The 69838-nt window shown below is 39.0% G+C and overlaps 8 protein-coding genes and 1 pseudogene across 15 annotated transcripts; 4 read left to right on the top strand and 5 right to left on the bottom strand.

The window, feature by feature from the left end:
- The first annotated feature begins 539 nt into the window (after positions 1-539).
- LOC135672274 (uncharacterized) lies at positions 540-1392 on the top strand. Its single transcript, XM_065180734.1, has 2 exons — positions 540-562; positions 661-1392. The coding sequence occupies exon 2, from the start codon at positions 678-680 to the stop codon at positions 1104-1106; it is 429 nt and encodes a 142-aa protein (XP_065036806.1). The 5' UTR covers positions 540-562; positions 661-677; the 3' UTR covers positions 1107-1392.
- A 1289-nt stretch (positions 1393-2681) lies between these two features.
- LOC103980525 (probable galacturonosyltransferase 4) lies at positions 2682-7397 on the top strand. Its single transcript, XM_018824730.2, has 9 exons — positions 2682-2926; positions 3067-3101; positions 3195-3236; positions 3328-3442; positions 3635-3840; positions 4855-5072; positions 5482-5839; positions 5952-6527; positions 6983-7397. The coding sequence occupies exons 1-9, from the start codon at positions 2842-2844 to the stop codon at positions 7256-7258; spliced, it is 1911 nt and encodes a 636-aa protein (XP_018680275.2). The 5' UTR covers positions 2682-2841; the 3' UTR covers positions 7259-7397.
- Positions 7398-16375: 8978 nt separating this feature from the next.
- On the top strand, positions 16376-16729 carry LOC135671976 (uncharacterized). The gene has a single exon (XM_065180432.1). The coding sequence runs from the start codon at positions 16376-16378 to the stop codon at positions 16727-16729; it is 354 nt and encodes a 117-aa protein (XP_065036504.1).
- Positions 16730-17378: 649 nt separating this feature from the next.
- On the bottom strand, positions 17379-21112 carry LOC135671975 (protein FATTY ACID EXPORT 1, chloroplastic-like; annotated as a pseudogene).
- Positions 21113-21135: 23 nt separating this feature from the next.
- On the top strand, positions 21136-26857 carry LOC135640747 (VIN3-like protein 1). The gene is made up of 4 exons (XM_065155464.1): positions 21136-21321; positions 23983-24575; positions 25226-25542; positions 25644-26857. The coding sequence occupies exons 2-4, from the start codon at positions 24055-24057 to the stop codon at positions 26735-26737; spliced, it is 1932 nt and encodes a 643-aa protein (XP_065011536.1). The 5' UTR covers positions 21136-21321; positions 23983-24054; the 3' UTR covers positions 26738-26857.
- Positions 26858-28027: 1170 nt separating this feature from the next.
- On the bottom strand, positions 28028-36819 carry LOC135640739 (WPP domain-interacting protein 1-like). Its single transcript, XM_065155456.1, has 3 exons — positions 36697-36819; positions 35309-36518; positions 28028-28949 (listed from the first exon to the last, which is right to left on the bottom strand). Exons 2-3 carry the CDS (start codon positions 36486-36488, stop codon positions 28285-28287), a joined length of 1845 nt encoding a protein of 614 aa, XP_065011528.1. The 5' UTR covers positions 36489-36518; positions 36697-36819; the 3' UTR covers positions 28028-28284.
- Positions 36820-39071: 2252 nt separating this feature from the next.
- On the bottom strand, positions 39072-46130 carry LOC135584045 (uncharacterized). Of its 5 annotated transcripts, none has more exons than XM_065155437.1 (4): positions 45170-46130; positions 44473-44829; positions 42714-43851; positions 39072-42102 (listed from the first exon to the last, which is right to left on the bottom strand). In XM_065155437.1, exons 2-4 carry the CDS (start codon positions 44616-44618, stop codon positions 39418-39420), a joined length of 3969 nt encoding a protein of 1322 aa, XP_065011509.1. In that variant the 5' UTR covers positions 44619-44829; positions 45170-46130; the 3' UTR covers positions 39072-39417. The 5 variants fall into 5 exon arrangements, with proteins under 5 accessions (XP_065011509.1, XP_065011499.1, XP_065011518.1 ...); XM_065155427.1 differs by having other exon boundaries at positions 45824-46130; XM_065155446.1 differs by having other exon boundaries at positions 44555-44829; positions 45824-46130.
- A 6836-nt stretch (positions 46131-52966) lies between these two features.
- LOC103980335 (probable WRKY transcription factor 2) lies at positions 52967-58708 on the bottom strand. 4 transcript variants are annotated; one of them, XM_009396706.3, is made up of 6 exons: positions 58374-58708; positions 57433-57940; positions 56321-56503; positions 54102-54922; positions 53802-53960; positions 52967-53683 (listed from the first exon to the last, which is right to left on the bottom strand). In XM_009396706.3, the coding sequence occupies exons 2-6, from the start codon at positions 57892-57894 to the stop codon at positions 53119-53121; spliced, it is 2190 nt and encodes a 729-aa protein (XP_009394981.2). In that variant the 5' UTR covers positions 57895-57940; positions 58374-58708; the 3' UTR covers positions 52967-53118. The 4 variants fall into 4 exon arrangements, with proteins under 4 accessions (XP_009394981.2, XP_018680269.2, XP_009394983.2 ...); XM_018824724.2 differs by having other exon boundaries at positions 57433-57931; XM_009396708.3 differs by having other exon boundaries at positions 54102-54919; positions 57433-57931.
- A 2053-nt stretch (positions 58709-60761) lies between these two features.
- On the bottom strand, positions 60762-66040 carry LOC103980337 (probable protein phosphatase 2C 66). Its single transcript, XM_009396710.3, has 5 exons — positions 65643-66040; positions 63449-63829; positions 63056-63173; positions 62509-62732; positions 60762-61508 (listed from the first exon to the last, which is right to left on the bottom strand). The coding sequence occupies exons 1-5, from the start codon at positions 65982-65984 to the stop codon at positions 60951-60953; spliced, it is 1623 nt and encodes a 540-aa protein (XP_009394985.2). The 5' UTR covers positions 65985-66040; the 3' UTR covers positions 60762-60950.
- Between the last annotated feature and the right edge of the window lie 3798 nt (positions 66041-69838).

The raw sequence follows: 69838 nt of genomic DNA, 5'->3' as shown, positions 1-69838 counted from the left end.
GCACATGATGGGGCTGCTATCACAAAGGAAGTCTGATGGCTTCATCTCAACCCCTGCCTGTGATTTGGTAGGTTTAAACTCGACTGTCTCTTCTTGATTCGACATCAATTGTTTCGCTAATTATTACCATATCAAAACTATGGTAATAATAATAATAATAATAATAATAATAATAATACTTTCGATACTGAAATCAAATTAAATAGCGCAAATTGGGAAAGGTAACACTTTCCCACTGAAGACCGATTAATGCAGTCTTCTTCGTAAAGCTATGCTCGTTTATATGTATGTATGTGTGCGTGTACGTGAAAAGCAAAAAATAACAACAAAAACCAAAGGCTTATCGATAAGCAATGAGGCGTGGAGAGACGAGGAGGAGGAAGAGGAGAGGAGAGAGCGTGTGAGTCGTTCAGGCCGTTTCGGTGGTTCGCGTGGCGTGCGAGCAAAGCCTAATTGGCTGTCCCCATTCTTCTCCTATACATAAACACACGACCATATATATATATATATATATATCCCCGGCCCTGGAAGAAGACACCACCCCCGCAGCAATCGACCTCAGGTACGAATGAACAACCCAATTCACATCTTCACCTCTTTTTCCTCTTCCATCAGATGCAAACGGCTCCCGATTAATCTTTGCTGCATGTCATTGTGCAGCCGTGATTCGTAGGACGATGGATCGAGACACCAAGAAGAGAGGCCGAGAGGAGTCGGATGCGAGAGGAGAAGCCGGCGTGACGACGGCGTGGGACCTGTCTTCGAAGAAGAAGAAGAAGAAGGAGAAGAATAACGACGCCGTCGACGACACGAACGTGTTCCGTCCACCGGGCCTCTTCGAGTTCCCGTGGCAGAAGGGCGAGCGCCTGCTGGTGCCGGAACCCGAGGGCTGGGACCTCCGCAGCGTCTTCTTCTCTTCCCTCGTCGATGGCTGCTCTGCCGCCATCGGGGTCCCCGGCGACCGGCTCTCCCCCACCGCCCCGCGCCCCTTCGGGCTCCTCGAGGATCCCACCGATGGGGAGCTCGACGGCGGCGTGGATTGCATCTGGAGTTCCGTCCTCCGCCAGCCGCTCTCCACCGTGTACAGCAAGGGCTACAACGCATGAGAACTTTCCTCCTCCTTTTGGTAGATGATGGTTTGAACTAAGACGTTAACTGCATTGTTTAGATGACGATGACGACGATAACAAACGACGACGCTGTTAAAAACCGCATTAAGCAAAAAGAACTCAGATGATTATAGCCGTTAATCACACCAATCTCACAACCACAGTGATTTGGCACTTTTTATATCACCGTAATATTTTTTGTGTTGAAGGTGTATATTTTAATGTATTCCAATTTTTTTTTCTTTTTTTGAGCTTATTACCTATTGAAATGGATCATACATTATTGAGATGGATTAGGAAGTCTGTTCGTCTTTAGCAACTGCTCCAAAATTCTGATAAATCTGCTGGAATTACTGAATTATCTATCTATCTGGCATCAACTTGCACGTGTTTTAAAGCATGATGTAATATATATCTACGGCTACCGTAAACGAACGCATTATGTTTATACATGTTTTCACGTTGGTATGGAGATCGATGGACCTGATGAGTCGATGTTGATGGTTATCATCCCTAATGTACTAAAATAAATATAATAATCTTACTGGGGGCAACGCTAATGCTCGAGATGGACAAAAGAATTAACCCACCGATGCTGTCTTTGGCAGTAAAATACCTGTCATAATTAAGTATGGGGTGGCTTCCTGCGTTAGAGGTGCAGGGCTTTCTATCACGTGAGATGCTGAAGCATGCTTACACCCCTCGTGGAGGCGGTAGATCTCACGTACGCGGATGTGCGCCGCCGATGCTTGCCATCTGTGCACGTGGATTAATCGTATATTTGGCATTAAACTCGTTATCGACAAAATGATTCCCATGCTTGCAGCGAGTTACTTCAAGCACAGTTCTACGGAGATACAAGTCTTCATTAAACTTATTTTAGTGATTGTAATTTGTTATGAACATATAAAGCTGGTTCAGAACTCATTTTAGATTGATGTGTCGGAAGATTATGAATTTGATTCAGAAATATAAAAAATTACATGAGGGCCACATGATATTTAAATTAGTATTCCTCGGTAAAGATATGCTGCATCTGGGAGACACTTTTTATAATACAATAAATGATCATTACATTGAGATTGTGATAAATATTAAAAATGATTACGTGTGATCATTAATTGGGCTATGAAATTGTTCATCAAATCTGATGATGCAAAGTAAAAGTCTATCGAGTCAGTTTCCCCATTAGCAAAAGGAGCAAAGAGGACCCACGTGGATTTGGATCGCAAGTCCTGAGACATATCAGGAGTGACGTGGGCTCCGCCAGGATGTACGAATTGCGCTAAGGACACCCGTCGATCGGTTCAGGTGTGATTCAGCCAGCCTTCGAGTTAAAACGACCTTGACGTATTAAGACGCAGGCCGCAGGCGTTGCATGCAACTGTGAGCGCGAGTTGGGTCATTAACTAAATACCAAAATAATACCAGCGAAGGCAGAAGACTCATTTTAATTGGTGTACGTGGCGACCGATCCATGTCCCGCGCCGCCCTCGCCAGTCATCCACGTCATCGTCGGACTCCGCAGAACCCGTCCCTCCTCCCAACCTCTTGTTTCAAACAACGCTTTGCTTCCCTAAAACTTGATTAGTCTGTATCCGGTGGAGAAGAAGGAACTCGATTTCTCTATCCAAAGATCAGATTTTTGGGGCATTTGTTACTCCTAGGAAGTGGTTCTCGTCAGCCAGAAGTGGAGGAGGAATGAACCATTTGTGCTGAAAGGGGAGGAGACATGGCGAGAAGGAAGCCGGTTTTGTTCCTGCTCAGCGTCACTGTTGTTGCGCCTATCGTTCTCGCCATCACGCCTGGTTTCGTCGGTAATGCCTCGTCGAAGCAAGCAATGTGAAAAAGAAACGATCTTTGCTCCCTTTTAATATTCGTTTCCAAGAAAAAAAGAAAAAGTTCTTTATTTCCACACTGATTCCTCCTCTTTTCTTTTTCTCTACGTATTTGGTAGCCAATAGCCATTTCGGCGACGAGATTCCCATCCTGGTAAGTCACTCGTTTGCCACTGTATCATCAGATTTGGCTTCGTGTATGTACTCTTTTATGAATCGATGCTTTCGTGTTCTTCCTTTTCTCTAGAGTTCAAGGAATGATGTCGAGACACTCAATGCGCTTTCCCAGGTTACTTTCGATATCTCTTCTACATCTACCTTTTGGATTCATAATTTCTCGATTTCTCTATTCAACTTTTGGTGCATTAATTTCGTCACAGGAGTCTGTTGATGCTGTCAAAGAACCAACTTGGGCCGTTTACCCTGAAAACTCCAGTAATTCAGATCATGTCTCAGCTAAATCCAGTAATGGAGTGGATGCATCAACGACAACAGGTACCAATCGTTTCTCTTTGCTCCATTTCAGTCGTAGTTTCATATCATCTCCTATGCTATAGATTCACTTAATTGATTTCACGTTGTCGTTTATCGAACTGCTGATTTTTGTGCTTCCAATAGTTAGTGCATTCGGGAGGTCAGTCTTCATATTTTGATCTGGATATCTATTTGCTATTTGGTTGGTGATAGAAATGCCTTTGGGCCAGTCTGGTCAACATAAGAGCCGAGTCTTATCAGAAGACTCAGAGGGAACTAATTTGCAGACAAAGACTGTGATTCAGCATGTGACTAAAAGTGAAAGCAAAGATGATGGCCTCCAGAAGCCAGAAATGGGACGAGAGAACAAGGCGACAGCATTCAAGAAGAGTACATTTGCAACCGAGTCTGGAGAGCAGGTAAAAAGGGATGTGAATTATGGATGCTCAAGTGAGGTTTATCTGTGGATTATACATTTTGTCTTTCTTCTTTTACTTTCGATTAAAAGGCCAAAATCTCATATTTCGTTTCTCAGGAAGAAACAATATACAACATGCGCAGGAAAAATTAACTGAAAACCACTCATCCTCCTTAAGGACAGTGATATAGAAGATACTGGAGTATAAAATTGATTACATTATGGTTCATACATTCCACAAATGTCTTTGATTAGTTCTCTTCGTAAGATATGCCATGTGTTAGAAGGTTTGTTGATCTTTAAGGCATTATAATTGAAATTAAGCATATGTTGAACAAATGACTGGGAATAGCCTCTTATTTTTGCTTAAATTTCTCTTGTCATGGAGCTTCATTTTCTTTAGGTCGAGTTCCATACGACCATTCAAGTTCAGTTCATTTCTCTTATATCCTGTATATCATGGGGGAAGAAACCAATTACGACCCTTCATGATTACTTCTTTTTATTTTTTTGGAGACCAGGAAGTGTTGGAGCTTTCATGGATGGATCAGTGAAGGGCTTAGTGAGTGTTCATGGTCAAGAAATTTCTTTCCTCCCATTGTTCATATATGTGCCCTATATTTGATGACTTTAATTTGTTTTACACAACCAAGAATGTTAAGTAGATTTCCTAATTGTTCTGCAATCGTATGCTTTTGCTTTAGGTAAAGAAGCTTGCAATAAAAATGTTGCAGTAAATGCTGATGATTCTCCTATCATGGTTTCCCTTCTGTCAAATGTAGTTTCATAGAAATTCTTATCATGATATATAAGGAAGATCATTCAAAAAACTTTTTCAAGTGCTTCTACATTTTCAAATGTTACTCCAACAAGGAAAGATGGTTGCATTGACATAGAGAATCTGTTTCTGTGGCTACTTTTACTGCAAGACATTGGTTATTAGTAAATTTGTTTTTAACATGATACAAAGCTGATGATCATCTCTGACTACTTGCTTATTCTTCATTCTGAAAAGGACCATCAGAAGCCAGAAAAAGGTTCGAATATTGATTCAGGTGATATGCCTGATGCAAAAATTCGGCAATTTAGGGACCAGCTGATAAGAGCAAAGGTCTTTCTTAGTCTTCCATCTTCTAAAACCTACCCAGAATTCATCAGGGACCTTCGAGTACAGATGAGGGATACTGAGCGCACACTTGGTGATGCAACCTTGGACTCAGAATTGCCAAAGAAGTAAGATCTCTTATCTTGCAAATTTGGTAAAGTCTGTGTTTTCTATTTGTTGCTAAAATCTAAAGGGTGTCATGAAACGTATTTTATTACTCCATTTATGTTATCTGTTTTATGAAAACATTGTCATACTTCTATTTTCAAAAACTTCATAAACAAAAAACTGAATAAATGCTCGTCCACTGTGCTTGTCATTGCTGCATGGTCATCACGAGGGATATTCGTTTACGTCATCTTCAACCTACAATTCCAAAACATGGAAAACTAATAGACAGCAAAAAACAAAAAGAAAAAGAAATCCTAACACCACAGAGGCAAACTGATATAATTGATGTTTTATAGATATTAGCATTATTATGGATCAGTTCAGTTTGTAGTGAACTGTTTTTTATCCCAGTGTTTACTAATTCAGTGCCCGTGAGAAACTGAAGGCAATGGAACAAACATTGTTGAAAGGCAAGCAAATTCAAGAAGACTGCTCTGCTGTAGTCGAAAAGCTCCGAGCTTCTTATCAGTCTGCAGAGGAACAAGTGCGTGTTCAGAAGAAACAAGAGTTGTTCCTGACACAAGTTGCTGCAAAAACCCTTCCCAGAGGTCTCCATTGTCTTTCTTTGCATCTTACCACACAGTACTATTCACTTGACTCGAGCCAACAGCAATTCCAACACCAAGAAAGGCTTGAAGATCCTAAACTCTATCACTATGCACTGTTCTCGGATAATGTGTTAGCAACTGCAGTGGTTGTGAATTCTACGGTGTTTCATGCTAAGGTCAGCTTCTGATTGCCTTGACCTTTCGTTTTTGTGTTGACTTTGACTTCAATTTTGCTTTAATGCATATTACAACAAATCTTCCTCTCTTTCTTTTTTTGAACACATGCAGAACCCCAAGAACCATGTATTCCATGTTGTTACCGATAGACTCAACTATGCAGCAATGAAGATGTGGTTTTTGGCTAATCCGCCGGGGAATGCAGCAATTCAGGTTCAGAATGTTGAGGAGTTTACATGGCTGAACTCAAGCTATAGCCCGGTTCTAAAGCAGCTTGGATCTCAATCTATGATAGATTTCTACTTCAGGTTGCACCATGCCAAGTCTGATGGGAACTTGAAGTTCCGAAACCCAAAGTACCTGTCTATCCTAAATCATCTGCGATTCTATCTACCTGAGATCTTACCAAAACTCAGCAAAGTAGTATTTTTAGACGATGATGTTGTCGTGCAGAAGGACCTTACCTCACTTTGGACAATTGATCTTAAGGGAAAGGTTAATGGTGCAGTTGAAACCTGTGGTGAAAGTTTCCATAGGTTCGATAGGTATCTCAACTTCTCAAACCCCCTTATTGCTGAAAATTTCGACCCTCATGCCTGTGGCTGGGCATTTGGGATGAATGTCTTCGATTTGGATGAGTGGAGGAAGCAGAACATCACTGATATCTATCACCATTGGCAGACACTGGTAAGATACAAATCCTAGTCTCATGTTTTCTTCTCGATGCCCTGTATGTTTGACTTATAACTACTGATCACAGATCTTGTTCATAATCAATATTTGATCTCTGATATATATGTTCAATTTTTGCACGAAAATTTTGTATGTGGCGTTATTACTACTTTTTATTTGATACTTGTGCAGCATTACTTGGAAAATTCTTGACCAGTGAAAAAGTAATATTTTGTTCCAAGTGAAGCTCAATTTTTCACTTGATTTAGTTTGACGTTGTATCACATCTGCATATAGAAGAAGCTTAAAAGACATTGTTACCTCAAGTGAGCATAATGTTTCATGAGAAACTTAACCTTTTCACTAGATTTACATTGACATTTATGTCTCATCAATATCCAGAAGTTCTGTGAGATGGTTTGATCTCACCATTTTTTTGTTTCCTGCAACTTTGGTTGTACCGTCCACAGAATGAAGACAGACTCTTATGGAAGTTGGGCACTCTTCCACCAGGTTTAATAACATTTTGGAAGCGCACTTACCCCCTCGATCGCTCTTGGCACGTGTTGGGTTTGGGATACAACCCAAATGTGAACCAGCAAGATATCGAAGGAGCAGCTGCAGTACACTACAATGGAAACATGAAACCTTGGCTTGAAATAGGGATGGCCAAGTACCACAACTACTGGTCTAAATATGTGAACTACGACCAAGTTTATTTGAGAGACTGCAGCATCAATCCTTAAGAACCAAATGGTGTCTTCATATCCCGTCTAATACAGGTTCAGCTTATCTTTAGATATTATGTTTGATGGTCTTGTTCTACCTTTTTCTTTAATTTGATTCTTGGTGCTCTAGTTTAGCAAAGCTGGCTGGGGCTGCAGTTCTTGTTTTTCTTTTTCCTTTACGATGACTGCATATATGCTTCTACATACATTAATGAGAATTAGACTTTGGTTCATGTTGCATGCACTTGGATGTGCTTCTTTCATACTTTTTGCTACAAATTGAACTACCATCATAGGTTGGTTTCTCTTCACTGACAACATGCAAATGTAGTGCTTCTTGTTTAGTGGGTGACTTCTTTTCCTTCAAAATAAGAAAAGAAAATTATAGTGATCAACTTATAGTTAGTTCAAGTGTAGGAATCATTTTCCAAAGAGTGCTAATAAAAGAGTCCTAGTGATTGGAGAATCAATTTACATGCTTTATATATCTCCTTTTCTTTCTTTAAAACCCAGTACTGTCATCAACAGAGCTTCTTCGGCAACTTGATTTCCATTAACAGAAAACATAAATAGGTACATAAATCTCACGATACTAATAGAGCTTTCTTCTGATTTCCATTAACAGAAAACATAAATAGGTACATAAATCTCCAAAATGTCGTTTTTTGTCTTCATCAGGTGGCTTATGCCTTACTCCCTCTATATATTCCTTTTTCTCTTCTATTATTTTCTATTTGAATCTTGTTTCGTGTGATTCATAGTTGCTTTGTACTATATACAAGTGTGATGAAGACTTGTGACAACAACCATGGGTGAGAAGCTGCATACTGTTATCCAAAAGTATGAATTATATGCCTTGCTAACAACTCTTTGTCATCAAATCAGAATGAGATTAGTTAACTTCTGCATATTTCTACTAAAAAAAAAAGTGTAGAAATCAGATTTATTTTTGATACAAAAGTATTGGCGCAACAGATGGTTTCTGCACCAGATACATACATTATCAGGGCAAGTCTCAGATGATTCTGTGACGGATTCAGAGCAGCGATGGATTTCCTTTTCATCCTTTTTGAACGTGGAAACCACCACGGTTGAAGTGGATGTCGAGTGGAACAGAGAATAAACTTTTCTTTTCTGTGTTTAATTTCTTAGTGATTTGAAAGGAAGAGTAGACTTGTTAAAATCTTATTGATGGAGGGAAGAGGACGATAAAGGAGACTTGTGTAGGAAATGAAATTGATACATACAGGCCGATGATTCTTTGTTTTCTCTTCCTGGCTGTTCATACAGAGGATATTGAGAAGGGATATGATGGATTCGAGTGTTATTACCTGTAAATACATACATACATATATATATATATATATATATATATATATATATATATATATATATATAGTAAATAAATATGTAGAGAGAGAGAGAGAGAGAGAATTCAGATGCAGCATGCGGGAAGACATCCGATGCTCTGCCTTATTGCAGGAATGCCTCCCGGAGACAGTCGATATCCAATGTGTCCATCGTAGACGATGTGCCATCCTCATCCCATTGTTATTGTCAACTATATAGGGTCATTTTTAATTAGGTAAGATATATTATAGATATGATTATATTCTGATTATAATTATAAATATATTAGGAACTCTCTGAATAATTTATTCTAGACCCTCTACTATCGTATATAAATAGACAGGACTATAATCTCTCTCAACCCTTCTCCCTAACCATCAATCTAAGTGGTCCTACGAAAAGATAGGAAGATAGAAGAAGGATCCAGTTACACCTGCTTCTGAACAATAATAAGGTACGCATAATAATATTATTAGATCTAATTTTATTTGATTTTAATCTTGATATAATTTTTTTTTCAAATTATAGATAACATGATATTATATATATATATATATATATATATATATATATATATATATATATATATATATATATATATATATATATATATATACTTGTTTTTGGCACAGCAATCAGTCCAAACCAGAAGAACATGGCTAGGGTTGTAGGTGTGGCGGTTACCGCTGACGACGGGAACTCTTCCATGTTCCATCTCACGGGAATCCTCTTCATGGTGTGTATGGCTGTTGTAGTTATCTTCAACTGCGGCGACAGCAAGAAGAAGCCCAAACCAAGGAAGACCGTTGTGTACTACGGCGGAGGCGGCCAAAACTATGCTACTGCGGCGACGACAAGCCACAGCAGCAGTACCGCAGCCAACGTCGCGGTCGGTGCTGCGGTAGGGACCGTCGCTGGTATCGTCGTTGCTGATGCCCTCGTCAGTAATATCAATAGCGATGGCGGTGGCTGTGGTGGCAGTGGCGGTGGCTGTGGCGGCGGTTGCGGTGGCTGAGGGAATAGATATGTTGATGATGTATATCCTGTCTACGAGAAATAAGGTCTTACCATTAATGGCGTAAGTAAAAAAGGATGATTTGCTATGAAACGATGTCTTTCTCATGTATATATGCTAATAAATTTTGTACGACTACTTTGATTGCAATAATAAGTAAGCATTGAAATTTGCACCTACAAAATCAACCCAAAATAATTAACGTGATGATAGGATAGGATAGGATAGGATACTCGAGTGGTGCTGAGTTGAGGGTTCGCATCCTTTTTGTCTTGCAAATTTTTACACACAACATTAATTAGGTAGAGTTGAGGGTTAAAACCTCGTCGATTAGATTTGCTGATAAAAACGATTTAAATGTTAAGAGTAAGACACTAATATGTCGCCCAAAACTAGTCTTTTGAAAATACAAAAAAAGTATATATATTATTCACGTACATAAACTCATTTTAAGTTAGAATGCTTGTCCTATAAATCGACTCAGAATTTGATCCATCGATTGATTCAAAAATAAATAAATTACTTCATCAAGATTCTTCAAAGTCATTAGACTTTAAGATTAAATTTAAAATATTATTTATCATACCACGAAATTTATTTATTTTACTCTCTTTTTTCTCATGCATGGTAGGTTTAAAGTCAAATCTGATTTTAATTTCTAGGAATCGAAATCGAAACATATGACGTTTAGACCGATTTTAATTTACATACTTTGTATATCTCCTTTTCTTTCTTTAAAACCCAATACTGTCATCAACAGAGCTTCTTCGGCAACTTGATTTCCATTAACAGAAAACTTAAATAGGTACATGAATCTCACGATACTAATAGAGCTTTCTTCTGATTCAAAATTGTGGTGTAAATGTGTGTCAATTTTTTGTTGGAGATCTCCAAAATGTCGCTTTTTGTCTTCATCTTGTGGCTTATGCCTTAAGCCTCTGTATATTCCTTTTTCTCTTCTATTATTTTCTATTTGAATCTTGTTTCGCGTTATTCATGATTGCTTTGAACTATATATATATATATATATATATATATATATATATATATGATGAGACATATTTTGGCATCGCTCACGTGGACTCAAGCAAGCAGACACACATGGAACCTCAAGTACGATGTGGCGTGCAACACACACACGTAGCGGGCAGCCGCTTGCCGCCCCCTCCATACGAATGATATCATCACGATGCAGTTGTCTCAGAAAGCTCGAGGGGGCATCACGCAACGTCGATCCGTGCAAGTCGATTTGTACAGAAACTAAAGTCGGCCGCCCGAGAAGTCGACTATAGTTAATTTACCCTATACGACTAACTCATCCTCACATGTATAAAAGCTAATCCTCCTTAATCAGGAGGAGAGGGACTTCGAACACTCAACTCTATCTTATTTCACCAAAAGTTGACTTGAACTTTGGAGAGGTCGAGTCGGGAAATCCCTCTCCCAACCTCGACCTTTGTGTAGGAATCGATAACAAAGCAACAGCAACCCATCGAGAGAGAACCGCACTCGGGAGATGATGCTTGGACCTAACCTGACCCAACATCGATGCGACCCTAGCATCCGCGTGGGCGACCTTGCGCTTCGGGATTGGACTGAGCCGTGCTGACATCTCAACCATGGTGTAACAGTTCACCAATATTTTGACGTTAGAAAAAGGATCCGATGTCGCAAGATCATCCCCAGCCAAGCGATCTAAGCGAACGCGTTGGAGAGGAGCCACTCCCAATGCACTCAACCTTCGAATTCAGAGGACAACTCCCACCTCCTACGAGCTTAGAAGAAAATGCCCCCACTGTAACCCCGAGCTGCTATTGGCAACTATTTATCGACCCCAAGAAGTCACCCCCCGGGGCCACCATGGGACAACTTCTCGTCTCTGCCAAGGCGTTCTTTAGCCTCACACTTCAAGTTCATGCCCTGGCAAGAATAATGCAGATCATCATCCACTTTGTTCCTCAGCTTGCTCGGTAGTCAACGTTACCTCAATTGCTGCAACGAGATCCATCGGCTCCTATCCCCATGCCATTGTCGGTCACTCAGTAACTTGCCACGACGGGCGTTACCCCATTGCCTTAAGAGCTATCAGGGAATCCAAGGCCGACATCCGAGAACAATGCTCTAAACCTCGGATGATCCTACCCGAGCACCCCTAAGCCCAACACGTTGTCATCCAATTTGGCGGACTCTTTCCGGGCTCAGCTATGCTCAGTCAATCGACGCCTTGATAAGGTCCAAAAGGAGTTCAAGCATAACTTCCTCGCCAGCACGTGGTCGAAGCTGTCTACAACCATGCTCCTTGGCCTCAACCGAAAACACAATGAGATTTCTTGATGGGCCAACGACCATCTAGATTCTTCTGGTCGCTAGTCAAGTGACCAACGATAACCATCCCCGAGATGCTCCAATGTGCAAACCAGTATGTTGATGCTGCTAAGACGTTAGAAGCAGGAAAGCACGAAGAGCACAAGAAGCCCCACGCGAAACCATCCCGAGGGCTGACCTTGAGCAAGCTAAGAAGAAGGCTCGATCGGCTTGACCTGCCGCTCCCAAATTAACCCTCCGCCAAAGTCAGAAAATCTAGGATAGAAATTTTCCCGCCATAGTTAAAACTCACCCCAGTTGGTTCGACTGCCATGGACATAGTAGTTGCTTAGCCTCAATGGTACACCTTGGCCAAAAAGTGCCTCAATAGTGCACCTCAGCCAAACAGTGCCTCAATGGTGCACCTTGACCAAACAATGCCCAAGTTGTGCACATCAGTCAAACAATGCCTCAATGGTGCACCTTGGCCAAATAATGCTCGAGTTGTGCACCTCGGCCAAACAGTGCCTAAATGGTGCACCTTAACCAAACAATGCCCGAGTTGTACACCTCGGGCAAACAGTGCCCCTAATGGTGCACCTTGGGCAAACAGTGCCCGAGTTGTGCACCTCGGCCAAACGGTGCCTGAGTTGTGCACCTTGGCCAAATAGTGCCCGAGTTGTGCACTATGCTAAACAGTGCCTTAATGGTGCACCTTGGCCAACTAGTGCTTGAGTTGTGCACCTAGGCCAAACAATGTCTCAACGGTGTACCTCAGCCAAATAATGCACGAGTTGTGCACCTTGGCCAAATAGTGCCGAGTGATGCACCATGGCCAAAGAATACCTCAATGGTGTACCTCGGCCAAACAGTGCCTCAATGGTGCACCTTGGCCAAACAGTGCCCGAATTATGCACCTTGGCTAAACAGTGCCTTAATGGTGCACCTCGGCCAAATAGTGCCCCCAATGGTGCATCTCAGCCAAATAGTGCCCCCAATGGTGCATCTCAGCCAAATAGTGCCCGAGTTGTGCACTTCGGCCAAAATGTGCCCGAGTTGTCCACCTCAACCAAACAGTGCCGCCAATGGTGCACCTCGACCAAACAGTGTCTGAGTTGTCCACCTCGACCAAATAGTGCCCAAATGATGCACCTCAGCCAAACAGTACCCAAATTGTGCACCTCGGCCAAACAGTGCCTCAATGGTGCACCTCAGCCAAACAGTGCTCAAGTTATGCACCTCGGTCAAACAGTGCATCAATGGTGTACCTTGGCCAAACAATGCCTCAATGGTGCATCTCGGCCAAACAATGCATGAGTTATGCACCTCGGCCAAATAGTGCCTGTGTGATGCACCTCGACCAAAGAATGCCTCAATAGTGCATCTCGACCAAACAGTGCCCGAGTTGTGCACCTCGGCCAAAAAGTACCCCCAATAGTGCATATCGACCAATCCAATGCTTGATCCACGCCTTGCGGCCAGTCTAATGCCCAAGTCACATCTTGGCTAGTCTAATGCCGAGCCACATCTCGCGGCCAATCTAATTCCCGAGTCACATCACGACCAATCTAATGCCCAAGTCACATCTCGGCTAGTCTAATGCCCGAGCCACATCTCACGGCTAATCTAATTCTCGAGTCACATCTCGGCCAGTCTAACGCCCGAGCCACGCCTCACGGCTAATCTAATTCCCGAGTCACATCTCGACCGGTCTAACGCCCGAGCCACGCCTTGCGGTCAGTCTAATGCTTGAGTCATATCTCGGCTAGTCCAACGCCCGAGCCATGCCTCGCGGCTAATCTAATTCCTGAGTCACATTGCGGCCAGTCTAATGCCCAAGTTACATCTTGGCCAATCCAACGCCCAAGCCACGTCTCGTGACCATTCTAATTCCCGAGTCACATCGTGATCACTCTAATTCCCGAGTCACATCATGACTAGTCTAATTCCCTAGTCACATCTTGGCCAGTCCAATGTTTGAGTTACATCTCGACCAATCCAACACCTGAGCTACGCCTCACGACCATTCTAATTCTCGAGTCACATCTCGGCCAACCCGACACCCGAGTCATACCTCATGGCTAGTCTAACGCCTGAATCACATCTCGACTAGTCCAATGCCCAAGCCACACCTCACGACCAGTCTAATTCCTAAGTCACATCTCGACCAATCCAACGCTCGAGCCACACCTTGCGGTCAGTCTAATTCTTGAGTCACATCTCAGTCAGTCCAACGCTCGAGTCACATCTCGGCCAGTCCAACGCCCGAACCACGCCTCTCGGCCAATCCAACTCCTAAGCTATGCCTCACGCTCGAGTTGCATCCTGGCCAGTCCAACACCCGAACCACGCCCGAGCCATGCCTCGCGGCCAGTCTAATGCCCGAATCACATCTCGGCCAGCCCAACTCCTGAGCCATGCCTTGCAACCAGTCCAATGCTCGAGCCCCACCTCGTGGCTAGTCCAATGTCCAAGTTGCATCTCGGCTAGTCTAATGCCCGAGTAGTGTTGTTCAGCCAACCCAGTCCGTGAGTTATGTTTCTTGACCCTCTCGAATAGAAGCTCTTGATCAATTGATAATTGAACCACCACTCTCAGGACGACAGCCAACCCAATCGGCAAAAGGCACTAAGCCATGCCCCGCGCCCCACCACAAGGAACTCAAGGCACGCCTCTTTTGGGGGGGAGAGAATGATAGGGCATATTTTGGCATCGCCCATGTGGACCTAAGCAAGCAAACACACGTGAAATCTCAAGTACGATGTGGTGCACAACACACACATGGCGGACAACTGCTTGCCACCCCCTCCATACGAATGATATCATCATGATACAATCATCCCGGAAAGCTCAGGGCGGCGCTGCGCAACGCCGATCGGTGCAGGTCGATTGACGCTCGTATAGAAACTAAAGTCGACCGCCTAAGGAGCCGATCGTAATTAATTTACCCCGTACAACCAACTCATCTTCATAGGTATAAAAGCTAACTCTTCATCAGAAGGAGAGGGATTTCAAACACTCAACTGTATCCTATTTCACCAAAAGCTGACTTAAACTTTGAAGAGGTCAAGTCGGGAAATCCCGCTCCCGACCTCGACATTTGTGTAGGAACTGACAACGAAGCAACAACAACCCATCGAGGGAGAACCACACTCAGGAGATGACGCTTGGACTCAACTCGACCCGACGTCGATGCGACTCGCGCATCTGCATGGGTGACCTTGCACTTCGGGATTGGGCCTAACCGTGCTAACACCTCAACCACGACGTAAAAATTCACCAACAATATAAAAGTGGGATGAAGGCTTGCAACGACAACCATAGGTGAGTAGCTGCATACTGTTATCCAAAAGTATGAATTATATGCTTCTGCACATTTCTACTGCACAAAAAAGTGTAGAAATCAGATTTATTTTTGATACAAAAGTATTGGCGCAACAGATGGTTTCTGCAACAGATAAATTATCAGGGCAAGTCTCAGATGATTCTGTGACGGATTCAGAGTAGCGATGGATTTCCTTTTCATCCTTTTCGAACGTGGAAACCACCACAGTTGAAGTGGATGTCAAGTGGAACAGAGAATAAACTTTTCTTTTCTGTGTTTAATTTCTTAGTGACTTGAAAGGAAGAGTAGACTTGTTAAAATCTTATTGATGGAGGGAAGAGGACGATAAAGGAGACTTGTGGAGGAAATGAAATTGCTTTGTTTTCTCTTCCTGGCTGTTCATACAGAGGATATTGAGAAGGGATCTGATGAATTCGAGTGTTATTACCTGTAAATACAATTGTGTGACCACTGAAGTTTATGAGATCACTTGTCACTCAATCAAAATTTTAAGATGGAGTCTCCTTGTATCAATTATGGGATCAAAAATTTAAGCTTGCACTATGCACTTTGGGTTTAGACCTAAACTGTGAGAGGGAATACTAAACCTTATAAGTATATTGTGTTCTTTCACTTTGAATATTCCTAATTATTCAATTCGAATGTATTTACCACAAGATTATATTAGAAGATGCTCTTTGGTGTTTGATCAATGTTAGTACAACTAAGACTTAATAAATATATTAGATCCTTTGTAGATTACTGATCATCCAATCAAAACATTTAGATCCTTTGTAGATTACTGATCATCGGGAAGACCTTCGATGCTCCGCCTCATTGCAGGAATACCTCCACGCGCGAAGGCAGTCGATATCCAATGTCGACATCCGATGCGTTGTTTACTTCTTCAAGAGCTGACTTTAGGTTTTTAGCATTAGTCAACCACCGTCGACGATGTGCCATCCTCATCCCGTTGTTGTTGTCAACGAAGTTGCGTGGAAACTCTCGGCTTCGAGAAAGAACCAAAAGACAAATAAGCCTTCAAAACTTGACGATCTCTCTCCTATACATACATACATATATACTTGTTTTTGGTGCAGCAATCTGTCCAAACCAGAAGAACATGGTTAGGGCTGTAGTTATGTCGGTCACCACTGACGACAGGAGCTCTTCCGTGTTCCATCTCACGGGAATCCTCTTCATGGTGTGTATGGTTGTTGTAGTTATCTTCAACTGCGGCGATAGCAAGAAGAAGCCCAAACCAAGGAACAACGTTGTGTACTACGGCGGGGGCGGCCAAAACTATGCTACTGCGGCGACGACAAGCCACAGCAGCGGTACCGCAGCCAAAGTCGCGGTTGGTGCTGCGGTAGGGACCGTCGCTGGTTTCGTCGTTGCTGATGCCCTCGTCAGTGATATCAATAGCGGTGGCGGTGGCGGCGGCTGTGGTGGCGGTGGCTGTGGTGGTGGATGCGGCGGCGGTTGCGGTGGCTGAGGGAATAGATATCCTGTCTACGAGAAATAAGGTCTTACCATTAATGGCGTAAGTAAAAAAGGATGATTTGCTATGAAATGATGTCTTTCTCATGTATATATTCTAATAAATTTCTTTGAAGGTTGATTTGAATATGATTTTTATGATTTCTTTGAAGGTTTTCATGGACATATATATTGCTGATATATTTTTATTTTATTTTTAAAATAATCTACTAATTTGTGATGGATTTAAGATCTGAGCAAGGATACTTTTTCACCATTTATATCATTTAATAAAATTTATAATCCTTTTCCATGTTCAAAATGTTTAGTATATTAAAAAAATGTTTTTAATTAAAAATCTCTAGTATATTATAGATTTTGAAATGATAATTTATTTTTTTAATAAATCGTGGATGTGACAGTCCTCATCTCATTTAATAAATCGAGGGTTCACATCCCATATTGCAAAGTTCGGATAACATTACTGTGATCAGTGTGGTTTATAGGAAGAGACTAATCAATACCCACTATAAATCCATTACCAATGCCGGCAGAACGTAACAAAAATTGTATGCAACAGAGATCATTCTGAAAACCATGCTTTTCTTATCAGCAAAAACTAAATCCACTAAAACACTTCCATTGCGATGATAATAAATCCGAAATGACCCATGTTTGTGAAGAAAAAAGACAATGCCAGTACTCATATTATATTTAGACAATGATAAAAGCACACAAGATTTCGACCAGACAGTTTTCTGGAGTCAAACTTCTGTCCAAGGAATAATACCCTTCACAATTCATGTTCTAGCTTTTCATCAAAAAAAATTTCCACAACTCCATTATCAGTTTACATAATGGATCTTTATGACATAATTTTTCATACAACTGGGTATTCTGTCTGCAATCGCTTAGAGAGTCTCCAGAAGGAAACTAATAGAGGCACACAACTGAAGCCCCCCACATGTAACACGACAATTCCATTCTTAACACTATAATACTCGTGAAACAATTATTGGGAGCTGCTGCCAACTTCTTGGGTGGGGGGTTTCCTCCAGAGATTAGCACATACGAATAAAAGCAAATCATTGCAACACTGCCACCGGTTAGAAATATGATCAGAGATGAGTAATGATCTAAAAGATGATTCTCAAAAAGTTCATTGGTGCAGAAGAATACCTTATGAAAATATAAAATCCTGTAGCGAAGAGTTTATTTGACTGCATCAATATGAAACCAGCCAATCATTACCACTTGTAAACGGATTATATACTAGTCAATGAAAAATCTAATAGGTACTATATTACCAAGGAGTACATCTGCAGAAAATTCCAGACAAAGTGTGGCAGATATGGCTGCAAAACAGACAAAGTAGACTCATAGTTAGCATATCCAGAAGTTAGCACTATAAGATTGAATAAAATATTCAGTAATCAGCCAGGTTATTCTGTACAAGGATCCGAGCATCAAGACATCCCATGCCTGCTTGTGTCATATAATTGTAGCCTCTTTCATTTATGAATTTAATTGCACATTTACATAAACATCTTGATCTAAAGACATTGGCATTTGAAATAAACTAGTGATGAATATATCCCGTAATCTAGGCGATAACCTAGACCTAGGTGGTAGCCTTTAGAAAAGCCACTCTACCATTTTAGAATATTAGATAAATGACCCAATAGTTTCAAACTACAATTATAAAAAACAATCAACAGTTCAATATACCTCAACATTTGGAGGTAGTGGCATTAAATATTCACGAATAATAAAAAAATATTTTACCTGTTGAAAAAGCAGTTAGACTAGAAAACTTATAATAGACAAATATAAATACATGAAAATTATCCCAAATCAATCAGTTTATATGTGAATATATTGCATGTATAAATATAGTTTCACATCAAAATATAAACCAAGGTTCAAGTCACGAAAATAACCTCTTTTAATATTTAAAGGTAAGCCGGCATACATTGACCCTCTCTAGATCCTGCATTTATGGGAGCCTCGTGCACTAAGTACGCCATTTATCAAAATGAATGTGTGAAATCATATACAAATATATGATTGTCTATGTGTAGTAATCCAGGTGAGCATTGGCTAAATGCCTAAGCATTGTATACAACCCTAGCCTAGACGACCGAGCAAACATCCATGACAGCACTGACATATGCCACCATTTTCCAAATGCAGGTCAATCAAAAAAATTTAAAACTCAAAGATAGCAATGCTAGAATTGCCCCAATTGTGAATTTAGGGACATTTAGTCATAGAATCCTTGGGAACTACATTAAATAATATTTCTTTACATTGAACCATAATAAGGAAACATGAAAAGATGGTAAGTATAAAGGGGTAAAGAAACAGGGATACAAACCTGCTTGATCCGATATAAATGGTAAGCTGGATCTTCCAGTCCTCCAAACCTTTAGGCTAAAGAAACTCAGAGCCAATATGACACCACCACTTACCATGCCTGTAGGATTTCTAGAGAAAAATATATCCAAGCAGCCCCCCAGCAAAAAGAAACCTACCTATAAAAGAAAATATTATGTTCGTTAGAGAGGATGTAGGTCATATTCTTCACATCAACTACAGCAAACAAGACTTCTACTCAGCTTACACTTCCAACTAAAAGGTTTGATTGGCATACCAAAGGGGATTCCTAAGCAAAAATCATGTATTTTCGCACTTCTTTTGATTGTGATAACAGCCTCCGTTTGTACATGAATGTCCATACTCATTTTCCCATTGACTGGTTCCACGGTTGGAGCTTCATCAGGCTTACTTTGTGCGTGTCTCATACTAGTGTTGGCATCAATACTACTAGAACTACTTCCCTTGTGGCACAAAGAGACTAAATGCTGACATTTGAAGAAAAAGTTTGGAGTCAGTCTTGCACTGTATAAATAAAAAGTGCAAAGAAAGAAAATACAAGCTCTACTAGCCAAAATGAGTTTTCAATTGTTGCCATCTTTGCTTTAGTATATAATTTTAATCTTTTCTTTCTGGTTCAAGAGAACCATGATAGCTGCAGCTAATGAACTAAAATGTCTGACCTAAATGAATATGTTATCTTGATTTACAAAAAGAATAAATGAGACAATGCATATCAGAAGACACTGAATTATGTAAAGAAAAACTATGCAATCCACGATTAACTAGGAGCATACACTCAAAATCTCCAGATAATTCTTTATGTAGTATGCTCATGGATTTGATGACTAGTTAACCCACTTCATTAGAAAAGCAACCACAAGATGGGCGAAATCAAAGTGCCAAATTGATTCTGGATCATCAAAACTTATGCTTCTTTGAGATCATGAAGAAAGGAACACATAATTATTCCAACTCCAACTGATCCATATAATCTCATTCCCCATCTGCTCTTGATTTTACACCATTTTGGCATGCAAATAGACATATAGCTCCAAATTCATGCATAAAAGAAGAGACATGTTTATATCTCTATTATCTATGTACGTATATTTATCTCCCAATGCACACCAATGCTGCTTGATCATGCATAACATGCATACAGAAGATGGTGCTGGTGTTAGAGATGGTAATCTGCCTATAATTTTCTCCAAAAAATTGAAAACCTAAGAGCAAAGCTCGAATGCAACCACTTATATCAATAGTTCAACACGTCAGCCCCATCTCCCATCACACTTTCGTCGCTACAAAAGGAGGTAAGGAGATGATAGGAAATAAAGAAAGTGGACGGTCGAATGGTGATTAAACTGATACCTTACCTCCACTGATGTTGGAAACTCTAATGGCAGGGACTCTCACATACTTGCCCATGAGGTCCACCCGATCAGAAGAAACCCTAGACCACAAAGCCGACGGGCGAAGCCCCTGCCGTGGTTGGATGCTCCACCTCGCCGCCAATTTGGACCCACAAAGCTGCACGGTCGACATCAATCGATCTATTGATTAGAGTCCCTGAGATCAAGATCAACATACGAACATGAGACGTTGGCCGCATCTGAAACAGATCTTCCTAGAAACGTACGTTCAAGAACTCGAAATAATTGGAGAATTTGGGCGTACGGGCGGGTGCTCGTCCCAGATGACGAAGAGGTTGACCAGCCGCGTCCAGACGAGATGAAGCAAAGGAGGAACGGAGTGCGGGGACGCGGCGCGTCGGTGGAGTATTCCGGCGAAGCAGATCGATGGCATCGGGGGCTTGAAACCGGGAAGAGAAGCTTGGGTAAACGTCCAGGAGCGGCGGTTGTGAGAGCTCGCCTTGGTGTGACTTCAATCGGTTGAGCAGCCCAAATTGAATCTTTCGTCCAAGTCAATGTTGGGCCCAATCGAATCGAATCCGCCAATGGGTTCGATCCATTTCTGGTCCGACCCGTTAAAGACCCGGGCAACAAATCCCAAACCGAATCCCTAGACGAACGCTCTTCTTTCCGGTCGTCTCGCGTTCTCCACCTCCTTCTTAGGTCGGTGCCTCGTTCCCACCTACCATTCCCTTCGCAACCACCGCCGTTCGCGAGGAGAAACACCCACTCGCCTGCCGTCATCACGCGGTCTCCGGCGTGGGACGCCTTTGGAAGGGGGAGTCCGGCGACCAAAGGCCAACGACCGGCTTCAAAGGTAACTCTGCTCATCGAACTCTTCCTCCTCCTCCTTGTTCTTTGCATTTAATATGACAAGGTGTGGGACCTTTGTCAGAGATTGCCTCGATGATTTAATCAGAGTATTAATTGCTCGATTAGGAGGAAAACTTGCTCATGATCGGATCGAACCTTCCGGCTCCGATCCCATCGCTGGAGATTAGGATTAGCAGCCATTAGTTGCGGCAATGGGCATACATTGCAGAGATTGAGAATAGGGATTCTTACTTGTCGATCTAGGAGTAGATTTGATAGATTCTCCTAGTTGAGTCTCGCGTGCGCATCCCTGTTGGATGCCAGTCCTATACCATAATCCTTAAAGATCATGTCGAACCTTAATTTATTTATCTGGGCCTTGTTTCTTTAATGCTTAAATACCCTAGCAGTCTTCTGTTTGAGAGTTTGCATATCACATATTTAGGGGTTTAGATTATTCACACTCTGCAGTTTAACATACATCATTTGGAGAAGCTCCATTTAAGCATTGAATACTGCGACTCTCAAGTTCCTTACTGTAAAGGTAAGATCATTTCACCATAATATGAAGCACATTATCATGAGAGAAGATATGGATGCATTGATTAGACAAATTGGCCATTTGATTGAGGATGCTCTGAGCTATTTCTGCAAAAGAACCTGTGGTAAACCTTCTAAGAAATTAGAAAGGCTTACCACTTGAGGAATGGAAATCAATCAGACTGCCTAATGCAATAAGAAATTGATAGGTAAGTGAATCAGGAAGGAGTATGCGCTGCCCATTATGATGCACTGAGTGAAAAAGTTCAAACCAATATCACACAGTATGCAGATAAGATATCACAACCATACTTTAACCAAGAATGGTCTATTGTTAGGCTGTTCGGCTCCTTGATTTGTAATATGAGGTTTGCATGGTGTAGTTTGCTGTATATGCACCCTGAAATGATTCGTCCTACAAGTCAAATTCTCGCTAATGTACCACGTCAATTTCATTCCAAGCAATAATATAATTTAGTGCATGAGAAATGATATAACTTTCTGCTGACATTAAATATGATATTTCATGGTACTTTTTTTTGTTTATTAATACTTATGGAAGTGTTTAATTGGCATGGACAGAACAGATTAATGAGAGAAAAAACTCCACATTCAGTACTATGTTGATGTTCTATGGGATGCCTTTCTTCTCATTAAATAATCCTGAGATTTAATAACATCATACAGAAAAAAAAAAGATACATCACTGTTATCATTTGGCAAGAACTATGACTTTTTGGCATATGGCATCCATAATAATTCATTGACCAAAGAATTAGAATTGGTGTAACTTGCTACTGCCTTTTAAATATGATATTGCACACTACTTCTCTTTTCTAACTTGTTAGCTTTCTAAATTGTATTGAACAGAAAAAATTACCAAGAGAACAACTCTTCATTCAATGCCATGTCCTATTTGATGTCTTGGCTTCTGCATTAAATAATTCTGAGATATTATGTCATCTTATAGAGAAGAAAAGATTTGTAACTGGAATCATTCATAAGGAAGCTATTAACATTTGCGTATGGATCCATCTAAACATGTTTGAGTAGCATAGAGCAGTAATGATTTGTTGAAAAAAAGAAGTAAATCCATCTGAGTCAGCTTCACCTATTAATTTAGGACTTCTGCTATCATAAACAATTGAATTCCTACCTTAAGACTCTTAATGCCAACTTTTGGTGGGTAATTTTTTAATGATTGTTTGGTTTGCTTGGCATTTCATAAATAATCATTCTAGATGGATTTTTAGATAAGGATATTCGGGTCAGATACAATAAGAAGTCAGAGCTAGTTTGAAAAATTAGTAATTGTAATTGTATGTGCTAGGGTGTTATCTTTGTTTATTTCTGACAAAATGATTGAAGCTTATGGTTCTTTGGCCCAAAACTATGAGCATGAACCTAGAAGACGCGTTTTCATTTAGACCTCAAGGAATGATGCTTCATCAGAGATTCACACAAAGTAACAATTGTAAATTTTTTCCCCCATTGTAGATGTTAAATTCACCAATTTGCATCCTCATGCTTCTGAAGCCCAAATTGGGCTCCCATTGGGGTCATCATCCTCGAAGTTTGTCATATCATATCCATCCTCTTCCTTTCAGTTCCTTTGTTATTTTCTTCAAATTGGACAATTCTTTTCCTTGTCTTTGTATCCAAGTGCTTGCATTGCTTGTGTACTCTGAAATCTGTTGATCATTTGCATTACGTATACTAGTATCAGAGGAAGACATACCTAAAATAATACAATGAAAGACAGAGATATTTATGTTTGGGAGTACTCAGATCTTCCCGAAAATGAGTCTAGTGTTTTGGGGAATGCCATTTTAGTACTGAGACTATAATGTTTTATTTGCTCTTCTAAATCATTTAACTTGTTTTGTACAATTTTTTGCTGTTTTCCAGATAAATCATGACATGGTTCATATCAACAAGTAACATGTATAATGCATGTAGACATGGGAATCATATGGAATTAAGTAAACATGTATAATGCATGTTGACAGTACAAAGCATATATATATATATATATATCCTGGTTTTAGAACATATAATCAATGCATGTTAGCATTTTTCTCATCAACACTAATTCATTGTGTTGCTTCTCCCGTTATTGTTTCAGAATACATCCTTTCACTACAAGCACTCTGGAAGAAAGCCTGGTTGAGCTCCTGAAGTTAATTCTAAGAAGGATATGGCACAATCATGTCTCGATAAACAAAGAAAGCAACCTAGTTCATCAAAATGTAAAATGACAGTTGTTAGTAAAGCAACAACCAAAGGATGCAAAAACTTGGACTTGAAGAAGCTTTCTTTAGATCATCCAGATCTCACCGACAATGAGCCCCCTAGGAAGCAACCAAGGAGAAGTGAACATCCTGTTCATCTTCCTTCTGCTGAAATCTTTGAAGATTTCAGGTCTGCTAACACGTGGATCTGTAAGAACTCAGCCTGTAAGGCTGTCCTTTCCTCAGAGGATACATTCTGCAAAAGGTGCTCATGTTGCATCTGCCACCTCTTTGATGACAACAAGGATCCTAGTCTTTGGTTAGTCTGCACATCTGAATCTGGTGATAGGGACTGCTGTGGATTGTCTTGTCATATTGAGTGTGCACTCCAGTGCCAAAAGGCAGGAGTTTTCAGTCTTGGACAATTTATGCTGCTTGATGGGAGCTACTGTTGTGCTTCTTGTGGAAAGGTTTCCGGAATAATAGGGTGAGTTTTCACTTCTTTAGCTGTTGGTGAATTTGTATTGTGTGTTTATTTACTGAGTCACTGCGAATTTTTTTACAAGTCAGTGTCACTCCTTTAGGTTACATGTTGTACCATGCACTTCTTGCATAGTTTTTCACACTTCATACCTCCTCTCCTTCCTTCTATCCCAACAGTACTGATGTTCTTCATCGTTTTACTGTTTACAATGTATTCTACAGATTTTAATTTATTCTTTGTTACCATTGTGTTTTTTCATCAAAATAAGGTGGTTACTGTAAGCTAATCTGCCCAGTCTGTTTATGCACTTCTATATGTATGGATGGAGGGATATATTTGATATACTGTCTTCTTAATTCGAACCTTTATGTTGACATTCTGTTGTTCATCCTCAACTAGATGCAAATATGTTTTCTATTGTTATAAGAAATATCATTTGTTCTTTGTTGACCACTTCTAATTACCGTTGGTCAATATGTTGACAGTTGATCATTTAGATGCTTTAGTGACCGTGCAGTTTAGCAAGCCATATCTCTGACCGCATGTTTTTATGTAATTGATGTCAAGTTTAGTGATAGTTTTTGTCTGAAATTTTACTTTTTGGCTGTATAATAGTTGACATGTAGTGATGTCCTTCAACTCATCCCTAACAGATGCTGGAAGAGGCAACTTGCAGTGGCAAAAGATGCTCGTCGGGTGGATGTCCTTTGTTATCGCATTTTTTTAAGCTATAGGCTTCTGGATGGCACTTCTCGCTTTAAAGAATTGCACCAGACCGTGGAGGAAGCGAAGGCAAAGTTAGAAACAGAAGTTGGTCCAGTGGATGGAGTATCAGCCAAGATGGCCCGTGGCATTGTGAGCAGGCTGTCCATTGCTGCCGATGTTCAGAAACTCTGCTTTGCTGCAATTGAGAAGGCAGATGAATGGTTAAGATTGAGGTCAACTGGTCATTTAGAGGAAAATCACAAAGGTGAAACTCATTGATGCTTGTCCATAGGTGCTCTCTTGCTTCTAGTCAATACAATTAGATTTAAGTTTGACACAGTAGTCCCTTTTTCCACTTTGTTGCAGATTCACTTCCGGCTGCCTGTAGGTTTCATTTTGAAGAAATATCATCATCTTCTCTTGTAATTGCTTTGAAGGAGGCTTCTTCAACATTTGATGCCATCAAAGGTTATAAGTTCTGGTACTGCAAGACCAGAGATCAACCATATAAGAAAGAGCCTGTCATCTTCCCAAGAGCTCAGAGAAGGATTTTAATTACAAACCTCCAGCCATGTACAGAATATGCCTTCCGGATTATCTCATTCACAGAGGATGGGGATTTTGGTCACTCTGAGTCGAAGTGTTTTACTAAGAGCGTGGAGATCATCAACAAGCATATGGAGAATAATGGGGCAGAAGGGTGTTCCTCCAGTGACAAGCAAGAAGGGAAGACACCAGTTGCCAGATCCTCTGGATTTAAAGTTCGGAATCTAGGAAAGATATTGCGGTTAGCTTGGGCGCAGGAAGATGGGTGCTATGATGGGTTTTACGATGATAATGTTCAAGAGGAGTCATGTGGTGGGAGTGGTGAAGTGATAGCAGAGGTTGTCGAAGCAGCACCTGCCACTTCACGCCGGCTTGACTTGAATGTGGCCACAGTTCCTGATTTAAATGCTGAGGCAACTCCACCCACTGAATGCTCTCCTGAGGAGGAAAATGCATGCAGCTCTGAGAAGAATGAATTAGCCAGATCTAATGGAAGTGATGATTCCCAGACTTGTGCAGCAACATTGGTCCACGAAGTGCCTGCAGTGGAATCTCGACCTGAGTGTGAGGAACAACCAGCTGAGGAAACTTGTGAGGGAGATAGCACTTTGGTCAGTGGTTCACCTAGGCGATTCCAACATAGGTTGGGTCAGTTGGATGACAATTATGAGTACTGCGTGAAGGTGATAAGATGGCTGGAGTGTTTGGGGCACATTGAAAGTGATTTCCGCTTGAAGTTCTTAACATGGTTTAGCTTGAGGTCAACCGAGCAAGAACGCAGGGTGGTACTTACATTCATCCATACACTTATTGAAGAGCCCAGCAGTTTGGCAGGGCAGTTGCTGGATTCATTTTCAGAAATTGTTACCTGCAAGAGACTGCGCAGTGGTTTCTGTAGTAAGCTGTGGCACTAATGTGAAAACCTGGCTCAAGAGTTTTGGCTGCTCTTCCTCTTGTCCTCTTAACATTTATTAAAGAGGTCCATCCATATCGGTTTCTTTGATTATTTATCATACAGGTTGTTACTATCGGCACTCGCTAACTTGGAAACACTAACATCATCTGTCTACTACCATTTCAATGAGTGTCCACTTTGGCAGTTGTCCTCCGTTCAGGGAACTACTGAAGGTGATGCCAGTGACAGTTTGCTTAGGTGGGGTCCTCGTGGAGTTGGCTACATCATAACCAACAAATGCAACCATTTGATGTTGCTGTTTGTTCCTTGTCGACCAATCGGAGGTTCGTAGTTCGTAGTGCTTTCGTTGTTAAAAAGTCAGATCCATATTCAACTTGCAGCGATCATCTATATACACAGATTTGTTGCTCCTGCTTGCCCAATATATTAGCTGGTTTATGTTGTAAAAGGTAGGATTGTGAAGACAGAATGATTCCATACACTGTCATAGTGGTAGCATGGTTTATCTTCCAATTTTGTTTGCTCATATAAGCTCAGGTACTTGGAAAAGTCTGCTTGAATGTCTCCAAAGATGGAGTGTCGATTTTACCTTCTCAATCTTGAGAAGGTGAAAGTCACAGAAGCAATCACAATACATATGAGGACAATAACACGAACTGAAGAAGCTACTTTGTGTTGTGACTTGATAATTTACCTGAACCTTAATTTTTTACATTGCAGAACAGAAACGATTCTTGCTGGATGCCGCCAACTAATTAATATGTAAGATCATCCATTTCTTTGCTGACGTATTCTTTCAATGAAACCAACCATTGGATTGCCATCTCTTGTTGCTACCATGATTTTTCTTGCAATATTACCATTCTTCAAGCATGACATGCAGTTTAATCAGTGTCCTTAACTCACCTTAGGTTAATGATCGGAAATGTGACGATAATTTTTCTTTGTTTGAAAATTCAAAATCTCAAGCATTGATTTCATAGACCTGACCCACTTTTAATTTCAGTATATTCATGCATCCTTAGCATGATGATTCCACTAGATTCTCAAATTAATAGCAGACACAGGCTTCCAACTTGATCAACCAGTGAAGCCCCGGGTTTGATTTATCAGAAACCACAGTTACTAGCTCATTAGTATAGTATAGGAGTCATGACAAGACACATGAAAACGACAAGGACATCAGATTACAAGAACCCATGACGATTATAAATGACAATGCAGTTGAGCAAATGCTTTAACTTTTCCAGCCAAAAAAAAAGGGGAAAAACTCGACTCTCAGAACAAATATCATGAACACATCCAACTTTCTCTCACCAGAATATCATACATAAGCTAGACCAGTTAGTCAAGCAAATACAGTGAAAATATGTACTGACAGAATCAAGAACTTGTTAAACAAATATATGACCACTTCCCTAAGCAAAGATACTAACTCCAAGGGTTCAAAAGGATTTGTGAAACAAAAGGCACGTTCGTATTTGCCTAAGAGCATAGTGCACAGAAATATCTCATGTGACACATTAAAAGTAGACTGGGTTGTGATTACGTGGGTGCAACCCCACTTGATGACGGAAATAACTGCATGAGAAACAACCCAAAAGCAATACACAATAGTATGATCTGGACACAAAAACAGAGAGAGTACTTGTACGCTATCCTCTGGAGCTTCAAGACCTCTTCGGCCGCTAACAGATCCTTCTCTAGTTCCTCAGCTCCTCCCCTTGACACGAAAGTCTTATTTTCAGCATTCTCCACTTCACACATCATATTCAGCTGATCCCCGGATGGAGATTTCTGCTCCTCTAAAAGCGCAATGTGATCTTCTTCTAGAACTCTCCAAATTTGTGTAGTTCTCGCCAGGATTGTGTATTTGATTTCTACCTCTATCTTCTTCTCAAGCAGGTTCTCAAGCTCCATCTCCATGTCCCTGCATTTCTCTTGAAAGAACAACAGGTCGGTGCTATCTGATTCCTTGTTTGGCCGCTCTGTCCTGTTGAGGACTGCTTCAAGCTCAAGTATCTTTGTTTCCTTGGCCCTGACAACCGCTAAAGCTTCTCCCAACTTGCACTCTAGATGCTCTATCTTTTCATTCTGTTCAACCAAATTCACTTCAACAGCTGGGGAACTACTGCCTTCTGTTTCTTCATATTGGCCACCATAATCATCAGGTAACACATCTTTCCCAATTTCCCAAAAATTTTGAATCTCTGCAATATTCCATAAAAAATCATTTTTTATTTACATCACAATTTCTGGAAAAAAAAAAACCAATCCAGAAACCATCTTGACCACATGTTGACAGGTAGAAATAATAGACTATACTTGAAAATTAAGGTTTTCTTATGACATGGCTACTCTTAATCATCCAAAACCATTAAGCTCAAGGTCAACGCTTTATGAATTAGAACAACACATATTGCCTAGAGTAGTTTATCCAAATTAAGTGGTTATCAGTTCTTCAGCTCTAGTTCATAATGCAATTGAAAATGGTCAAACAAACATGCTGTTAGATATTATTCATAAGTCACTTTAAAATGACAACCAAGATGACATTGTCATAACTGCAATAAGTTTACTGCTTTATTAATTAAATGCAGCTAGTGATCGCTAAGCTGGTGCTGTGCAGCTTATTGGATATTTCTTCTAAATCAACTACATCTAACTATAGAGAGGGAACTACAAAAAAAAATCAGAATCCAAAACATTTAGGTGATGCCAAGCTTAAAAAGGTTCTAATTCATAACGGCCCATGTGTACATTTCACCAATATGAAAATCCAAGCAAATGAGTTGATGTATCATCATATTCTCCAAACTCCAATGTAACAATATATAGCTGTGTGGATGGATAATATGCTTGAATTTAAATGACAAGCTTAGTTCTAAAAAACAAGCATGCAGAGGATAATTATATGATAAACCCTGTCATATCAACATCAAGATGCAATCTGGGCAAACCATAAACGATTAGCACATCAAATTCAGGCAGAAGTCATAACAACATGAGCAACTAGAATCACATTCTACACTACCATGGGTGCAACTGCAGATCACTCGTAGATGTTTAATTTGAAATTGCACATAATAAAAAAACATTGAAAAGGTCAAATTGCAAAATTATTGATGCAATTGCTTATATTGAACCCAAAGAGAACTAGATATTGATGTAGAACAGGGTAGAGAAATAGAGAGATAGCAAGAGAGGAGTAAAATTAGAGATTATAGAGGAGAGAAAGAGGCTAGAAAAGAGAAGATGCAATTCTTTTTCATTTAAATCTGAAGTGTCTTATCTATTGACAAACTCCACTATTTATAGGGGTTTAGGAACCTTAGTACAATCAATTGAGGTAATGATTTCCAAGAGTACCCTCCCTCCTAGAGAACTTGTATACCTTTTAAAAACCTAAAATGTGACTTCTATGACACCTAAACAACTTTAAAACAACTTATTACAACTGAGAAGAAAAAGGGTGCACTTGATACAAAAGTAGAGTCCCAAGGTTAGCACCTAGAAAGACTAAATGATGCTTCAATTTTTCACACAACTCTTGGAGTTTCTAGGTCAAATAATTAATGACATTTTGCTGATTTATTTCCCTAGAATAAACTCTTTTGAAATCCCTTATAAAGATAAATGAATCTTCATGTGGAAAAACACTTGACCCCGTAGAGTGATTTGGAAGGTAGTGGTCCAATAAGTTTGGTGCAAAGTCATGAAGTTCCCTCAAAGTAATCCAAGTGACATCGGAAGTTGGACAATCACGCAACTTGACAAGAAAGTATCGGTGACACTAGTAGCAGACAAAACAAGATGGTCACCAAGAATAGTCTCTACACCATCCCTGTGTTGTGGAAGAGTCGATGCTTTGAGAGGATTGTCACATGCAGGAACATGGGTAGAAAGAGGAGGCTCAAAAGTACCATGATATGGAGTTAAATTTTTCATATTGAAAACTGAATTAATATTTAAGTCGACAGGCAAATCGAGCATATATGCATTATATCTCAATTTTTTGATAATAGGAAAAGGATCAATAGCTTGAACACTTAATTTTTTGAATGAGGTTTTGGGGAATCTCTCAAGCCAAATGCGAACCAAGACATAATTCAATTTAAAACTCTTGACTCTTACAATGTGCTTAGTAGCAAATTTATAACTTACATTACTTAGGACAATTTTATGTCGAATCTCAGTATGCAAATCATGGATATGTTGAGTGAATAAGTAGGCTTCATTTGAGGCATGATAGTTAAGTGAGAGGTAAGTGAGAGAGATCCGTCAATTACATGTTGGATTTCCCATATGAGTGGTTGTTCCTGGTTGTTCACTAGGTAATTCCAAAGGTATGACATCTGAAAATTCATTTAATAAGGATTTAACTTTAGGAGTTAGGTCATAAGCAATGCAAGGACTAGGAAATTCTTTAGCAATGATGACCACATAAAATTTGTTGTTTAAGATTTTTACTTCAAAAGACTTACAGTCCAGTAATTAGAGTCCCTTGGTGGATGGGGCGTGTGGAAGGGATTTGAGAGTTCCTTAATGGTCCTTTTATGATGATTTCATTGGTCGCAAGATGATGTTTTTACCTTAATAGTAAAAGGCATCGGTGTTTTCTCTCCCATGATCGGTAACATCGAGGTCATATAGTCAAGGTTGACCTACAAAAATGTGAGTAACATCCATCGGTAGAACATCACAAATCTCATCCTAGTAATCGCACAATACAATCTCTCGGTCACAAGTAAAGTGGTTTGTCAACCCAAGCTACTTTGAATAGTATCGTATGCGACTCTACTTTAAGGTTTAGTCTCTTGATAGTAGATTTTAAGACTACATTCATAGTGCTACGTTCATCTATAATCAACTTGTAAGTTCTCTCCTCGATTTGTATAAAAGTATAGAATATATTAGAATCACTAGTAGGAGAGAGAATGATGCGGACAATGTTGTCATGGCATATTCAATTTCTAGTTCATTTGTATCACTTGAGTAGGCTTCGGGTTAAACTACTTAGTATATTTCCTCGATTTGATCCTCTAGTTCTTTTTTTAAGGTAAGGGTACGTTGTGAATAACGAGAGGCAATATGCCCTCTATTGTTACAGCAATTACATTGGATTGAAGATGAAATAATTTGAGAATCAATGACCAAACGAGTAGGACAATTCATGGTTGGGCTGGAGTGTTGCTAGCAATGGATACTTTTGGCTTGATAGAGCCACTACTTGGATATATTGGGAAATAGTTATTATTGAAAGATTGAGAAGATGCTCGAGGAGTTGGATAGATTTTGAGGGACTTATCAATCTCATGGGCTCGTTAGGAAGCTTCCATGGATGTCAAACCTTAATAAAAGTTCTATGGTGTCACGGAAACTAAGGGAGGCTTCTCATTGAATGTCAAATATTAACCTATTACCAAACCTTCGAACAGTGATAATTTGGTCCTATTTAATTTTATACTTAAGTAAACGCTCCTTAAATCAGGCCAAATACTTAGCCTTACTAGAATTCAATAGTTTGAGGTTCAATTGTTCAATCATTTGGCCTTTAAGTAGGTTGCCAAATATTTTTCGTCAAGTTTTTGTTTCATGGCTTCCCATTGGGTGACAGAAGGCTCTTGACAGTGTCCAAGACTGCATTGGATATGTTGCCAATACTTTCTATTGGGTCCTACTAGTTCTTTTTTTTTTTTGCAAATCGCACGTATTTAATATCAATCATTTTGTACCACTCAATGTAGTCCTCAATACTATCTAATCAGTCAACAAACACATTAAGTCAAACCTACCATCAAATTGTCAGCAAAATCGAACTTGTTGATCCATTACTCAAGTTTGTGGGTTTCTAGTAGGTTATTGGAATTCATCCTTAAGGTCAAAAGGTTAGTTATTACAAATAACTAACCCAAGGTCAAAAGGTTAGTTATACCTTTTAGAAACCCAAAATGTGACTTCTAAGAGATCTAAACAATTTTAAAATAACTTATTACAAATAAGATGAAAAAAGTGTATTTAATACAAAAGTAGAATCCCAAGGTAAGCACCTCAAAAGATGAAAATAATCTCTCATTTTTCACACAACTTTTAGAGTTTCTAGGCCAAATAATTGATGACTTTTTGCTGATTTCTTTGTCTAGAATAAACTTTTCTGAAATCCTCTATAAAGCTAAATGGTTCTCCATCAGATATACACATGATGAAATTCAATGATACTAACAGAAATTTTAATAGCAATTTATCTAAAAATGTCATAAGAATATGATTTTCAAACAACACTAAGAAAATGCATAAACCTGGAAAATTTGTAAACACCAACAGTACTCATTAGGAATTAGAAGAAGTGTATACCATATCTAAATCCAAACTATAGATGGCACTGTAGGACCTAACATATCATTTGATAAAACATGACTTCAAAATCACCATGGTTGTATTGAGTATACAGGGGATATATGTTACATCATTATGCACATCTCCGGATTAGAATACGATGGATCTACAATGACACCGATGAATGATGTTTAGCCTATGTTGAATGGTGTTTTTTGAATGAAATATGAACAAGGAGGAAATTTAGGGTGGTCATATTCGTCACAGCAATGAATATAGATTCAGAGTAAGATATAGATTGTGTCACCTATGTTCTCACTGTTATTAACTTAAGTCCCTAGGGAGTTCTGAATTTTGATCCCATCAAGTGACTGTCCCAAAAGTTTTAACCTTCAAAATAGTCAGTTTATATTGATATACACTTTTTGTGCCTGACAGATGAATTCTGATTCTTTCTGACATGTTACTATAAAGTTATCAACAGAGGAATATGAGGAACTTAAGAGAATGTTTATATGCCAAAAGGAGTTGCCTTCAAGGTTTCCCTATCCTTCAGAGTTTCACAACATAGGTTAAAATAGACAAAAGCTGGCCTGCAAGCCAATCGTAAAAGGTTTAATGAGGATGAATGAGAATGGACAAGTATACATAAACATGTTGGACATGTTATGCTGTTAGGTTATAAATTTTTTAACTCATTACTATTTGTAATCCTACTTAAACTTCATTACAGTACATGACAGTCAATATCCTCCAATACCTACCGGTCATAATTCCTCTGTGCTTCCATAAGTCTAACATATCTTACATGAATCTCAAGGGAACTCACTCAATAATTTTTTTAATTAATGTGAAAATGGATGATCCAACTAAAATAAATATCAATCACAGTGTTCCATATCTGCATGTAGAGGTACCTAAGAAGCATTTCTTACAAGAAAAAGAGGAAAGTAGGAAATAGAGTTAACCTAATGATGGAGCTTAGCTATGATCAGTTAGCTGAGTGATTCACCCAGCAGCACCAACAGAAAGTTTAACCTAAGAATGGAGCTTATTGATCCGTTAGCACCAACAAAAAGCTTTACCATCACAAACCAGTCATTTAATTGCAGAACTTCACAAATAAAAGAGCGAACAGAAAGAGATAGAGGAAGCACTGGGTAATTATTGAGGTCCCCCAAGACCTTGGCAAACATTGCAGGTAATTATTTTTGTGTTAAATATTTGATCAGAACAATATAGAAAAATGAAGAAAGCCTAGACATGAATCTTAATAGTCTGCAGAGAAAAAACAGCTTTTGGAACTTTTTGTACATAACATCGTAATGAATTTCTTTTTTTGGTAAGTAACAAGGAAGGAAATTTTGGTAATAGTGATTAATTGAAATAACATGTGCCAAGAATCAAAATGAAGCAAAATGGAGAAACAAAGAAAAGAACAGTGTACTCTTAAAATTATGTTTAGTAACAATTGACTTTATTGTCCAAATATTTAACAAGTTATGTGACTGGAAGCAAATTTGTTACTAGACAAAAAATACTGTAATCATCCAAGATAAAACATGGATCCTATCCTTCCATAAGCGCATTACCATACGTCATTCAGGGATATCAAATTTTTTTCTTGTTCATTCCTGCAAAGTCTTATTTGGTCATCTAATCACCTGACAGTAGCAATCGGAATTTCCATTGTTGCTGCATCTACAAATCATATGGACATTTTCAAATCACCTTAATCAATTTCCCCTAGTTTATCAACAAGTGATACAAGTACCTAGATGTTCTTGGCTCTATTTTCTCTAGTAATGCCCACGATGACATCCTAGTCATTATAGATAAGCACAACATTTGAAAACCACCAATAGAACCAATCCTGCTGCCTTTTTTCTCAAGTTTTTGCCAATTGTCAATTTATGGCTACAGCTGCTAAGTGCAAAAAGAGGATGGAAAAAAAAAGCTCTCTATCTTTTTAATTTGGCTAACCCAAGTTTGTTGATTAAACAAAAAACTAATATAGTACAATAACAAGATGATGATAACAAAACAAGCTCTATATCTTTATAACAAGGCTAAGCCAATCGTGTTGATCCAACAAAGACTACACACCTTTTCTAGAACATTAAATGTTAAAACCTAAAAAATTACACTTAACGCATTAGAACGAAGGTGAAAAGAAAAAGGAACTGCACAGATCTTGTTATGGGAAAATGAAAATGAGACGAAAAATGCCTACCATTTTCTAGTGCTTCTTTTATTGCTTGGAGAGAATCAATTGACTCTAGAAAGGGATCAAGATCCGACAGTGGCTGACTTTTAGACTTATTCTCACCCCCTGAATACTCGCCATCCAAATCATCCCTCAGTACGTCTCCAATGCCCCCATTCTCTTTGAAGAAACCTGATCTGACTTCTACACTTGGCTGAGCATCATCACTCTGTTCACCGCAATAGTTCACAGATTTCTCACTCTGCTTCCCATTACTAGCCATGCTATTCGTACAAAAAACAGCCACATTTGAACTCTGCAAGTCAGAATAGGAGTTCTCCATCTCGATCTTAACTTGGTTTTCTGTAATTTTCTTAACATCGGCTCTAACTCCTTTTGGCCGCTGACCTCTTTGTTGTACAACATGCCCTGGTACTCTTCCAATAACATTTCGTGCCCTACTTCTGTCCCTCCCAAAACCAACCGTTTCATGCCGCAGCCTTAGAGCACTCGCAGCTGTCGATGACTTACTACCATGATCATCACTGCTCTCAGATTCTATGCCGATATTGAAACCAGTAGCAGTGACTAATAAACCAAGCTCTGGATCTAATGTAGTGGGGGCAACTACAAAGGGAGGCCCTCCAATGTTCATGGACACCGATGAAGCAACTGAACCTTCACCCTCAACCTCGTCCTCGCCATCACTCTTGTGCTTGTTGTCTTCATGAGCTTTTGATGGCTCCGCAAGTGAAAGTCTGCGCTTCAGAATCTGAGCTGTATCAGCACAGCCTGTTATATCTTTATTCAAATCTCTCCTAATTCTCCTCCACTTCTTCAATCCAAAACCTTTTGAAGGTGCCAACTTCGATGCCACCACCTCCGCCGCTGCACTCGAAGGAGATCCAATCGAATTGGAAGGTGACTCGGCCAAAAACTCTCCTCCAACGGGATCCCTATTAACCTTCACAGCCCCAGGAGAGGAAGCCACTGCTTCGCCAGGAGAAACATTACCCCTCTCCTCCCAAATTTGATCTGCACCTCCTGTCCCAATCGGAGAATCGATCCCAGAAGGCTCTTCACCGCCCAGTTCACCGCCAAACTCCGCGTTAATTTCACTCAAAGGAGCCATCTTTACAGTGGTTTCACTTCTGTTTTCCCCTCCCAGCTCTTCCAACCTCGATTTGGAGCTCTCCTCCGAATTCATTCCCAAAGCTACTGCAAAACCCTAGATCACCTACAGTTACACGGATGATGACCAAGTATTAGGGAGAATTACAACAAACCGCCGGAAACTTCGACAAAGATCGCGATTTCCTTACAAGGGAAACGAAACGAAGAGAAGGAGCGATTCAATCGAAATCCAAATGAAACTTCGACCAGGGAAAATCTCGGATTTCGAAGAAAAAACAAACCTCTAGCGCGGTTCCTTGGTCGGAAATCAAACACAAGGGGCTCCGAAGGGGGCAAAAGGATGCCCCCCGAATCTGTGAACTCCAAAGACGGGAAGGGAGGAACGGAAGAGGGTGATGTTATTTTCTTATACGGATTTATTACGTGGGAGGATGTCGGTGGACAGATAGATAACTGGGCCCACACACGTGGCCGTGCTTCGCAGAAGACACCAGGCGCGGAACACCTGTTGTGCCGTAACCACCAATACAACGCCTCTTTCCATTGGTCGACGGCCGCGTACCGCTTGGATCTTCCTGTTTGGTGCTCCCACCCACGCAGAGGATTTCACGAGGCATTCCATCGCCAAAAGTGGCAGGCCCCGCCCCGTCTGCGAAATAATTTCACATGGCAATGCAAAGTCTAAACAACGAAAACTATTTTAACTTGCAGTTTCAGGTCGACTTCACGTCGTCGGATGAGATATTATGAGCCATAGCGAATGCATAATTCAATTTTTGTCCTTAAACTATAACTACAAATGTCAGGTTAAATGACTTGAGACTTTTTCTGTGAGGGGTAACTACTGCAGGAAATTACCTGATATTTCAGCTTAATCAATCAAAAATATCTTTCATCTCATCTCTTCGTTGGATGTCTTCTATTTGAATATATACAGTCTGCTCTCTACCGATATATTGGACTTCAAGAAAGGTTCCATTTGTAGTTAGCACCCCCTGTTAGGGGTAGTGCAAAATAGCGAAGTAGTAGTGGTTGTAATGTCTTCTTGGCGTGCGTGGAACATTTGCTTGTAGTATTACGAAGCAAGTGAACTCAAATATGGCAAATAGCTTTTAAAGACTCGGTATATGGGAAATTTGCTCTTCTAATACTTTCACAAGGAGCAGACAGACAGCTCTCTCTCTCTCTCTCTCTCTTACTTGGATGGAAGTTTAACCAACACCACTCTCCACTCGAAGTTTAAGCTGCATCCACATCTCGTAGCAATTAAAAGCATTGTATTACAACCACCACGCAAGCTAGTTGGGTTTCTTTAACCCTTAACCCTTTTGGCCGCCTTGTCAAGGATGGATGACAAGTTCATGAAGTACCTGAGGCTGGAGATGAAGACTGGGTGGGTCGAGGGGGGGTGGACCATGCTGGGTTACCTTGTTCAGGGCATGGTCACTGGAGTTGGGCCATACCATAACTTCTCGGATCAATCGATTGGTTGACCCTGTGCACAACAATGGCTTCACCAATCTCAAGTTCCAGTGAGTGTAGCTCTTGTTCCGAGGAGGTCATGATCTCCTTAATCCATCTCCGTGGCATGCTTTGCCACCACTCAATGGTAATGGAAAGATTGATCTGTACTTTTTCGGCAATCAGCAAGCAACGTTCCGTAGTCTAAGACACTTTTCACGGAAAAAGCTTCCTGGTCTGGGAAACCAGGAAACTTCTTTGAATGGTGTCCATCGAAGAGCTCATCGAAAACATGAGGTAACGATGATGATTACTTCCTTTATCTTCTTTCTCTTCTCCTATTGTGTGTGTGATTAGAGAATTCAAATAGGGCGGGGAAGACGACGAGCCGGGGCGAGGCGTGGGAAGCACAGGTACGGCCGCGTGTCACCTGTTCCTACGTGGTGGGAATTCCTTGGACCGCGCGATGTGGCCCCCGCCACTCTATTGATGAGCCCTGTCTCTCATTCTCCATGCATTGCACACACATCGAGGCCCACGCCTCCCCATGATAACGCCAAACTCCACCACGTTAATTGCTAGAATACACTGCCAGCAGCAAGGCGAAGCAGAAGAAAGAAGAGGCGATGGCCGCATGCCCGCTTCAAATTGCCAGCCAATGGCTGACAGCTTTTACGTGTCTTGTACGGTGTTACAACGCTAATTCAGCATCAGCAGCATAAAAGGGCCTTCGTGGTGTCAGTTTGCCACCAAACGAAGTAGGAATTTTTACTTCTCTTGGCTACTGTTTTCATCTCTCTCTCTCTCTCGTGCCCTCTGTTACAGTTCATGCAAAAAGACTTGATCTTGCTTGTCCAACGGCTATATTTCATGTGGCAGGCAGTGGAATCTATGGAAGCTTTCATGAGCTGCTCTTGTGTTGTCCTCCTGACTGTCAGATTTCTCGGAATCATCTTTGGATTCATAAGCACACGACAGTGCACGAATCAACAAGCAATTAAGCCGTAGAAAACAAGTAAGATTTGCTAATCGGGGGAAATGGAACAAGAAATTATTCACAAAATTCCTACAAGGTTTAATTATATCCAAAGCCATTTTGAGACGATAAACAAATCAACCTGCGGAACCCATAAAATGTTTAATTCAACTTTCATTATCAGCATCAAGTAAAATTAGAGGCATTGACCAAAGACAATTCTAAAAAAGACTTATTGCCATAGTTGATGGGAAGATTCAAATGCATGGATTATTCAGAGTTCTACATGCACTTGGAAGAGAGAAAAGATCTCTGTTGCAGCCAACAAGGCCTTTGAAACATCCATATTTTGATACACAACACTTCAAAATTTCAAGAGTACTAAGATTCTAGTTAATTTCGGTCTTTTTCTTCAGGTGGATGCTTCATGACTGTTTAAAAGGCCTGTACATTGAAAAGTCTAACCAAGGTAACCCAACTGTAAAACAACAAGTTTTGGTGGCTACATCGCTGCAAGAGAAACCCGAGAAGAGATTTGTTCTACGAGCACTTTGTACAGGGAGGATCAGCGAAGGGTCTGCGAGTAATACAATGATGGGTGTGTGCGAGCAGCCGCAGGAGAGTGGAACACAAAGCGGCTAGGCAGTAGAGGACCACGTCCTTCTGAAGTGCTTCCTCTTCTCATCAAACTAGTATTGACCCCAGTGAATGGGTTTGGTAACAATGGTCTCAGGCCACCAGGAATGTCCCTTATGTGGTTCTGTGAAGAAAAGCAGGTAAATGGTCTCTGAGACGAAGGATTCAAACCTGAGGCAGCAAAAGGCAAAGTGCTTGTCGGACTGCTTAAAGTTGGTTCCTTATCAGTCTCGGGAAAGTCGCTGATCACAATCAGTTCATTCATCATATAAGGAGATGGAGAGGATTTGGCCCTCTTATATGCATTCTTTTGCTGAATCTGCTGATCAGGCCTTGGCACAAAAAAAGCATGCTGGGGAGTGACTGAATAACCAGCCATCGGTGTGCTAGGCAGGCATATGGGAAATTTGTGCTCATCCATTGAGACAGCCGAGTCAAGGACAGGAGAACCGCCGAAGATGTGGTGATGGTGTCGAAAATTCTCCTGCTTCAGAAGGCTGTTGGTTGAGCCAAATCCAGGAGGAGACAGGAAATTTACATGTGATGGGTAATCCAAAACTCTACTTTGGGGTTGCACAAGCTCTTCATCTTTCACCACCATCAAATTCTTACCCATCAACCTAAGGATCGGACTGGAAATTGACTGGTTATGTGGCTGAGATGATGGGGTAGCAACACTGGAAGTTGGAACCTTGGCTGAAGAATCTGATGAACGCTTAACGAAAGTAGGTTGCCTATCTGGTTGCAAGCTGGAGCTGGCCATAGTATTAGTTCTCTGATTCTTGTACGAACTAAAAGAAGAAGAGACTATTGGCCTGGCAAACAAGTTGGACAGCTGCTTTCCCTTGGTTGTCCTGTGGGCAGCATTTGATCTTAATAATTGAGACTCTCTTGAGAGGCTCTCCCTACATGAGCAACAGAATAACTTATTCTCCAGTGAGTGGTTAGGCTCTTTTGCTGGCAGATTTTCCTTCACTTCGTGATCTCTGCCCTCAGCATTTCTTTCTGCAGCTGCTACTGTGTCTTCAGTAATTGGTACTATCAAATCCGACTTGTCTTGAGAATTAATAGCAATTGCTAATGGTTCAGCCTCTGAATCTGTGTATTTGGAGTCCTCTGAAGAGCGGAGGGAGAGAGTTGAGGCAGTTGACACAGGTGATCCACATGGTTCGTCTTCACTAGCCAAATTTGTAGCATCATTTGTAGTTGTTATAACTGAGGTTATTGATGTCCCCTTTTGGGGCATTTGAGGCCCCACATCCTCATGACTAGTCAAGCAGCCACTAGACTCTTGGATGGACATGGTATCAGCCGTACACTCTGTGAGCTCGATAACACAAGAGCCTTTTTCCCCTCTGACTGCCATTTCATCTGTTATTTGGCTATTAAGGCCATCAATATCTTCGCTGGGCAAGCTACCACAGTTCACCTCTTGCTTCTCGGATCCTTCCACTAATTGTTCTTTGTGGGCCTTGCTTTTAGATATAGGTTGAACTTGTTCAGCTGATGGCGAAAGCTCTGATCTGGCACCAAATGTTGCTTGCAGGTTTTCTGAACTCACAATACCATTATGGGAAGGATTGGCAGTAGCCATTTCCATTGAAGATTTACTGGCACAATTTCCAGAGCCAAAGACCTCTAGTTGCATGTTCAAGTTTTCAGAATCAGGATCGTGGTTTTCAGTTTCAAGGCGCAACCTCTTCAAAGCACTGTGTTTCTGCTTTTCCATTATGTTTCTGTCATCTCTTTTCTCAGGTCTTAGGACATCGTTCATGTTTGGAGATGCATGATTCATCATCTCTCCTGCTGCAAATATTGCAACATTCTTCTTCGAGCAACCAAATTTATGGGATCCTAGTGAATTACTTGTTCTTGAAATATCAACACCAGGTCCATGCAGTCCTCTGCGGATAGCTGTCCGAAATTCTACTCCACTCTTGGAAATGGATCTATGCTTACGGAAAGTTTTAAAGGAAAAGGATTTCTCACTTAGATCACCTTTCCCTGCTTCCAAGTTGATGGATGGTCTTTTAACTGAGTCATCCTGTTGCCAAGTTAAATTGATTTGGTCCTCTATTGAGGAATGAGAGATCTTGGAAGAAAGTTTTGTCCTCTGAGAAAGCTTATCAGATTCCTGCTGGATATCCAGGTCAATATCCTTTGTTTTGATCCTAGGAGTCACAGAACTCCCAGATGATTTTAATATTCTCAATAGGAGACCATGTTTCACAGTACTTTTTGATGACCATTTGCAACTGGAGATAGGAAGCTTTTCAGAGTTTTCAAAGCCATTGACCATGGAGGGGATCATCTTTGGAGAGCTGACAAAGTCTTCAGATAACCTAGAAAACTTCAATTGATCACTTATAGCAACAGAAGACTTACCAGGATCCAGATGGCTACTCTTGGCAAGCCTGCTTCTGGTGACATTATTATCTGACACACAATGAACATTCTTTCTGAGAGGCTTTTTCAGGATATCGGATTGTCTAGAACACATCCACTGCCTTGAAGAAGCAGATCCACTGCCCTTGGGGAAGTTTTCTGGGTTTATTGATTCTTCATTCTCATAACAAGTATCCATAGGACAATCTCCTTCATGTGCAGTTTTCATCTGATTTAGCAAATATATGAGTCATGCTATCAAATTCCAAAATGATCAATGCTGGTGAGAATTAAACTAATTTAAAATAAGTTGGCATGCAAAATTCAGCAATCAAATAGACAGTTGGGGAGGAAGTTGTGAAGTTGGACACATAAAGTAAAGGCTAGAAAGCATCAAGTTTAACAAACTTAAAGACTTACTACAAGCCAAAGATCATAACTGAGAAAGCCTGAGCAAGAGAAAATCAAGGATAGAAATAGTCACAAATTCGAACTTCCAACATCAAAGAAATTGAGGAAAGGAATAAAAAGAATTGCTGATTAGACCATAGAAGTAGTAGTCTGAATCTTTCTTTAGAATTCACTACAAGGTTGTTTCAGATATCTGAAGTACATATACAATTTAAACATGTGGCAAGGTAACTACAAAAAAAATGATGCTAGTGGCTTTATTCTCATTAGCATATTATTGAAAATACCAAAAACCTGGTTCCAAAAGAGCATGAACTTACTGAATCATTGAAATTTTCATATTTTGTGTTTAGATGATCTCAGGTAACAAAGGTTGTGGGTACAAGTACGCATATGTAGCCATAGATTTCTTGATGAAAAATGAAGTACCTGTGCTTTCAACAGCAAATATGAGCTCAGTTTCTTTCTCTGTGCCTTCACTTTCATCTTCTGCGAGTACTTTGTCGTCAAGTGCTTCTTCTTTCGGATGAATTTTTTTTTGGTTGTCTCAATTACTTCTGCATGCTTCAAAAACTTCCGTTCTTTCTTCAACTCTGGTGTATCATTGAGCTTGGATAAAATTCTGAGTTTTATGCCATTTGAATCAACATATACTGCTCCTTCATTTACGCTGTCTCTAGAATCTGTTGGTAACTTTGGTTTCTTTGCTTCCACATCAACTCCAACAGTTGCTGCTGTGGTAAATGCCAATTCGATGGCCCAGTTTGTGCCATTCCTCCTATCAAGATCTTCAAGAGTGCAGTGAGGAGCAGTAGCATAAATATCCACCATCAGTCTCTTCTTTCTCGGTTTCACTTTTGGTTTTAAGAGTTTGTTTGAAACCCAGTTGTTGTTGGACACCATTGAGAGGCACTGATCTATATGAGCATTCAAAGTTGTGTTTGAAGTGGAAGAAAATGTTTTACAAACTGGACAAACCTTTGAAGCCATATGATCTGAAACTGTGCTAGAGTTAGATATTATGTCCTCTGCCTGACAGCTCCTAGATATGACACCTAATTTGACTATCAACTTGCATTTCTTTTCTAATGATTCATGTGAGCTTTGAAGGCATTTAGTATGTTCAAAAACATCTATTTCTGAAGGTGCTTTAGATAATGAGGAGGAAGGTCCACCAGTTTCACTGGAAGTTCTTTCGACTTGCTCATGGTTTCTTATCCAGCCAGTTTCGGCATCACAATGAGCCAGTTCATCTTTACAGATTCTCTGACAACTTAACGCCTTCCTATCAGGAGATGGTTTCTCTAATGATGAACACGATTGCTGTCTGACAATAGCAGCCTCCACTGGAGGATCAGCATGCGTTAGTATCTGTTCAATTTCTGAGCATATAACAGGTTGTACAGATTCCGATCCCTTTCTGCTACACTGGACTCTCACCAAACTTGGAGTTTCGAAAGGTGGCAAAAGATCTTTGACACCGTGCTTCAGGAAAAGCTGCAAGAAATGTGGCGTAAATGGCCAACTTGACTCGAGGCCTTTGCTCCTTGTTGCAAAAGCATAATCTCTGAAATCCAAGAAAAAGATCCATCAGAATGAACATCCACTATATTTGTTACCGAGGCATAAATTCTATGGACGTAAGATCCTCAAATGCAGCTCCCTACTTCCAGTATATGCAATCGAGGAGGTCAGCTTTTCATGACAAAATTCTACCAAGAACTAGTTCAAATTGTACACTTATTAATTACCAAAACTAGATACAAATTGATACCACAAATCAAGAACTAGACAAATATTCCACAAAGCCATGACCCTCGAGATCTGTCACCATTGACAAAAAGGACAACTTATTTTAACAGGTGATATGAATGATTAAACTCACATAAGTAAAATCGTATAAAAATAGATAAAAAAAAACATAAAAATTCCAAAAAAGTACAATGAAGCCTTTCTTTGCTTTAGAAACTTGAGGGTCTCAGAAGAATATCAACATAAGGATCCTGGCAAGCCCGCTCTTAGATCCATCAAAGGTTGGCCCATATTCTACAGATTTGTAAGTGAAGAAGGAAAATCTTAAGCAAAAGGTCCTACAGAAGTCAACCCACCAATCTGATTGATATAAGCAAAACCAATCCTTGAAAGCAGTATAATAACAACACAAGGCATGATTTTGGGAAACTGTTACCTTATAGAGAAATTAGGAGTTGGTGTCTCTTCGAGGATGGGATTTCTCTCTTGAAAGGGAAGCTTTTCAGAAGCACACTCACCTGTTCCCGGTGCTGGAAGCTTGGAGGAACATGAAGGGTGTGGTGTGCTTTTAGTGGATAACATCTGAGGAAGCGTTGTCCAGTTTTCCTCCTAAATCTTCCAACAGGAGTAGCAGCCCAAGAGCACTACTGCTACTGTGCCTTCTCTTATCCTTAGCCTCCAGCATAACAAAGGACTTGAGCTCCCTAAAAACCCCTCAAAAGAAGGAGAGCGGTAAGATCCAGCAAAGGACAAACACCACCACCCTTCTCCCTCTCTTCAACTGACTTGATGCCTGCAAGATTGCACAAAGCAAGGAAGAAAAACTAAACTTGGCAAAAGTGAAGGCAGCTACCAGAGAAGAAATAGCACAGTTTTTACAAGGTGGAGGCTTCTAAAACATTATTTCATGTATACTTGATACTGGATTCGTGTGGGTCTAAGCCAAGAAGATGAGATCAGTCTCCTTGGAAACAAAAGACACTCGAAGTATGAAAATTTATGTGGCTGGAAAACTTCCAGAGCTGTCATTTTATGTGACCGAAGGAGCAGCCACACCCGAAAAAACATTTCAGGAAGCCAAAACCAGTTTACTGAAAGATTAGTAGGAAGAGTTCGAGGAGGAAGAAGAAGACCTTGGCAGAAGCGGTGCACATGAAATGATAACACGAGCCACTAATCAAGGTTTGAGAACCAAACCAACGAGGAGAATCAAAAGCATAGCCACCCACTAATCGAACCAGATAGAAGAGAAAAAAGGACGGAAAGGTCATGGAGATGAGAATTAACATGATGGATTCCTAGGACGGAACACAAGGGAATAAAGTAGCCGAAATTACACACAGTATAAAGGAAGCACGATGAAGAAGCTCATCTCAACCCTCCTGGGCCAAAAAGGACAGGCAAATCTGAAGAAAACCCTCTTCCTAGAGTTTTCTCTTCTTAAAGAGGTACCAGGAACCCCACCCACACACACCCCCAAGAAGATCCAAGCAAAAGGGTTCAAGGATGGCAAGGAGAGAGGTGTGAGACGGGGCAGAACGATTGATCAGATGAAAGATCCAACAAGGACGTGGCTGATGCAAACTGATGCAGGGACCAAAACAAGATCCCAAGGAAAATCCATGAAGAGCAACCCAGCAGGAAGTTTCAGAGACTCTAAGATGAAAACAGAAGAACCACATGCAAGAGATTGATGGGAGAAAAAGCCCATGACAGAAAGAAAACAATACACACACACACACAAACAAATCACATGGAAGAAGAAGAAGAAGAAGAAGAAGAAGCACCTGCAGGCGTTACCCAGTCTTTGGATCCAAAAGGAAGTGAAAAAGTCAAGGTAGCTTGAGAAGAGAACTCTAACTCTAAGAGTTGCCTGCTCTAGCAAAGGAGAGGAAGGGGGCGGAAGATGTGATGAGAAAGCAGGGGGGGTGTTGTAGAGATTGTAGGAAATGGAAGATGAGAAAAGACCACCCACTCACACATCTATGGCATCAGGTTCTCCACCAAAAAGCAGGCCTGTACATTAACAGCAACTCGAGAGAGAGAGAGAGAGAGAGATAGAGAGAGATAGAGAAGGGGCGGGGTGGGTAAGGGGGCAAAGGGCAAAGAAAATGGAGGAGTTCTCAGAGAGCAGTCCTTTTCCTGTCCAACTCTGTTAAGCTTTTCTACCTCCGCTCTTTCTCCTCCTCCTCCTCCTCCTTTGCTTTTCGCTGATATTATTTATTATTCAAGAATGAACTGGTAATGATGCTAACTCTTGACCCTGCCCCCTTCACTAAATCACATTCACACCCTCCTCTCTTGTTGTAATGATGCTAACTAACTATTTAGTGTTGCCACTGCCTCATCACTTCCACTTGTGGGTAAATTCCCTAATTAACTTACTACGAGATTCTAAAAGAAGTTACTCCTTTCTTTAAAGGCACCTTTTTTGCTTACTTTTCGCTTGTTTGTTTGTTTGTTTGTTTGTTTGTTTGTTTGTACACATGTTATTTTGTTTTCCAAAGTACCTTTTGTCCTCTCAATATTAACAACACACAAAAAGCATTGAGAGGTTCTGATCTCACCATGCACTTTCAACTATTTTTACCTTGAGAAAAAAAATATATTCTTATCTAATTTCTCGATCCATCGGTATATCTTAAATATGTATTTCATTGAAGATGTTATATAAATACAAAGGACGATGAATATATTATCGGTTGACTGTCACGTAATCATCGACTTACGACACTCCCAATTGATTAGTCAAACCAATGAATCAATCGGACGAACGATATATTTAATTATTTTTAATATTATATTTTTTTTATGAAATCTTAAATAGTATCAAATTTTCATCACCAACTTCAGTTTAGAATAATATATAAAATATTGATTTGAGGATGATGTACCATATCGATCTACTTCAGAGTTTAATTTCATTAGATAAAAAATACGGTAAAGATTTTTATAAATTATTATAAGAACCTAAGATTTCTCTTTAAAAAAAGATTTTAAAAATTAATACATTAGCGACTACATTAAAAATTTAAGATCGATTTGTTTCGTGAATCTCGACAATACGTATGGTATTTTTTTTATTTGTATAATGCATTTGATGTTATAAATATATATGTATTTTTATTTAATTAAATGATGCTACCTTTTTAACAAACTCCTTTATTTTCCAAATCATAATTCCTTATTGAGTTCCTCCCTATCTTCCAACCTCCACAATCACAAATAACATCGAAGGAGTAAAGATAGAAGTTGTAATTTAGGGTCGGAGACGAGGGTTCTTTGGGAAGTGGGCACGCATGCACTGTTCCTGTGCACATGCGCGGTACTAACTTTTCCTTGCAAGGAAATCAATCACATCACATTTATATCTTTGGCACATTGCGTTGAGATTGAGAAAATCGATGGCCACATCAAAGATGGTGCGTGTGTTATTGGGGAGCCACGAGAATAGAAAATACGTGTACGTATTACTTCACGCCTTCCACACATAAGCGGAGATAGTGAAGGATGAGTCGTTTACTTTTTAAGTAGAGACTCCCCTCGGAACTCTCAATCGATCCTTTTTGTGCTCTTCCAAACATATATGTGTATATATATATATATATATATATATATTATACATACATATAGAGATAATGATGCAATAATTTTCCTTGTAGAGCACGAAGATTAATGCACGAAACAGTGGGTCTTTTTCGAGGTGTAATTTTGGGTACCGAAAGGGTGATGGATGGAAGCTTTAAATGTGAGCCTTACAAATTGGTGGATGGACCGACGGAGCACCATTGTTGTTTATTATTATTCTTCTTCTTCTTCTTCTTCTTTTAATGCAATGAGGTTGTGGATGGGATGCAACTCTTCTTGCCTCTTCTGGTCACGGGATGAATCAGATCTATTTATTTAAAGTATCATTTCATAGATTATCAAATGATAAGGTGTTTGATAAATCATTGATAATATCTATTTATTAAGGATTATGAGCCTGAAACATTATTTTATAAATATTAACAAAAAATAAACTACTTACTAAATTACCAAATCATATAATAGTAAATAATAAGAGTGAGTTCCTTCCTTCCATTAAACCGTGTGCTTGGTGATGTACGCTTTGGGTCCCATCTTAAAGGTGTCGGAATGGAATCAAAATGAAGTCAGTCAAATTATCAAATATGAATAATTAAAAACATTGTTGTTGTAGTATAATTAATCGCTTCCAAATATGAAATGTGTGATTCACGCATGAATTCGTTGAGCCGCCCCTCTCTCTCTCTCTCTCTCTCTCTCTCTCTCGTGGATCGAACCAATGGGGTGATGACTTGGAGAACCATCATGTCTTTTGTATATTCTACCAAAAGCATTGTAAACGTGCTGCTAGCTAACTTTAATCAATTTGATCCGAATAAGTCAACACACAAAAAAAGTCAACGATATTAGTGTTTTTTGTCGACAAAAGTGACTATTTATCTGTGTCTTAAAATCAACAACACTAACTATTTACCACTTTCTTTAATAAAAGAATTACCGAATTGTCGCCGGACAATAAATCCTAATTTCACTAGAAAGAGAGATAGATATTTTTTCTTGAATTATATATATGATGAAACGATGCTTTACGAGTTTCATCATTTCGAAAATTTACCATCAATTTCGTATCCAAATAGATCGCCAAAAAGACAAATCATGAATTTGGTAGCACTGAACATCGATCGAGTCATCGATCGTTGAAATGCCTAACGACGAAGCCAAGAATCGATATGATTGATAGATAGAATGTTAAGCTCTAGTTTTAACATAAAATAAAATGGCGGAATGCCAAATGATGTGATGGTGACATGGGTTGGTGAGATGAGTTAATTGCACTATAGATGGTTGTCCAATCTAATGAAATGAAGGTACTGATATTAATCAAAATGGTACATTTAATTCTTGAATTCTTGACAATTATCATTATTCCACCTTTTTTTTTTTTGTTTGTCCTAGTAATGCTAATACTTTATTATATGATGTTTTTTTAATTATTTTAATATGATAATTTATTTAGTAATTTTTGTATTAGAGGAATATTGCTAGGGATATGATTTATGAAAGTCTTCATGTTAGATTAGTGGATCAAAAAATCTTTAAATTAGTCTCCATTATTTATGGTATGATGAATTTTTTAATTAATATGAGAATTTATTTAGTAATTTTTATATTAGAGAAATAATGCTAGGGATATGATTTATGAAAGTCTTCATGTTAAATTAGTGAATTAAAAAATATAAAAATAGAGAGAACATGGGTGCCGATGGAGTCATAACTAGCGATAAACTTATGTTATGTTCATCCAAAAATGGATGAAATTATGTTATGTCATGATCCACTATATCATCTATGTCCTTTTCATATAATTGAAATATGTTATCAACTAAAATCTTCTTTCAAATAAGTCTCGTGTTATTACTATAAAACCTCTTTTATTTCTTACTTACTGATTCTTATTTTAATTGATATTGTTATAATTAATATATTCATATTAGCTTGATATTGTTTCATATATACATATGTATATTATTATAATTTCACATGTGCTTCTGATATATCCTACCTTCTTAATAAGAATGTCCTTATTATACTCTAGTATTTGTGTGATAATATGAATAAAAAATAAAAAGGAGTTATATGTAGATCTTGTGATACCCTTGTCGCCCAAATGACTTTATCCAAACATAATAGACTAGTGGCCACCCAAGGATGAGTAGTATTGTACTATGTCATGATCTCATTTCATCTTTTATGTTTCTTTGGGATATACTTATGTGTTATTATTTGCTCTCATGGTACGAATACATTGAATGAAATATCAAATATACCTGTTGAACTCGACTTGCATTTGTTCTTAATATGCGCATATGGTGCTCTTTGCTCCATTACTATCATTGGATCAAGTATGATAATTCTTGAGCTCATGATTACATTATGATTTTGATTTGCTCTTATGTTGCTATATGTTGCTTTGATATCAATAAATCAAATGAAATCTCATATATGCCTCTTGATCTCATGCTTTTTATGATTTACTTATATATTGCTCTTTGCTCCTAAGTATGAATCATATATAAAATGATAAGTATGACTCTTGAATGCATGCTTTTCACCTTGATGCTTATCCCACATGATTTACTTTCTATACGTTATAAATATGGTAGTCACTTGTTGAGTTTTGTAGATTATATTATTGTTGTATAAAATTTCCAGGTTAGCTTATCACTCATACTTATGTTATTGGTGATATATTTTTAGTGATTTAATAAGATATTATTGTAAACAACACTTTATTTGTAATGTTGTATAAAACTATAAGTTAGTGTGTGTTGTTGTAAAGGTTAAAAGATATAACGTATTTTAAAGTTTAGAATATTAAATGTGATGGCTTTATACTGATGTGAAGGTAAATAATTGGTTTTTATGATTATGATATTTTTATTAGATCTTGTGAGTCTACAAAGTGATTATTAATAATTTTGATTTGGCATTGAGTTTTATAGAGTTATCAAGTGATTTGTTGTATGATAATAGATCGTATAAATTTTATAGTATATATATAAATAAGAATTGAATATATGTAAATAAGAATTGAATGCATTTGGTACCCTCAAATTTTATGTTATGGATCTTGAGTATAGATTTATGGGTAATTAAAAAATATTTTTGATTTAAGATAGATTCACGGGATGTGATATTAGGAGTTGTGACGTATCATAATATATATTTTTTATACTCAAAGTCAAAACATACTCGAGAAAGCTATACGAGCTTAAAGGAGTTCTTAGTAAATGTGGGGTTCTTTTACTATTTTTCTTATTAATAATGCTCTTTGGTTGCTAGACTAGTCTTAAAATGGATGACTTGGATAATTTTGTAAGTCTCACTTTTTATTGTATTAGCAAGGAATGAAGTGTCGTAGCTATGCGGTATTTGAATGATGGGCAAGCCGAAGGATGCAACCTCGTTGGACATGACAAGATTGATGTCTCGCCAAAGAGCTATTGGTGATTTATGTCCTGCGAAGCTGTTGCAGAGATCCTAAGAACTATCCTTGCATGGCTCCATTTGTCTTTTGGAATTTGGCCATGGATTAGTGCTTCTTGTTTCAGTATGCTGTTTTTAGGTTGGAATTTGGCCATGGATTAGTGCTTCTTGTTTCAGTATGAATTTGGCCATGGAATTTGTCTTTTGGAATTTGGCCATGTATCAAATATTAAAGTTTCTAAAAAAAAAACTATCTTAGAACTATAAAAATTGAAGGAGTTAGAGCCCAAGATAAAAAAAAGCGAGCACAATCATTCATCCGTAAAAATGAGTTATCACGTTTAAAACTTAAGAGAGAAAAAAATTTCTACGATAGATAGAGCCCCGTGCTATATAGGCCCTCAAGATGAGTTCGAATTAGATTAATAAAGATAGATGAGATGAAATAAGAGAAGAATTCTTAAAAATATTTTAGAGCTTTTAAAATAAAATTTAAAATTCTCTAAAAGGGTTTTTTTATTTAATACATAAAATAGCCACGGTCGTATATCCGTTTTTCCTTCTATTTTTTAAAAATTAGTCCATAGGATAACAAATTTAATTATAATTTTCTTACATTGTGTTATAGCGTTTTTAATAATATTAAAAAATACTATAACACCGTATAAAAACACTACATTGTTAAAACTATTATAGTATAAAAAATAAACATAATATTTTGTATAAAATTTATATATTGTTGAAAATATCATCACACAGAATAATGGATCGATCTATGGGGAAAAGAGTATTCCAGAGGAAAAAAGATTGGTGTTTGAAAATGTTGAAAATGAGAGGGTGAATTCGTCCATTTAAATTGGCATTTGAAGCCTACTAAAATTTGGTATCTACGTGAACTAATAACTAAAGCGTTCAAGTCTCCTAAAATTTGTCTTGGAACCCAATGAAAACAATGTGTGTGATGATGAAAAGGATCTTTCAAGTTGGATCACTAATTCTCATTTCACTCGTTAGTCGTGGAGACTTCAATTCCTGCAATTCCATCGGATGATGAGAAGACCTTCCACCTCCATTGACTAATAATCTATATATATATATATATATATATATATATATGTCACTTTCCAGCACACTGTGCAGATACTTTCGAGCACTCATTTTCACATGCAATCTCCTCTCTTGTAGCTGCTTAAATTTGATCTTTCCTTGTTTGGTGTTTAATTTAGGCCTCGACGAGAGTGGTCTTTGGTAGCTTGCAAGTTGGAGAACAGAAGACGAAGTGGGAGACACAGACATGGAGCTGCGCCCACCCACTTGTGTGTTCATGTAAAAAGGTCGATGGGGCTAAATGCAGTACACCATCTCCCAGAAGATCACATGTCCTACTTATGGCTCACAAGTATTATTGCCGACAAAAAGGAAGGTTTGAGGACATTGCCTTCATCTCCGGTCATGGGTAGGGAAGAGTGAGCATGCACCTCAATGATCTCATAATTCATCTTGATTCTTCTTTTCAAGGAAGAAAAGATCGACTGTGTTGATGTTCTGGTCATCTTTTTCTGATAATTGGGTGGTATGCATTTTAGCCCAAGGATGGAGTCATAAACCAATTCCAAACACTAGCATTCATGGATGGAAGAAGGTTTAGTTTACCTGAGCACCACTGTTCGTTTGATGTTCCCTTCATTGTGTTTCCAGAGTGAGCATGTTAGATGTTTGTTTCCTTTTCGTCAAGCATGAATTCTTTCTCTGCAGCAGCAGCAGCATTCAAGTACATGAACTCATCAGAGCTTTAGGGTGGTGATAACAATTTGTAAATGACTCCGTTTAAATAGAGAAAGTTTAAATGTATCTGCTATCATTTCATGTCCACGGTAAACTAATTCCCAAGTCTTTTCTTGGCAAAGCACAGCCCAAACAAGCCAACATGAAACCATTATACTTAATGTAATGCCTTGCATGATGTCAAGGTTCACTTGATCCTATGCTTGAAACAACTAAAAGAGAGGCTTTTCTTTCCCTTCCCTTCTCAGGTGTACAGAGAAGCATCCATCTTTCATTCTATTATTTACAGCTGAGGTCCTAGAGGAAGCCTGCTCATCATCTGATGATAAATTGAGGCGGCATTCAGCACAGGCAGCTCTGAGTCTGGCATGGATTCTTCCTTGGGCTCTACTTTCGGCACCATTAATCCAGCTTCGGTCAGCTGGAGATGACTTAAATAAGGATGAAGCGGAGGAACAACCGGCATCTTCATTGCTGCTGCCATCGGACCCAATCCAGCTATGGCAAGGTTTGCCAGGCCCGGTTGTGCCATGGAAAAAGGGAAGCTGGATGGTTGTCCTAACTGCTCTCTTCCCGGGAAGCCAAATGTGCCGAGAGCTGCATGGCCATCAAACCTCACAAAGCCATCTTGGGTTGGCTCAGGCCTTTGCAGAAGGCCATTATGTTGTGGAGCTGCATTGGCCGTTGTATTTGACTGGGCAGAACTGGGTTGGCCACTGTTTCTTGCCACTGGCACATCGTGGTTATGCTTGCCCTCATAAGTGGTAATCACCGACTTGAGATCATGTGAGGCCCTCTCAATGTGCTTCCGTACTGTGCATCCTGGATTGGTGCACTTATAATAACTCCTGCACCCAGAAAGCGAGATTTCAGCTCCATCAGCAGTGGAAAAACAAATGGGATTTTTCTAGGAATTAGAGTTGCATTTGCAACCATAATTTGGACGATGACAGGAAATTATGATACCTGGGATTTGGGTTTCCTTTGACAACCTTCTGACCATACTTGCGCCAACGATACCCATCATCGAGAATGTCAACCTCACTGGTAGTCTGAACCACCACTCTTGGTTCGCGAACTGCCCTTGAAGCTGCACTCATTTCAATAGCAGAAGCTTCTAGCTTTCTGGATCAGAACAGATGAAAACAAACAACCAATTATTATGATCCTCATAAATTTACAGGTGACAAAGTCAGGTCATCAGATGTTTTTCTTGCTCAAATAAACTACTGGAAGTCGACAGTAAGGTAGCACCAAGAAAATAACCTTCTTTTTGACTCTGTTTCATCTCCTTCACCATCACAACCAAGTGAGACACTGCCATGGGTTGCTCGATCATCCTCTTCTTCATCATTGGACATCGTTGATGAAACACCAATAGCTTCCGGGGATAAATGAGTGCCATCTTGGTTCTGTTGCAGGGAGTTAGAAGGGTCACACTGTTCAGCGGCAACAGGGGCTGATGAGGTTGCCTCCAGGCTATCTCCCCACCAATCTTGACCTCCATTCCCGCTGTGTAAGCTTCCCTTTACAGGCTTGCCATCAAAACTTGTTTGTGAGCCAGGCTGTTCAGAGCCATCAATCTGAGGGTCACCAAATTGGTGCAATAAACGGCGACTTGTGTGAGGTTTGGGGTGATTGTGGGCACCCTTATAGATTATCTCGGTGATGTGACCCTCATGAGATCGCTCTACCTTTTTCTTCACCTGACATTTTGGATTCGTGCATTTGTAATAGCTTCTTGGATATTCACTGCCCTTTACCTGTTTTTGGCCATATTTCCTCCAATTGTATCCATCCTCAGCTGGAGTGCCAACAGCTGCAGAAAGTTCTCCTCTTAGGTCTGCTTCCCCATCCTGCTGGGTATCGACAGTCGGAGCATAATCAGTTCCAACGATGGAGTCAGAGACTCTCTGGTTCAACATAATATAATCAGAGGTATCTTTTCTATCGGATGGGACAGAAAAGCCAGCCTGAAGGTGAAATTTTTGTTGATTCTGGAAGTTATTATTGTCAGCTTCTATGGTTCCTGTTTGCGTAGGTTTTCCAGATTGAATGGACACCTCAATGCCTGGCAACTCCTGCTGCTGAACAAAATCCAAAACCACCTTACAAACATTAGTGTATGGACTGCTAAATGTATATGTGAATAAGATACTGATAAACATATTTGTTAAAATACATATATCTTACGCTGAAGAGTTTGTGTGGTAAATTTATTTTGTCAATCTAACAAAGAGCCGAAAAAGTCACCATAAATAAGATATGCATAACTATGCCAAGAAAAGGGCAACAAAAAATGTTTCAGTCATTTGGAAAACCAGGGTGCAAAAAGCTTTTGCATCAGAAGGTAGGTTCATAGAGACAGCAAGAATGATAATTCCTCCACCAAATATGGATAGAAAGCCTAAAAACTGTTTAATAAAGACAATAAAGCCTAAAATGATAATTCTCAAAGTGTCTCCTAAGCAGGAGAAGAACATTCAACATAACAGTTATTCACTAGAATAACAGTCCGGACTTGACTATTTACCGTTACTATCTCCATTAGTTCTCAATCTGCCTAGTTGGATGCCAACGCAGGCTTAGAGGAAAAGATAGAATATGTTTCTTCATGTGTAATCAGGTAGATAAATGCTTCTTTCCAGCTATACATTTTCCTAACTACCATGCAAATATCATTAAGCAAGTTGGTCAGATCAATCAAGTTATTTTATTTACTAATAAGAGAATTTCCACAATTGACAAATTAGGGACGTAGTAGGCAATTCTAAAAGGGAACATAGCAGGTTGGGCAGCACCAATACACAATTTAATGATACAACTTGGGAGATTCTGTATAAAGGTTATTTCACAAACCTTTTATAGGTCACCAAATTGTTAAAATGTAATTTTATATATCAAACCCATATCCATATTGCTCTTGACCTAACATATTTGGCCACTGGAAGTTAAAAAATACAGAAATAGCAAAAAGAATTATAAATTATAAAAGCACATATTTCCATCGATTTGAGGCATTTAAACTGATCCTCATTGCAACAGAACTTATAAACTGATAAAGGAAACAAACAAAGCCTTGCAAGATGACTGCTATTTTCTTGGTGAAACGTGCCACCGTAACTTCCTTTGTGGTGTGTAAGTTGAGCCAGAATCCTACTGGTAGACAGAAAATAATACAAAACCGATTGTGTAGACTCCAAAATCAAAATCGATACAAATTGGCATGATTTACAATGCTCAAATGACTTACAAATGAAGTCTATGTTCTTTGAAGATTTTGAACATATGATTCAAGTAGGTGGAAAAATAAATACTATCTCAATGACATAGAACAAATTGTGATTTGATCAATAATTCAGGATCAGTATGATCAAAGCCTTCATCTTAGCAATAAGGTTCTAGATAATATCTGTGCATACAGTGATGAGTCATCAGAAAACTATAGCAGCAACAGAAGTTTGTCCAGGCATCCACAACATTACCTTTTCTTCAGTGCTTGAGAGGTGTGAGTGTGATTCCAGAGGAGGCTTAAAGGAAAATGCTTCTGGAATGTCTTCAAATAGATCGTTGTCACTTTTAGTAGAAACTGCTGAAAGTGAGAGGGACATTGGGTTTGAATCAATATCTGCAAAATTGAACTTGCCTGTTGTTGGAGATGTTTGAGCCTAGAAAAATAACAACGAAAAGTCAGGTAACAAGAGACCCAGAGTTTCAGCCCTATATGTTAATGAACTGAATATGACAAGTAGAAAACTTTCAAATATAAAAATGGCCAAGTTTAAAATTCCCTAGGACCTCAATGCCAATATGCATTGAATTAACAGAAAAAATGGCAAAAGAACACCAAGAAACTGATACACAGCTCTCAAGACCTTTCTACTTATATTCATATATTTTTAAGCTCCACCGAATTGTTGACTAAATTGTATATTTTTCAACTTGTTTGTGTAAGCATGAAATAACTAGCAGCGGACTTGCATAAAATGTCTCCAACAGTGTGCACCATTGATTTACTGAAGTAGAAAATGCCATGCTTGTCCTTATCATTTTCCTAGCCCAAGTTAAAATGCAAACCCACCTGCTCCGATCGGATAATTTATCAGTCTGACTATGTATCACTAGCATTCTCAATGATGATGTAATATAAGCAATTAAGGAAAATTAATGCCGAATTGAAAATGAGCCTTTTACGTAACATATTGAATCAACACTTATTTCCTGTAACCTCACAGAAATTTCTTCTTCTTTTTTTTTTTTTTGCCAAAGAAGTTAAACACAAGGACCATGGGCAAATCCATATATGCTATCATTTTGTTTAAAGGTAACAAGTGCTCTGATTCATGAACAACAAAAATCCATGTGTTCTTTCACTACTTGGTTAAGAACCACGATGATGTTGGTGCATTCAACAAAGGATCAATGAACACAGTGACCCTGTAGAGGTTCTTCTCACTCTACAACAACTAACTATCGGCAAAGTTGTTGATATTATGTTGCAGTTCTTAATTTATATTCTCCATCTATCTGACTTCCTTAATGTGTTTATGTAGAAAACACGACAACTACTAAAAGAATGCAAGGTACAATATCTCACCAGACAATTAGCAAGAAAAACCGGGGACTCCAACAACATGGTGGGACTTAGACCAGGTGGAATAGTCAAATAAGGGGAACGTATTTCCGAGGATGAAACGATGGTGGCCGGTGGTATCCGAGCTGTATCAAGCTTCGGCACATTAAATCCTTTTCTGGCTGCCATCCTCTCAGCAAGACCTACAGCAGAGCATGATTTGGGGGCATCAAAAGGTTTTGGTTGCACTGAGGCATCATTTGAGAAGTCGTTTCCAGCCTCAGCTTCTTCTATTTTTGTGTTTATGCCCATTTTCTGGTTTTCACATGTCCAAGGAAACCCCACATTTCCATTCTCTGTCAAGAAATCTGAGAATGATTTCGATCCAAATTCTTCGTTTATAGAGTTCGAAAGAAAGGCTCTTGAGCTAGTAATTGGAGGTGGGCGGTCGTCGATCATGGCGTTGTTGTCATCTGTCTTAGCCATGATTAATTCAATTCTTCACTTGATTCAGCACAAATTCCTGCAGGATCTTAGTAGGCAAATAAAGGAGAAGATTATATTCAGATGAAGCTTATGAACAAACGCGGCTCGGAATTCCAATGTTCTAACAAGAGAAACAAAAATCAGAACCTACCTTCAACGCAACCTGACAACAAACTAATAGACCAGCGAGCGAAAGGGAAAGATGAGATTTTGAAGGATTCCCAATCACGCAATTGAAGAAAAATGACTTGGATTACTAAAAAGTTTCGATTTTTAGGCGATCACAGGTAACAAAATCAACAAAAAGCGACAAACTTCAGGACGAACGAAGACCCAGAATGTCCAAATGACCACATACATCTCCGGAATGAAGCTACCAAAAACCCGCAAAATTGAATCTTTGCAACAGAAACAAAACAGGAGGGAAGAATTACAAGCAAAAAGAACCAAGTAAAGGATGCAAGGCAAAAGTTACGGACCGAATCACACCACTTGGAAGGTGGGAGCAGGAACAGAGGCTTCGAAAACATCCAATGATTGGTCAGCTTCGAGCTCCGAGGCTGCAACACCAGGGAATGGACAGGGACAGGTGCTACAGGGGTAGGCAAGCATCAACGAGACAGAAATCACACACATTTGTTGCTTCCTCGGGGAAATCCAAAAATTCTCCCAATAAATCTCCCTGCTTTCTCTCTAAAAAAGAGAGAAAGAGAGGGAGAGGGCGGTTTGACCGAGAAAAGGAGGAAAAAGAGAGAGAGGAGAGAGAGCAAGAGGGAGACACGAGAACTAGGAAGGATTTGTTGGCATTGAAAGGTTAAAGAGAGCGCGCATTAAATGGAGAACAACTCTTCTTTTGTTTGTTCTCTTTCCCTTATTTATTCCACCTTTTCTGTTTTATATTCTTTGTATTCTTTTTCAGATTAACTCTCATCATTTCTATATTAACACATCACTCCACATTTCTCGACATATCCCTATGTCAATGCTCGATTCTTCACGTTTGATACATTGCAATTGTACATTGCCAAAATATTTAGTGCATTAATCGATCGTATCCCATTTCACAGTAGTTTATCTAAAGGATAAGAATCTTTGCATTTTGATTTGCTTGATCCCAACACCCTTGTGTTAGTTGTTGTTTGCATTTTTTTGTGGATGAAGATTTGATTTAATACCTCACGCAACTCTTTTAGGAATCTATATTTTTATTTTGTCGACAACTTTCAAAAATCTAAGTTTAATCGAAGAATTATTTAAATGAGAAACGGGAAGGAAAATGGATATATGAAAGACTTCAATGATCAAAATGCAATCTTGAAGTGCTTAATCAAACTCGGTTTATTGTTTGTTTAATGGAGGGTAAATAGAGGAGGGAGGGAGGGAGTGGAGGGTGAAGGAAAGCCGCATCTTATGGGAATGGTGGCATTGCCATGTGGAAAGATAGATTACAGTTTCTTTGTGTTGCTACCAATTGTCACCTCTTTTTTATTTCTATTATTGTTTATCTTCTCTAATTGTTTAGCTAACGATAGCACAAATCATGGTTTTGCAAGAAATGAGGTTCCAAAGTGTCTTTTGCTTTGCCTGAGAAAAGATTACGCAGTTCCATTTTAGGTGGCAAGTGAAAGCTTAATTGGAGTGCACGACATGACAAAAGTGATTGTTGCCGAGTCCTTTTCATGGTGGAAGGAAGGGGCATTTCTTCTTCCAAGAGAATCCCCATATCTGAAGACTCTCTCCCCACAGCACTTCTTTTGGAGTACAGCTTGAGCTCCACCCTTGACCATTGACGGTGTCGATGCACCTGTGTCACCCATCTCGGTAATGTTTCTCCAACATCAGGCTCTATAAAGTTTATAACGAGATAGAACAGTGTTTCGGTGAGAAGCTCTAACGATGAAGCATGGAAAAAGGGTTGTTTGGATTACAGTGCTCGTTTGGTCGCAGTAAATTAGCTCGATTCTACTTAGCTGAGGAGAAAGAAGGAAAGGAAAGCAAGTAATTGTAATTGCTTTTCTCCCTCTGATCGACCTCTCCACGAGCCACGTATTCAAACAGAGCCTCATGGTAGTCTTCTGGAGAGCAGTCTTTTCGCCGCAACTTCGACGATCACGGCGAGAAGGCTGCTGCTGCAAGTTCTCCTCTGCAAGCCAAATAGAAAGACTAGTAGACGCACTTGGATGAGTGAAGCTTGCAAGGAATAAGGAATGGTGGGGAAGTCTCTTTCCATTTGGAGTTGGATGAAGTGTGTTGGCAAAGAAAGATCGCAAGAGCAACGATAAAGACAGATCAATTTACAACTGATCAAAGAAAAGAATCACAAAGTCAACAATAAAGAAGAAACAAGAAATTCTTCAAGTGATATCGAAACCATTAATGCTTAATGTTTCTAATTCCTTGATGATTAGTGTGCATTTCCAAGTGAAGTGTGTTCCAAACGAAAGTAGTTTGCAGGATAACATACGAGGGTTCAGAAAAGAAGAAAAATCAAAGGGAAACTGATGGTTGCAGGAGCCAAACATTACTTTTAACACAGATGAAGGAGCCTTAACTCTGACCGGCTTACCAATAATTTTGTCTCTCCTCTTGGGATAATCCACGTTTGGCTCGGGGCTTACTCCGAAATGATCGGGTCGAAGTTCCTAACGATTGATATCCCTTTGAAAAAATAAAATGAAATATAGCTAATTCCCCGATAAATCACACCGACATTTTTTCATACAAGTGCATGTAATTCACAGGGTTTTTTTTTTCCCAAAAAAAAACTTTTTACAATGAGAAAAGAAACCTGTCAAGTGTAAACCTCCAACATCAAAGTAACATAATGTAGGCCTTGTGTTGCTCTTCTACAGTCGATTAGACAATACTGGTAATCCAAATCGAAATGATAATGTTGGATTAAAGACTCAGGCAGATGGATAAAATTCAGTACAATAATTTCCAGATCCAGCACCAGATCTTATGAATTTTTTGTTTTTTCATCTTGATCATTCCAACTTTGCATTAGATAACAACAAGAATATCCAGATTCAGATTTTGGAGGTGATTGTGGCTTCTCACAACCATTTTTTCCAACTAGAGGTTCTTTTATCACCAGATAAAAATCTAGGAATATTAAGTAGGGAATTTACCCTAGTGAAACCATCTAAGGCTGACCATTCCTCCTCCTCAAGAACGGATATACAATGGGCAAGGCTCCTGGTAGATTGGGAATTTTCTGGCACAGTCATCACTTGGGGTCCCTCAGATACTGAAACAATCTCATTTGCACTGTGAAGAGCATAAGAGGGTTCCAATCCAGTAGTATCAACAGTGATCGATGATTTCGATTCACATGTTTCTTGTTCGCCTATAACTTCTTTATCAGTAAGACCCAACACCATTGGCTTTTTTGGCTCGGTCTGTTTCTTGTTCGAGTCGCAATTCTGAGATGCATCAGATGATATGTGTCCCAAGAATAGGCAGATGACAGCACAGTCATCGACCTTTGATGTAGGAAACTTAAGCTGCCATTCTCGCACTGCACAGTCGACAACAGCTCTGGCAGCACTGCTGCGAGTGGGTGCTGATACAACAATATCTACTACCTCCTTGTTAGAAAGAACATCCCAAACCTGCACAAAATTAATCCTCATGTTAGAAACTATATAATCTTCTAAATCAAGCTAGCTTTTCATCAATGTAAATATCATGCAAGCAAAATGTTAATTGAAAATGACTAAATGAGAAAAGATTCATGACTGATGGTTAATATTTTACTAATTACGATATGGATCAGTATTGGTTACACAACAGAAGCATGCACTTGCAAAAACACAAAAGACCTGTGAAGAATGAATTAGATGGCTACTCTAGTGGGACCAATTGTAAAGAACAAATAGGAGAATTTTCACTAAATTGTAGACCGACAGCTTCACAACGCCAACAGCCAAACATATGAACAACAAAGTCTTAAAGAAAAAGTATTTCATACAAGATTTGGGTTTAATATGAACAAAAAGTATGAGGTGCCATGCCTTTTCATATTTGGGTTTAATATTCTGATAACTTCATGCAGTATGAGGTGCCATGGAGCCAACTGGAACTCGAAACATGCCGTGTCAGAAGGCACCAACAGATGTCATGCCAACTGGTGCCAACATATGGCTATGTTAATCTTTACATTTAATAGCCAGCAAAGGGGCATGCCAGTCAGCATGGCACATGATCATACTGTACCAAACAAGTATCAGCATGCCTTCATACCATAACATGGCAATCCTTATGCAGCACAAATAACAATGCCAATGGAAAATACCTTCTGACAGATAGTCTACTGAAGAATATTTTCTATATTCAAAAGGACTGTGTAAAGGATAGTTTTGCAAGAGTGATGATGATGTCCAATAAGAGGGATAAAGACAACTGCAAAATAAGTTTATGATGCAACCACAGAATACAGATGCCAGTTGGGCTACACTAATCTGGTTTTCATAATTCTAAGATAATAAAATATTACAGAGATTTTTCACACATATCTATCAATCTAGATAGTACTTGATCTAAAACTAACATTTTAATTTTGCAACAGTATTTAGCAAAGGATATTACACAATGACAGGAAAAGAAAAATACCCCATCGGTGGCAAGAACTATAAACTCATCTTTCTCAGTCAGATGGCGATATGAAATTTCTGGAACTGATATTAGACCATAATCTTTAAGACAGAAATCCCCAAAAGCCCTGGCCATAGCCAATCCAGGGGAATTGTTGTTTGGCAACCAAACACGTGCGACTTCTGGTTCATCTTGCAGTGCAAAAACTCTTCCCTTGCATTGCTGGATTCTGGCAGCTTCCCCTAGTGACAACATATTAAAGTTTAATCCCAGGTAGACCTAATAAGTTAAGGAGATTACTAAAGCTTGTCAACAATGAGAAGTGAACATCACTCATCAACGAAGAAATATAGACATAGAACTGTGAAATTGTAGACTTAAGACTTAAGAGTGAATTGTTTCACCTCTTAAAATAATTGATTAATTATGGCAAAGACCTGGATTATTATATAGATCAGTAACATAAGCCCTACGTAAAATGAAAACACTCCGATAGAAGCAAAGTGAATGCTCTATTCTATCAATATTTTATGCCAACAGTGCTTTCGATAAAAGTTATAGTTACTAGGAAGATTGGGCTTCAGGTCAACGGTCAACTGTGTAGCAATTAAATTATTGTCCTCGTCTCGTGTTCCCATTATCGCTCTTGAGTCACCAATGTTTCCAATAACAAGGTCCTGTCCCTGTAGAAGAAAAGTCAAACTTAATGGCCACCAAATAGATCGAGACAAAACCAATTTTAAGTTTTGGCAACTACTTAAAAGTTCACCAAAAAACTTATTGTTTTAAACTATCCGAAACTACATGCATTAGTAAATAATAATGATGACTAATTAAAAACTTCAAAAATTAGGAAGTCTAGAATCCCTAAACCAAGTCGACTTTGGAATTTCTTTTAAGCACCAGAAAGACAAGAATAATGTGAAGAAACAAAAACATTTTGCAACTCAACTATTACCTGCTTTACTATAGTAACTGCTGTAGTTCCACTACAAAAACAATCAATCATTGGATGAAACTTCAACTCTTTGTCCATCAATCTAAATGCCTTCAGGAAAGATTGCTTCAGTGGAAGATACATCTCAGGCACTTTTTCATTCTCGTCCACGAAGTCACTCCAATTATCATCTTTGCTAAAAGATGCCATTTCTTCAGAGTCCATGCTCCCAGAAATACTACCATTTAGATCAGGACTCTCGTGACTGTTAACTCTAACTCTCCATTGGGTGGACAACTTTAGAGGAAGAGAATCTCTGACTTTCTTAGCAACCATATGACCATATGGACCGTGACCATCAAACACCCCGCAGAAAATGGTGCCTTTTGTCAAAGAGAAATTCTACAAACACACATATCATTGTAATGTAATCAACAAGAAGTTCCAAATGGCAGCGTTTGCAATGAAGGCAATATGTATATACTGGTTGGTAAAAATGAAGGTTTTTCCATGTTATCTAAATGATTGTAATGAACATCATACATAAATAATATATGCAGGTGGAGTAACAAGGCAATAGCAACAAGGTAACAAGCATGTGTTATTGGAAAAGCAATAGCTATTGCAATGACCAACAAGACAAACCCAGCAGCAAGAAACTTCTAATTTAGCTGCTGCACCTGCTTTGAGTCATCTCTCTTGCCTTTACCTAATCAGGTACTCATTCTAATAAAAGTAAGATTAAGCATAGATTCAATTGTTCATTTTGTCAAAGCTCAGTTTCCTCTCCCACGGCCTACTATTTTACAGAGTAATTCTCTAGGAAACAGATGCTTAAAAGGCCATTTATTTGCAATCGCATTTGACAATGTGAAGGCTTCAGCAATCAGATGGCCATCAACTCTGACATATTCTTTAAAGATGCCATCCAGCTATTGCAAAAATCTCATTAGTTAATAAATTTCTCCAGATTTCATGTGTCTTTGTAATAAGCATAAATAATTGATGCATTTGGGAAGATCAGAATATAGATTTTCTCAACTCATTTGGATTACATATATTTAGGTATCTTCAATTTACTAGATTTTGGCACCAAAACACCCGCATGATTAGTTCACTACAGAATTGAGGATACAGACTTAGTTATTCTATTGACATATGTCATATATATTTTCATTTATATGAGAATTTAAATGAAGACAGTTTAATGCAGGGGTAGCTCCATGCTTAGGCAATCTTGTCTCTTTTGGTAAATATGCCAATATGGATGTATTGCAATACATATATGTTAGAGACAATATGTATGCCATGCTCTAACTTTCCTTCAAGACTGGAGTAGAAATAACAAATCAGAGTGCAGTTAATGAGTAACTACTATGCAAAAAGCAAATCTATCACAAACGAGCGCAGAGGCATGAAAACTAGAAGTCACAGGTAACTACAGAAAACTAGAAGTAAGCATAATTGTTAATGTGAAATTACATAATGTGCTAATTTTGGAAACTATTATTTAGCTAAAATTTTTAAGCATTGATGATAGATAGTGCAATCTATAAGTGTAAGATTCTTAACTGTTCTGGCCTCTTTCTTATATTTCAAAAATGGGCTTCTTTATGTTTTTATTCTAGTAATAATTACAAATTAGAGCAGCAAAAAGAACCTCGATATTAACTTATAGAATTACTAGATTAAGAAAAAAAAATCCCAAGGGAACATTGGGCTATTTACCAAAGAATTTGTGAAAAAGAAATAAGACACAGGGAAGAAACATTAAAGGACACCAGGGAAACAGATACATCACCATGCAAGATATTGCTGTATATTGCAAATCGTCAGAAACTAATAGCCTTCCAATTACGAGTGGAATCACCAACCACAAATTCCACAAAAAATCAAGATTTAAGAAGCAAAATATCACGAACTTCCCCCAAAATCAGTCAAACAGAAGCCAATTATCAAAAGTAGATTTTTTTTTTTTTGAGTAAAACACGCTACATAATGCTTCCATTCCAAGAAAAAAAATCATACTGAAAGGAAAAGACTGAGTTTAATTGGACAAACAATATGCAACAAGAAGAGCAAAATAGACAGAGCATCAATTCATCACCACTACGCATAAAGACACATTCTTGCGAACGAAACCACGTAGTATTGCCAACGAAAACCATCATTTGTCGCCATAAAAGCGAACAAGAGCCGACAAGCAGATAGATACCTCCCACACGATCATTGCATCCTGGTTAGTCCCCTTCCGTCCCTGCTGCGTGTACAGGCAAGCGACCTCGCTGGCGTCATTCAAGAACATCCGACCCGGCATGCGGCGGAGCTCATCCTCCACGGCCTCGCAGCCGCCGTCGGCCGCTTCCCGCCGCCGCCCGCCGCTACCTGCCCCCCGTCTGCCTCTCTTCTGCTTCTCCTTCCTTACCTTCTTCCTCCCCCTCCAGCTCTTGGAGCCGAGACGAGGGAGGGCCGAGAAGGAGCCTCCGTAGCCTGGGCCCACCGTCGGAGTTCCCTCCACCGTCACCGGCGACGGGGATGCGGAGAGGCACGAGCCCATCAAGTATCCGCGAGAGCAAAAGAAAGACTCGTTTTGGTGCCACTAAGAGCGTCATGTTATGTAAGCGACCGGTTGGAGTTTATTACTTAGAAATCAAAGTATATATATATATATATATATATATATACACACACACACTATGGAAATAGAAGGTGTGATCTAAAAAATTTCAAGGGGATACTTAATAATCATTTTTTTTTATTTCTTCAAGATTTCATTAATATAAATATCTTAAATTTATTGATTAATTAATTTTTGTCCTTATTCAGTGTAAGAAATAATTTCACACAGTTTTTGTCTCTTTAAAAAAGAGAGAAAATTCTAAGTAAATAGAGAAGGCCACAAATTCTTTTAGTTTTTTATGCTCTGTATATAAAAAGAGAGTTGAGTAAGATAAATCTATAGTAATCATCGTGGATTATAACTCAGTTCAAGTTTGTATTTGAACATTGTTGGATAGCATGCACAACTCATCCCAATTAATTTGCGTAGGATTCGGAAGAGGATGACAAAGACATAGATGATGATGAGTGTCTTTTTGTTTGATTCCTTTTGATCCATCCTCTTGTTGTCTAGATAAAAGGTAGTGATGAGAAAAGCTGTAGCTTTGATTGCCCACACTGTTGTCAATGACAACGAAAGGAGAGCAAGCAATGTTTCGTTCTTCTTCTCTATCCACATTAATCAAAGCACTAAGTTTGGTAATCCATTACTACATTATCTAATTATGGATGAGATTAGGTAGCTCGATTTGGACCTATATCAAATTTTGGCTCCTCGTAATAAGGTTGAGTCAACTATGGGTTGTTTATTATTTCATTAGGTATTAGTAATTGTTAGGATTGATCGAATCAAATATTCAAGATAAGGAATTCAAGTACGAAAAAAACTATATAAATTAAGATTTATTATCTTTTAAATATACTATGTATCTTAAGATTTTGATAATTAAGTCCTCATTAGGGCTCTTCTCTAACAGATCCAAAGTAAGTGAAAAAGATTCAGAATATGTGAGTGTATAATTTATTTAAGAAAGAAATAACATTGTGAAAATTTTAAGATTTTCTTGATTAAAGAAAATAATGCATAAAAATCAATCTTATGTTGATTGGTTTGAGTTTATGTGTTATTATTGATTATCTTGATTGTTCATTTGATATTAGTCTTCTACTAATTACAATTTAAGCTCATAAAATTAACAAGCAGTCCTTCAAAATTCCTTTGAAGTTGGAAAACATTCACAAGTTGAAGAAGAAAAAACAAAAAAAGACTAGTAGTACATTAAGCTGGCCAAGGAGCTAATTAACAAGCATCATAAACCATCAATTCTCAGCTCTTGACCTCACAAATTACTTAAGTTTGGCATTGTCATCCTGTACTTAATGCTTGCTTGTTTTGGTTCTTCACCAGAACAACAAAAAAAACATACTCCATCCAGAGACTCCAAAAGAAAAGTTAGCTCATGCTGCTACTGCTTGTGCCTAAAGAAGTCACAGTTGCAGAGAGTAAAAACAAGAAGAAGATAACAGCAGGTAGCATTTATGAATGACCTACCATGCTCTGCATTTAATTTGAGTACCTACTGCAGAACTTGTCATAGGTATGGTTACTGCATGCAACAGCACAACATTTCTTCCTCTCTTTTCCTTTTGGAAGTGAAACTTGAGCTTTCTAATTCTCATAAATTAGGGTCAAAAGTCGAAGCAGAAGTGTTATTTCAAACCATAATAACAAGTATATTTTCTGCAGAGCATGTGGGTGGGGGATGGACTGACTTGATGTCTGTCCCTCCATTCAGGACAAGCTTCTCTGTCACATTCTTCCACAATGAGCAGAGGGGTCACTCAACCACAACAGCCTATTGTACCAATTCATTTATCACCATGGCCTATGCACATGAAAGCATATGATTCATTTAAACCCCATCTAAAAGACTTGCTGAGTAGGAAGGCATTCTCAGTTTTATCAGCTATTAATGACAATATTAGTTCTTTCTAAGCAGTTTCAAGTCCCTAGCTTACTTCTAAATCATGGATTATTAACCACATCAATCTGCTGTCCATTTAATTTATTTGTTTATCAGTACATCAACCTACTTTTTCTCTAGAAAGTTACTGAATACATGGTCACCTCACATGACCAGTTTGCTTTTTATTTATTTCTTCCCCCTTTCTCTTGTTTCTATGTGAGAAAAGATAGGTGAAGCTACTAGAGATATGTCAAACAATAATGCCATGGCACACAACCAAGATATACTAATCTACATTATTCAAGTCATTTGAATACTCATGGTGACATGATCGAGCTTAAACCACTGCATCACAAGCCAAATCCGCAACATAACTACAAGTGAGTAACATGCAGAAAGTACAAATTCATTTTGTGCTTCCATATGTTTCTACAATTTATAATTGATTCCTTTTTTGTTTTCCTACATTCCTACTGGCTTTGATGGAAATTCTAAATGAATTTTTCATGGCTCTCAAAGGCAGGAACAATTTTGCAGTTGGACATGCCCACCATGTATTGGATCTAATATGCAGTAGTTGGAAAATCCCCACCACACTTTAATATGGTGAGATAATTGTCACTCTCCATAGTTAAATACTTTTCTTCTTATGACTAGCTACCACTGTTGTGGACCATTTGGATTCAATTCTCTGCTTCAATATTTTTCTGTTGTCGAATATTGAGGCACTAGGAAGAGCTAAGAGAAGGATATTTCTATGCCTTGGTCAAGATATCATATCTTTGTGGTAATTGTCATTGTGGTTAGGGGCTGAAACAAGGGTCACAGGCACAAGGAAACTTTGGTCAAACAAGCATAGAATTCAAGTTTTTCCATAGGCCTTAATTTCCATTTTTTTATTGTAACAATCCATGGAAATGAAAGTGATAATGGCCAAACAAAGGCTTGTGCATTTTTTTAGCTTATTTAGCAACCTGCACCACAGATTGGCACTCACAGCTTTTTCTGTCACTAACATACTGTTTGAGTAGTTGATTGACTTCTGAAATACAGATCAAATTTAAAGATTTGGCTTGTACCCTCTTTGTTAGCCTAGTGGGCAAGTTGAACTATCAAGAGAGTAGTTTATTGTCATTAGACTTGGATAGCAACAAATGCATTGTATGGATTTTAGCAAGTTGAACTATCACAGAGAGTAGTTTATTGCCATTAGACTTGCATACCAACAAATGAATTGCATGAATTTTAGCAAGTACTGAACTGTTCAAGCATCCAACAAGAAGACCTCAAGAGATCTTAAAGAAAAAGTTTTTTTCTGAAAAGAAACTTCTACTTCATTTTTCAATCTAAAAAGGTTGATTACTGTCTTCTGTGCTTGGAAATCCCCTGGTGATTCTGAGGATTTGCATATTAGCAATGATGATGATGATGAATGCTTGATTTTATACTGAAAACTCCAAATGAGTTCATGAAGAAAAGTGACTCATTAGACATTGTTAAGACACTTGGATATGTATCATATAAGATAGAGGCTATCTCTCTGTCATCAGAGACATAAATACTCTATGCCTCCCATGAGATCAGAGCTTGTGAATTTTCAGATCTCAATGAGGCATCAAGTCTTGAATGAGGACTCTTGTGTTCTCATTCAATGATGTTATTGCCCACCATTCTTTTGCCTTTAACTTAAATGAGCTACCAACCTCACTCCCATCAAGCCACCTCTTTCAGTCTTCTGGACTTGAGACCTGCAAGTTAACCAACTCAATCAGAGTGCCTTTAGCAAAGAATGAGAGGACAGGAAATCTCTTTGGCCTCAGTGCAATGAGATAAGACCACTGAGAATGCCAAAGTAATTGGTCAATGTTCATCATGTAACATCATT

Source organism: Musa acuminata, chromosome BXJ1-4, assembly GCF_036884655.1.
Source record: "Musa acuminata AAA Group cultivar baxijiao chromosome BXJ1-4, Cavendish_Baxijiao_AAA, whole genome shotgun sequence".
In the NCBI taxonomy this organism is placed as follows: Eukaryota; Viridiplantae; Streptophyta; class Magnoliopsida; order Zingiberales; family Musaceae; genus Musa; species Musa acuminata.
The sequence above is the reverse complement of the archived record's forward strand: the minus strand, read 5'-3'. Positions and strand labels throughout refer to the sequence as shown.

Excerpts from the sequence above, each read along its gene's own strand:
- LOC135672274 (XM_065180734.1), top strand. The coding sequence starts at position 678 with ATGGATCGAGACACCAAGAAGAGAGGCCGAGAGGAGTCGGATGCGAGA.
- LOC135640739 (XM_065155456.1), bottom strand. The coding sequence starts at position 36,488 with ATGAATTCGGAGGAGAGCTCCAAATCGAGGTTGGAAGAGCTGGGAGGG. Across the intron at positions 28,950-35,308 it reads AAAAGAAGCACTAGAAAATG|AGATTCAAAATTTTTGGGAA; the intron begins GTAGGCATTTTT and ends GGAATATTGCAG.
- LOC103980335 (XM_009396706.3), bottom strand. The coding sequence starts at position 57,894 with ATGGCTAAGACAGATGACAACAACGCCATGATCGACGACCGCCCACCT. Across the intron at positions 53,961-54,101 it reads GAAACAGAGTCAAAAAGAAG|AAAGCTAGAAGCTTCTGCTA; the intron begins GTTATTTTCTTG and ends GTTCTGATCCAG. Across the intron at positions 53,684-53,801 it reads AAAGGAAACCCAAATCCCAG|GAGTTATTATAAGTGCACCA; the intron begins GTATCATAATTT and ends TTCTGGGTGCAG.
- LOC135584045 (XM_065155430.1), bottom strand. The coding sequence starts at position 44,618 with ATGTTATCCACTAAAAGCACACCACACCCTTCATGTTCCTCCAAGCTT. Across the intron at positions 43,852-44,472 it reads ACTCCTAATTTCTCTATAAG|AGATTATGCTTTTGCAACAA; the intron begins GTAACAGTTTCC and ends CTTGGATTTCAG. Across the intron at positions 42,103-42,713 it reads ATTTGCTGTTGAAAGCACAG|ATGAAAACTGCACATGAAGG; the intron begins GTACTTCATTTT and ends TTGCTAAATCAG.
- LOC135640747 (XM_065155464.1), top strand. The coding sequence starts at position 24,055 with ATGGCACAATCATGTCTCGATAAACAAAGAAAGCAACCTAGTTCATCA. Across the intron at positions 24,576-25,225 it reads AAGGTTTCCGGAATAATAGG|ATGCTGGAAGAGGCAACTTG; the intron begins GTGAGTTTTCAC and ends CATCCCTAACAG. Across the intron at positions 25,543-25,643 it reads TTTAGAGGAAAATCACAAAG|ATTCACTTCCGGCTGCCTGT; the intron begins GTGAAACTCATT and ends ACTTTGTTGCAG.
- LOC103980337 (XM_009396710.3), bottom strand. The coding sequence starts at position 65,984 with ATGGGCTCGTGCCTCTCCGCATCCCCGTCGCCGGTGACGGTGGAGGGA. Across the intron at positions 63,830-65,642 it reads ATGCAATGATCGTGTGGGAG|AATTTCTCTTTGACAAAAGG; the intron begins GTATCTATCTGC and ends GTGTGTTTGTAG. Across the intron at positions 63,174-63,448 it reads CAGTTACTATAGTAAAGCAG|GGACAGGACCTTGTTATTGG; the intron begins GTAATAGTTGAG and ends TTTCTTCTACAG.
- LOC103980525 (XM_018824730.2), top strand. The coding sequence starts at position 2,842 with ATGGCGAGAAGGAAGCCGGTTTTGTTCCTGCTCAGCGTCACTGTTGTT. Across the intron at positions 2,927-3,066 it reads CATCACGCCTGGTTTCGTCG|CCAATAGCCATTTCGGCGAC; the intron begins GTAATGCCTCGT and ends CGTATTTGGTAG. Across the intron at positions 5,840-5,951 it reads CTACGGTGTTTCATGCTAAG|AACCCCAAGAACCATGTATT; the intron begins GTCAGCTTCTGA and ends GAACACATGCAG.
- LOC135671976 (XM_065180432.1), top strand. The coding sequence starts at position 16,376 with ATGTCGGTCACCACTGACGACAGGAGCTCTTCCGTGTTCCATCTCACG.